The 62140-nt window shown below is 39.4% G+C and overlaps 2 protein-coding genes across 2 annotated transcripts; both read left to right on the top strand.

The window, feature by feature from the left end:
* Positions 1-531: 531 nt before the first annotated feature.
* LOC116908101 (14-3-3 protein zeta/delta-like) lies at positions 532-2393 on the top strand. The gene has a single exon (XM_032911380.1). It carries the CDS (start codon positions 677-679, stop codon positions 1136-1138), a length of 462 nt encoding a protein of 153 aa, XP_032767271.1. The 5' UTR covers positions 532-676; the 3' UTR covers positions 1139-2393.
* An 8674-nt stretch (positions 2394-11067) lies between these two features.
* On the top strand, positions 11068-57929 carry Ireb2 (iron responsive element binding protein 2). Its single transcript, XM_032911381.1, has 22 exons — positions 11068-11230; positions 12632-12721; positions 27823-27988; positions 28760-28897; positions 30021-30239; positions 32346-32415; positions 33063-33246; positions 34034-34173; positions 36750-36921; positions 38217-38314; positions 40351-40467; positions 41404-41563; positions 42428-42563; positions 44369-44453; positions 44934-45090; positions 45424-45548; positions 48975-49079; positions 49181-49323; positions 51378-51525; positions 51611-51733; positions 54130-54315; positions 54988-57929. The coding sequence occupies exons 1-22, from the start codon at positions 11212-11214 to the stop codon at positions 55096-55098; spliced, it is 2892 nt and encodes a 963-aa protein (XP_032767272.1). The 5' UTR covers positions 11068-11211; the 3' UTR covers positions 55099-57929.
* The last annotated feature ends 4211 nt before the right edge of the window (positions 57930-62140 follow it).

A 62140-nucleotide genomic window follows, 5' to 3' on the forward strand; every position in this document is an offset into this window, starting at 1 on the left:
GTCCAGTTTGTAACAAACTACCATCTACTCTACTTTCTATGTGCCTCATCTTCAGTTCTTTGGACAGTGACCACAAAGGCCGGGGAACCAAGTCAAGCCCAGATTAAGGCCATGATGGCACAGTAACCCTAAGTTCATCTTCCAGACACCGACATGAGTTTTAGAGGAAGAACTGGGGCATGGAGCAAGGCATATGCATAATTAAGTAGTCCTGGTCAACCTGTGATCAGGTTTATCATTGGTGGCCTCAGCCTTCGTCCTGAAAGGTGGCCCTGGAAAGTCCTTTTGCTTAAAGGACAAGGTGACTTACAGGAAGAGATTACTTCAGAGTGCATTCTCCAGCTCCTGGTGGAACGAGGGGTCTGTTCTGATGGGCCTTGTTCTTCCTGGACAATTAAAGGCTTTACAAAAAGAAGGCAAAAATGCCTGGCTCTCACGTTGCTTTTAGTTACCTTTGGGGTCCAAGCTAGGAAACAATGCATTTAAGCTGAAGCGACTTTAAATGCTTGTTTTAAAAATGGCTGAGAGGAAACCCCGTGTCTGCGGAGCGTCTGTAGCCTCTGAGCAGCCAGATCAGGGACAGAGTCTCAGCCTCACCGCCACCGCTGCCGCCGCCCAGAGACTGCCGAGCCGGGTCCGTGTGCTGCCACCCACTCCGGACACAGAATATCCAGTTATGGATAAAAATGAGCTGGTGCAGAAGGCCAAGCTGGCCGAGCAGGCAGAGCGATACGATGACATGGCAGCCTGCATGAAGTCTGTCACTGAACAAGGAGCGGAGCTGTCTAACGAGGAGAGGAACCTTCTCTCTGTTGCTTATAAAAAACGTTGTAGGGTCGTCTCGAGTATTGAGCAGAAGACGGAAGGTGCTGAGAAAAAGCAGCAGATGGCTCGAGAATACAGAGAGAAGATTGAGACGGAGCTGAGGGACATCTGCAACAACGAACTGTTTCTTTTGGAAAAGTTCTTGATCCCCAGTGCTTCGCAGCCAGAAAGCAAAGTCTTCTATTTGAAAATGAAGGGTGACTACTACCGCTACTTGGCTGAGGTTGCTGCTGGTGATAACAAGAAAGGAATTATGGACCAGTCACAGCAAGCATACCAAGAAGCATTTGAAATCAGCAAAAAGGAGATGTAGCCGACACACCCCATCAGACTGGGTCTGGCCCTCAACTTTTCTGTGTTCTACTACGAGATCCTGAACTCCCCAGAGAAAACCTGCTCTCTTGCAAAAACAGCTTTCGATGAAGCCATTGCTGAACTTGATACATTAAGTGAAGAGTCGTACAAAGACAGCACAATAATAATGCAGTTACTGAGAGACAATTTGACATTGTGGACATCGGATACCCAAGGAGACGAAGCAGAAGCGGGAGAAGGAGGGGAAAATTAACCGGCCTTCCAACCTTTGTCTACCTCATTCTAAAATTTACACAGTAGACCATTTGTCATCCATGCTGTCCCACAGATAGTTTTTTTTGTTTACGATTTATGACAGGTTTATGTTACTTCTATTTGAATTTCTATATTTCCCATGTGGTTTTTATGTTTTAATATTAGGGGAGTAGAGCCAATTAACTTTAGGGAGTTACTCGTTTTCATCTTGAGGTGGCCAATACGGGATGTGGAATTTTTACATGAGTTACACATGTTTGGCATAGTTAGTACTTTTGGTCCATTGTGGCTTCAGAAGGGCCAGTGTTCAAACTGCTTTCATGTCTAAGCAAAGAAAACTGCCTACATATTGGTGTGTGCTGGCGGGGAATAAACAGGATAATGGGTCCAGTCATGAGTGTAGTCTGTGTGGCTACTGTAAGGCTTGGAGCACTTGTGAGACTGGGACACAAACACCCTGTGGATGCACGCTAAGACCGTGTGTCTGCGTGCACACCCTTGACCACAGCTCCAGAAGTCGTCTGTAGACAAAGTTGTGACCCAATTTACTCTGATAAGGGCAGAAAAGGTTCACATTCCATTTGTAAAGTTACCTGCTGTTTGCTTTCATTATTTTTGCTACACATTTTATTTGTATTTAAATGTTTTAGGCAATCTAAGAACAAATGTAAAAGTAAAGATGCAGTACAAACGAGTTGCTTGGTGTTTCCGGCTCCATGCGGATCAAGCACTGCGGTAAACAAAATCCCATGTATTTAACTTTTTTTTTTAAGTTTTTTGTTTTGTTTTGTTTTTGCTTTTGTGATTTTTTTCTCTTTTTGATACTTGCCTAACATGCATGTGCTGTAAAAATAGTTAACAGGGAAATAACTTGAGATGACGGCTAGCTTTGTTTTAATGTCTTATGAAATTTTCATGAACAATCCAAGCGTAATTGTTAAGAACACATGTATTAAAGTTCATGTAAGTGGAATAAAAGTTTTATGAATGGAAAAAAATGGCTGAAAGTCTGTTGCTTCTGCCTTCATTTTGTATCTGTCTCCTCTAGTCATCTTACGGCCCTAGATGTCCAAAGAAACGAGGCTGGCTCACCCATGAATAGGCAATGGTAAAAAGCAGAGAAAAGTGGTTTATTCAACGTGGCAACTTTGGGAAGAATAAATAGAGGCCCAGTGGTCCCCTTGTCTTAGTTTTTTCCCCTGCTGCTATGATAAAATACCCTGACAAGACAACTCAGAGGACAAAGGGTTGATCTCAGTTGTTGTTTAAGAGTACATTCTAATAAGGGCAGGGAAGCTGAGGTAGGCGGAGCTTGAAAAGCTGGTCACATTGAATCCACTATCCGGAAGCAGAGGGCCGTGAATACTTTATATATATATATATATATATATATATATATGTATATATATACATATATATATATGTATATATGTGTGTATTTATAACTGGTTACACGTTGGATTCATAATTAGGCATCACCAGTACTAGTTGGCACATGCTCAGCCCATTTCTCCTTTTTATATAGTCCAGGATCCCACCCCAGGAAATGGTGCCATGCATGAGTGTGTATTCCCATCTCAAGGAACCCAATCAAGTTCATCTCTTCAAGCATGTCCTCACTGATTCGTCCAGAGGCTAAGTGATTCTGGATTCTATTAAGTTGACAATTAACACTAGTTGTCACATCTCTTGGGTCTATATTTGGTCCTGACATAGAGTTTTGGTTTTAAATAGAGGATGAAAGGTATGCCTAACGAAGCAGTCTTGGTCAAGGTTATGTCCTAACCACCAATGGCCCATCCTTGTTTTCGTTTCAGTCTCTCTGACAGGTAAGTCTGACAAGTAATAGCTGTGTAAACTCTTCCCAGAGACAAGTTCCTACCCTGGCTGGATCACTTTTGTCTTTTTCATTCTCTCAGCATGTGACTCCTGGGGAAATTTTCATTGTCTCAGAAGTCTGATAGTCAAAGGCAGCAGCACAGGAATCTCTTTAGAGTATCTTCATCCCTACCAGGACATCACTGCCAATCCTTAATGTCTCAGGTCATTGTCCTAGACCTGCATTCAACTTAGATTCTAGGAACAACAGGACCTATAAGTACCTCTATGATAGGGATTGAAACTGCCACCCCAGCAGTGGATGGCTCCAGAATGAGGCCATTAATCTCTGACAGTGAGGCTCCAGTTCGCTTTCTCTCAAATGGAAAGCAATGTCTTGGGAAGCCAAAGGGAACTAGAGCTGCAGTGATAACCAAACCACAAACAGCTTGACCAAGCCTGCTTAACTAGGCATAACTTTCCCCTTGCCTCAACCTAAACCTAAAGCTTCTATCAGTGCCCTAAAGATAAAGGACCTAGGGCCACTGAGTCTCTCCATCTTCCTTGCCCAGTGTCCCACAGTGATTAGTTACTCTTTCTCTGCTTTCACTACAAAAACTCAAATCTCATCTCAGAAAGAATTCTCAGCCATGGCCCAGGAGAATGGATTCAGGTTGTCCTGAATAGTGTGTTCCGATGTGGATGTGGTTTTATGAACGTTTTATAGAACAAAGGCATTATAAACCAAGGCACTTACCAAATAAACGGACAGGGATGGCAGCCTGTTGGGTTATAGCAGAGCCAGGAAAGCTGTTAGTTTTGGGGTTAGTGGAAGCTGGTGGTCTGCTGGGAATATATTCCAGAGATTTGATCTGATAGTTAGAGGGATATTAGGTCAGATTTAAAGTAGGCAATGAGTAGTTATTGGGGGGACTAAAACTAGCCCAGATAGTTTGACTCTTGATTTAAAGCATTCCAACTTTGTGCAATCACAAAGTTGGGCCCAGTCAGTTGGCTGTTAGAATCTTTCACATAGGTGTGGCTATTTCTGGGAACTTCAGTTTACTGTTTAACTGGGATACTGGCTAGGGGAGTCTTTTGGGACTCCTGAAGCTGATCCTAGATCTGAAACTGTGTCAGAGTACTAGGTGAGAATAGGGGTTGGACTGAGCATGATGGCCCATGCCTCTATCCCAGTACTCTGAAGGCTTAAGCAGAAAATTGTTATGAGTTAGAGGACAGCCTGGGCTGCAGAAGGGAGAGGGACAGAGATACAGACAGAGACAGAGACAAGGACAGAGACAGAAATCAGGTATAGTGGAATGTCTGTAATCCAACACTAAAAAAACAAGAGGCAGAAGAATCAGAAGTAAGATTATTCTCAGTTACATTGCAAGTTGGAGGCCAGGTTGGGATCATGAAACCTTGTCTTTACACACACACACACACACACACACACACACACACACACACACACGTGTGTGTGTGTGTGTGTGTGTGTGTGTGCATGCTAAGAAAAGGAGAAAAATAGACAGCAGAACAAATAAAAGCTAGGCCCAAGGCGACCTCAGACATTGAGCTGGGAAGTCTGAGCTTGATAAACATGTGCAGAAACTCTGAAGGATTTCAGACAAACATAATCAGATTTGTGATTAAGGGGAAATGATGCCCTGGTGGGGTTGTAAGGGTATTTGGAGCAATGGCGAATTAAGAAGTCAAGGGTGAAACAGGGAGAGCTGTTAGAAAATCAGAAAGCTGACATATAAAACTCACTATGCTTAGATCACAGTGTCCAAAGGTTAACATTTTAAATGTATTGTTTATTTTTCTGATTGTGCATGTGTGTATGATGTGTGCAAGTGTAAGTCCCACGGCACGTGGAAATCAGAGGACAACCTCGTGGAGTTGGATCCTGAGAATCAAAGTCAGGTCACCAGGCTCGCACGGTAAGTGTCTTCCTCCACCCAGCCATGCGACTAGCCCAGTGATCAATTTGAGATGGCTCAGCCTAGCACCAAGTAAGAAACGACCGGAACCCAAACTGTGGTACCGATGGATGAGGTCAAACAACAGTAGGAGATTCTACTCTGACAGGACACCGCAGTATCTGTGATGAAAGGGACAAACGGAAGGGTGTGCATCAGAAAGTGGAAGCGCAGTTACAGACTACAGGAAAGCATTCCGAAACCTAAGTGTGCACTTTTTCTCTTGACAAATATTGACACAGCTCAAGGACCGACAGATTCACTGGGATGCGATCCTACAGTCAAGTTCAGGTGTCTTAACTGTGCTGTCTCTGCTGTACTCTGGCTAATCAAAGAAGGCATTAGTGTGGTTCCTGGGATTTCTGTGACACAATGCGGGTAACAAAACAATGGAAGTTCATGGACTTCTGGGGCGAGATGCCACGAGGGAGGCCAGAGGAGCTGGTTCCCTGTGAAGGCTGCCAGGAGGATTTAGCCCAGGCCTGCGGCTGCTCCTGGGTTGACCTTTCACCTGTCTCAGGCTGATTTTCCTCAGGGCCGAGTCCCATCTGTGCCTTCACACTTGCTTTTTTCCTCCTCTCCACTCCTCTTCTCCCCTTCTTCCTCTGTTTTACTTTTGAGTTGGGGGTCTTGATATGTAGGTCAGTCTGGTCTTGAACTCAAAATCCTCCCTCCCCTGCTTCCACTTTCGAGTGCTGATATTACAGTTGACAGTGACCATTTCACTGCATCATGCCCAATCCTGCTCCAGCAGGCTCTCAACCAATCAAACCTGCCATTAGGATGGATTGGGGGATGGGACATTAAATCCGTACAGGTGGGGCTGTTGTTGCTTTGATAGTGTCATGTATGCCAGGTCTGTTTTTGAACAGACATTTGAACTGTTTTTAGAGTTTTATACTTGTGTATGTTCATGTGTACACATGTTCGTACCTTTGTGTGCAGGAGTATGTGCCTTAGACCTAGGGTTACAGGGGGGTGCGTACCAAGAATTGAACCCAGGGCCTTCTGCATGTTAGACAAATGCTCTACCAACACAGCCAAGCCCTCAGCTACTCGCTTTCATAGTGGTACTTACGAACCTTAGGTTCTTATTCCTTTTAGGAATGGCAGGCCTGTGTTTTGTTTTGTTTCTCTCAGAAAAAGGGAAGCCTCTGGGGAATAAGACTTGCTTCTATTTTTTTTCTTTATTCTTTTTCTTTTTCCAAAAAGATTTATTTATATATGAGTCCTCTGTCTTTATGCACTCCAAAAGAGGGCATCAGGTCCTGTTATAGATGGTTGTGAGCCACCATATGGTTGCTGGGAATTGAACTCAGGACCTCTGGAAGAGTAGCCAGAGCTTTTAACCACTGAGCCATCTCTACAGCCCTTTACTCTTGTGGTTTTGTTTTATATCTTAGAACACTTCCACGAAAGGTACTCTTCAACACAAGCCTACATTAACATTCTTCAACATGGGCTCCCAGCCAAGATTTCAGTGACTTTACAAAAAGTTTTTTTTTTTTTTTTTTTTTTTTTTTTAGAGACATTCTCACACCATAGCTCAGACTAGCTTAGAAATCAGGGTAATCTTCCTACCTCAGGCTCCCACGTACAATCTCAGCAACCTTCATTTCTAAAAACTTAAAAAGTGTCATTTTGTATTTTCTTCTATTTTCTCTCTCTCTCTCTCTATATATATATACATATATATATATATATGGTTATAGTTTTATATTATTATATGGTTATTGGCATTCCTTTTGCTAGGCTGGCAGGACACACAGTTACCTGTTTGGGCTGCACAATAGTTTGCTTTGATTTCACATATCAAGGGCTGGCAACCAATTACTCTTACCTTACCCATGGTCAGATTCAGCAGTGGCTTCAATCATGGTCCACAGAATGGCAGGCACTCATATTTACCATGCTTTTTATCTCTCTAATAAACCAATAATCAAACAGGCTTGGTCAATGTAATTAAACTATACCTTGGCTGAACATGGGAGACCTCAGGTCTTAACCATTAAGGTCATTCTAAGATTCGGGAAGGCTGAAAGAACTTTTAGTCTCACCCCTACTAGACCTGAGACTTTACCTCACCTTGGGGATGTGAAAAGGTAAACAGTGGCTCTAGAGCCTTGTGGATTTGGTCTTAAAATTCTGCTGTGCTTTTTGAGCTGAGGATGAATCAGGTATGGTTGTGTATACCTGTGATGAGGCAGAAAGACTGAAAGTCTTTATATATCATGGGTACGCTGCTGCCCATGATCCTGTATATGACCCTGCTGCTGCCCATGATCCTGTATATGACCCTGCTGCTGCCCATGATCCTGTATATGACCCTGCTGCTGCCCATGATCCTGTATATGACCCTGCTGCTGCCCATGATCCTGTATATGACTCTACATCCATGTACATGTAAGTGACCCTAAAGAAACTCACTGGATTATGAAAGAGAGGGAAGAAAATAGGAGAGAGACTTGTTGGAATGATTTCAGAGGAAGTAGGAGGTGGATAAGAGAGGTATATATCCCATACATGTACAAAGTTGTTGAAAAATAAATTAAAAACAAATGACACTATAATTTTCATCTGTGTGTTAACATCTCGTAGCATACCTTTATGTGAGTATTCTGTACTTTTTACCCATGCTCCTTTGGCAAGCATTGAAATTGTCTCAAATGTTGTTATAAGCAGCAATCTAGTGCTCACCCTGTACAAATGTTCATATGCACCTAGAGCCACAGGTGACATCACCGGGACGCTCAGTACAAGTCATTCCAGTGGCTCATGTGGTGATGTCAGTTTATGGGCTTTGCCATTATAAAGCATAAACGTTGTAAGTAAATATTCTTAAAAACTTGATTGCATGAGTTTTCATGAACTTTGTGACAGAGAATGCTGTGACGCAACCTCAGGTTCTCACCTGATGAACTGTAGCATGAGGAGACAGTGACGCAAGCTCCAATTAATGAACATTCTGCAAAAACAACCGAATGCTTTGAAACAAATACCAACAGCACCAAGGAAAATAGGCAGCTAAGAGACTATCCTAAGTACAGACTAGACAGGATCAGATTTTAGGTGGAAAAAAGTCTCTAGATAAACAATATTATCTAGGCCTGGTAGCACGTACACCAGTACTTGGGAGGTTGAGGCAGGTGGATTGCTGCAAGTTTGAAGGTAGTTTGGGCTTTTAGGGATCCTCAAGACCCTCAAGACCAAGTTCTCAGCAAAAAAAAGGGGATTTATTTGTCCTCGAGGGAGAGAGGACAGAGATAGAGGACAAAGACAGGAGACAGAGGATGAGGGAGAAGGGGAAGGGAACAAGGGAACGAGAGAAAGAGGGGGAAAGGGGCATTTGTATGTGGGGGCAGGGAGCAAAGGACTGCCTCTGGACAGAGGGCAGACAGACATGCCTTGTAGGCAAATGGCAGTTTATAAAGGTAAAACGGGAACCATGTTAAGATGAGGTTTCAAATTTAATTGGGCATGTTAACTGGCTTGGCCACAGGGGGCTTCTGACTTCAATACTTAAATAGCTGGATCTTTGTTGTCAGCCTCAGGAGGAGGAAGTGGCCATATTAGGGAACAGACTGGTTGCTAGCTTTCGGAGTGTAATCTGACAGTGTTTAGCAAGACAGAGGGAATGGAGAAGGGCAGGGCCTGCCACAGCCATGTTTGCCCCACTTGGGCAGGCTAGAGTCCCTTCGGGGTTATATGGTGAATTCAGATGAGCAGGGGACTACTCAGCAAGACTGTATCTCAAAACAAACAAACAAGATAAAGATAAAACAATTGAAACAATTGGCAAAAAATTAAATTTGGTTGTAAATAATGCCAATGTTTGATTATAGAATGTTAATAAGGCTGATTCTTCAAATGCATAAAGTATAAATATTAATAGTACCAACTCGGGCTGGAGCAATGGCTCAGTGGTTAAGAGCACTGATTGCTCTTCCTAGAGGTCCTGAGTTCAATTCCCAGCAACCACATGGTGACTCACAATTATCGTTAATGGGATCCGATGCCCTCTTCTGGTGTGTCTGAAGACAGCGACAGTGTATAAAGTAAGTAAAATCTTAAAAAAAATAGTGCCAACGCTAAATTTCTTGAATTTGATTGTTGTAGTGTGGTTGTATGAGAGACTGTCCTGGGGGCTGGAGAGATGGCTCAGCAATTAAGACCACTTATGCACTTGTAGAGGACCTCAGCTCAATCCCCACGACCACAACAAATTTTCAAACTAAATGGTGAAAACCATGAGATCTGAGAGATAGGCTGGCCATTAAAGATGATTCAACACCATCTTCTGGCCTCCTTGGGTACCTGCACACACATGACATATACTAACATTAAGATGCACACATAAATCTTTAAAGCGTAAAAAACAAACAAACAAAAAAACGAGTCTTGAAAGAGGGGGTAAGGGTTAGCCCACAGTGCACGGAAGTGTTCCAAGAGAAAAGGAACTGAGATATTCCAGAAGTACTAGGCAATTCAGCCTTGTGAGCATAGAATTTATACATGAGCTCTTGCTTCTATCTGAAAGCATTTCAAATCCAGAGTCAGTTTCTTTGAATGTGAGTTTGGTTACTGTGTCCTTCTTAGTTTGTTTCAATTTCATGGAAATGATTACCTAGAGACTTTTTGAGGAGATTGTTACAGTTGTCAAGAACAGGGTGGTAAGGGGGAAATAACTAGGAAGTAAGGAGATCAAATGGACTTCTATCAACAGGAATGAAGAGAGGAGTCAAGGACGGCATGCCTGTGTGTGCTTTGGCAGTGGCATTTGCGGTCCAGGTGAAACCAAAGAACTCCCTGGCTTGGCTGATGGTGGTTGTGGTGATTGTTCTGGAGAGGTTTTGCATATGAGATGCCTGTGGTAACAAGCATTAGGACATATTCCTCTAAGCTTAGGAGAAGGGTTTGAGTTATAGGTTAGGGAGCATCAGCATATGAACGGATAACTGGAGCCAATAGAGAGGTGAAGTGAGCTGGAGAAATGAAATCTGGTGCAAAACCTACATCATGAGATAGTTAATGCCAGTACACTTAACATCTGAGTAGAGAAAGGCCCTGGCAGAGACTGAGATGCAGCAAGCTTAGAGGCGGAAGTACAGAACAGTTTTGGATTTATGGAGGTTGATGGAGTATGTCTTAACTTACTAAGCTAACAGCTAAGCAAGGTCTGGGAAACGTATTGGCAAACGTATGCATACCTTTATCAAAGGCATTTTTGGAAGCGGTAACCAGTCTGGGAAGGAATAGGAGTTGGAAAGAGAAGGGCAAACCAGACAACGAACCAGACAACTAACTGCAAAGAGTCCGCTCACCAAAAGACAGAAGCAGACAGGGAACAACACATAAGGACTCTCCTTGACGGGGGCAAGGGACTTAAGACACCATCACCATCATTTCTCCTGGGAAAAGAGAGATTGAAGTTACAGGAAAATATGGAAATTTTAATTCATTCAGTAAGTTGATTGTCCATGCCCATGTATCCCCTGAATCCGGCCTTGCTCTCTTGAGAATGCGCGAGTGGGCACCTCTCGCTTAACACAAGGCTTTACCATGCAGGGAGAACTCGAGTCTCAATCCTGACTCTTTCCTCCAAAAGACACCCTGCAGTCATCGCTGGACCTCAAAACCTCCTTGAATACTCCTGGGCTACAACAAAGTAACGGAACCCATGGCGTCCCGTCGTCAAAGTTACTACCGCTCAGGGCTCCGCCCCCCACCCTCAGTCTGGAGAACAACGGAGAATGCGCAGCGTCCCGCCTACCAGCTGGCTCCGCCCCTCTCTTTCTTTGTTTCGCCTGCCCGAAGATCTCGCGAGAGTTAGACGGCAAATCCCGCGAGCGCGGACCCCGGGCCAGCTCTGCGGCTCTCGCGGTGTCTGCGCGAGACTGCTTCCTTCCTCCTTCCCCCTGCCAGTCCGCCGGTCTTCCTCCCTATCTTCCCGGCCCGGCCTCCCCCTCCTTCCCCCGCCGGCCCCCTCCCCGCCGGGATAATATGGTCTCCGGCGATGGACTCCCCAAGTGCAGGTCAGTTCCCGGCCGCCGCCTTAGCGTTGGCGGCTGGAGGAGTGCGCTGCTGTACGCCGTGGCGCTTGCTTTGCTTTTCTTACGGTCACCCGGGGGGCAGCCGGGGCCTCAGGGCTGGGTCGTTCTCTCCCCTCGGGGCGGAGGCCGCAAAAGCCGGGCCTCCCCTCCGGCGTCCCGCTCTTCAGCCGGGCGCTTATTCCGCCACTGGCCAGGGCCCGCTGCTTGTTGTCTGCAGCCTCCAGGCCCCCGGGAGTAACTCCTGGGGCAGGGACAAGCCCACGTCTTTCTCTCCCCGCTCCCCTTTTGTGAGCATTGAGGGTTGGAAGACCCGGGTCCCTTGTTTAGGTTTCACTCTGCTGGCTGTTCATTGCACTGCTGTCTCTCCCTCTTTCTTTCCTCCTGGAAGTGGAGGGGCTGTCGAGGCCGAACGTTAGCCAGTTCCCAGATTATTTATTGCCGTCTCCTCCCCCACCCACCTCCCTCCACAAAAGAAAACACTATCCATTCCGAATGGACTGTTTTCTGGTTTTGGAAGTAGGTCTTAGCAATATTTAAGTGTCTCGCCCATCCATGTAATGAGTCCGCATAATGAATTTTTTTTTCTACCCCAAGGTTGCCTTCACCCTTTCCCTCAACACTGAGAGTGGGGCATATTCAATTAGTGCATAACCACTAAGGGTATGTCTCTTAAGAGAATGTGATGTGCCAAAATTATCGAGATATTTTGATGGTCGCTTTAAAAAAACATCTTTAGTGTTCTAACTATTGTTAGATTGTTAATTGCTTTTTGAAAACCTCCAACAATGGTTTTCTCAAAGCATTCTCTCTGTACTTAAGCAATGTTCAGGGCATGATTTCTGAATGCTTGTACATCATTTAAAGCATTCTTATTGTCTCTTTGCAGACATTTAACATATTTTTAAGATTGAAAAGCCACTAGGTGGGCATGGCTATAATCCCAGCATTAAGGTGACAGAGAAAGGATGGTTTGCCTATACTTGGAGGCTCTCCTGGTTGCCCAGCGAGGTCCATTCTGGGTTACAGTGGCACACCCTGTCTCAACAGACAGGGTAGTAAGTTATCTTACTAGTTTCTACTTGACAAGTGTCACAGTTTTAGATCGTACTCTTGCAGTATGATGGAGTAGTCTGTGTCTGAGATATGGAATAGCCAGCACCTCCATCACTGCCGCCGTAGTTCAAGTGCCTCCAAGCTACTGTGGCTCAGAGCTGCCCTACTGAGTAGTGCAAATACTCAACCTTTCCATCAGCACACAGTTCTCCTGAGCAAGATTTTGGGTGTTTTCTCTTTGAATAAAGTTCTTGGTAACTGTATTTAATGTACTTAGTGCATTTAATTTAATGTATTTAATGGAAGGTGTTTGTTCTTTTTCTTCTTCAGGATACACCTTTGAGTACCTTATTGAAACATTAAATGGCAGTTCACAGAAGAAGTTCTTCAATGTACCTAAACTTGGAGGCACCAAGTATGGTAATGTTGCTCTTTTCATTTTTCATGGGCTTTAGTTTCTAGTAGCTAATGCATTGAGGTGAGCTGAAGGTATTTTACAACTTATTTCCACCATGTGGCAACAGGGACACCTTGCCTTGTTTCATGTTTACAAATCTTCCTTTGGGACTTCTCATTGAGGAAAATAGAAACCATGATTTGATTTCTCCTTTAAAACTTTTAGTTAATTAGATGGTACACTCCCCCACCCCCAAACTCTAAGGCTAATCTTATTTTTAAAAGAAAGCATAATATTCTATCATGACTTAATGTGTGTGTTAACTTTTTCAATGGTCAGTGCCTACGGTTATTGTTTCTTTTTTTGTTTTTTTCAGGACAGGGTTTTTCTGTAGAACATGACTGTCTGTCACTCACTCTGTAGACCAGGCTAGCCTCAAACTCAAAAGATCCATCTGCTTCTGCCTCCCAAGTGCTGAGATCAAAGGCATGGACCCCTACTGCCCAGAGCCTCTGACTATTCTTGATCATCTTTACATAGCATCATCAGCTCAGCCCACTGGTTCACATTGTCCTTCTCTTCTAGGTGTGATTCTCTGACACTTTGGTAAACATTTTCACATTCCTAATTGGGGTCAAACCTTTCATCGGGTTCTCAGAACAATGAACATGGCTTACCTCTTGGCCATGGGATGGATGCAGTCTTAATTTTGATAAAGTTTTCTTTTGTTTTGAGAGATGGTCTCGTAAGTGGCCCAGGGTGGCCTTGAACTTTCTGTCATTCCTTTCTCAGCCTCCTAAGTGTTGGAATTGAAAGGAGGCCGCCCCAAGCTCAGCTTTTGATTTAGTTGACAGTTGAGCAACTTTTCTAACCAGACCAAAGAACAGAAAACCTGTTTGAAAGAACCTGCTGATGAACTTTCTTGTCAAAGCTTTTATGAAAAAAATTCATGACCAGCCTTCTCCAGTTTGGAGAGAGGTTTTCTTCATTCCTGTTTTATTGGTCCTTTATAAATACTACAGATTTTTAGGAATTTAAATCTTCATGTATAGTGAGTCTGTGTGCATTGTGAGACAGTGTAGGTATTTTTTAATGTCTTAGAATTAGATTGCTCTTCAAAAGTAACTATTCCCTAGAACAGCAGCAGCAGCTTTTTACCTTCCATTGCACTGATTTGTATTGATAAGACAGCATGGGTATTTCCTTATACTTTATGTCTTTTATTGATTTTATCCCATAAGTAATGATGATTTTATATTGGTTTTAGAAAATTGTTTACCAAAAAAGGGACAGGGAATGGCTCAGTAGGTAAAGTGCTTGCCATATAGCACGTGAACAAGTTCAGACCTGCAGCACTCACGTGAAGCTCAGCATAGTCACGTGTATCTGTGATTCCAGCTCTCCACAGGCCGAGCCAGGCAGGACCATGTCTCATTTGCCACCTGCCCAGCCATTCTAGTCAGAACAGCAATGCTTTCTGGGTGAGAGACCCTATCTTTCTGAGGTAAAGAGCAATAGTGAAAACACCAGCATTGATCTCTGTGTACACACATGCATATTATTCATTCATACATACATATATATGTATACATATGTATCAAATATATATATATTTTATACATGCAATAGGTTTTTCATAAACTCTTTTCTTTTAAACAAAACCTGATTCTATTTACTTTTCTGTTGCTATAAGATACCATGACCAAGACAACTTACAGAAAATGTTTATTTGAGGCTTACAGTTTCAGAAGTTTAGACTCCATAACCATCATGGGAGAGAGCTTAGCAGCATGCTGCCGGGCAGGCTGCATAGTGTCAGTGCAGTAGCAGAGAAGCTCACATCTTGAGACGCAGCCACAATTCAGAAAAGGGCAGTGGGGTTGGCTCCAGTCTTTTGAAACTTGGAAACTTGTCCTTAGTGACATACCACCTCCAACAAGGCCACAACTATTAGTTCTTCCAAACAATTCTACTGACTAGGGACCAAGTATTAAGGTATAGGTTCCTATTGGGGAGGCCAGTCTCATTTAAGCCACCACTCTGGACTCAAGGGATGTTTTGGTTTATTTATTTTGTTTTTTGTTTTTGGTTTTTGTTTTGGTTTTTTTTTTTAGATACTCACGTGTAGCTGAGCTTATTCTGGAACTCACTATGTAGCCCAGGCTGGCCTCAAAGTTCTGGTTTTCCTGCCTCCATTTCCCAAGTACTGAGATTACAGGTGTGTGTGTCACCACACGTGATTCAGGCAGTGCTAGGGTCAAACCCAGAGCCTCTTGCTTGCTAAGCGAGTACTTTACCAACTAACTTACATCTTTATCCATGTAAAAGTTTTTTAAAATCTAATATGAATGATTAAAAAAAACCATATATAGGGATATTTTTTTGTACTTGAAAATAAATAATTTCTATAGATAGTTTATGGAGATGACATATAAACACAGAATTAGGGAGTCGAGCAATTGTAACATGAAAGGAGATGATCAATAATATAAAAGTTAATTTATCTCTGATGGAAGATATGCTGTTATGCACCTCTTTTTAAAAAGATCTATTTATTATATACACAGTGTCCTGCATATATATCTGCATGTCAGAAGAGGGCACCAGATCTCATTACAGATGGTTGTGAGCCACCATGTGGTTGCTGGGAATTGAACTCAGGACCTCTGGAAGAGCAGTCAGTGCTCTCAACCTCTGAGCTATCTCTCCATCCCTGTTATGCACATCTTTATGGAACATTTTCTTAGAATTACCAGTGTTAAATTTATTATAACCATAAGCAAAATACTTTTAAAATCAGCTTTAGGTTTCTTTCTTTCTTTTTTTTTTTTTCCTGGAGCTGAGGACCGAACCCAGGGCCTCACGCTTGCTAGGCAAGTGCTCTACCTCTGAGCTAAATCCCCAACCCCTTAGGTTTCTTGGTAAAGAAAAAAAGGTAGACTTGGTTGAGAAGGGATAATAAGTAAGACAGCCTGTATCATCTGCTTTGCTAACCTAATGCCCTTCATAGTGCTTAGATGAGATGTAACAAATTAATTTCTGTGCCCCTTCCCCCTTTGTAGTGCCATTTTGCCTTATTATAAAAAATTATTTATTTTTGTAGACAGAGGCCTCTCCACATAGCCATAGTTGTCCTATAACTTACTATGTGGACCACAGTAACCTCAATCACAAATGAGCCTGCCTCTGTCCATTGTATTTTTTGCTTCTTCAATTTATATTTGGGGTATGGAAGTGGGCACTGCTGAAACATTAGCTATATTTTGATCAGACACGATTTCCTCTTTGGTACCTTTTAGTATACTGACTAGAAACTTAGATCTTTGTGACTGTCTTCTCTGAGTTTAAGAATACTCATAATCCCAAGGCAGAGAACAGTCTCTGTTGCTTGTAATAGAGCCTTCTTTCTGAAGCAGTTGAACTGCCATTGGACAAAGGGTATGTGGGTGGCAGTTAACCTCAAGATAGTTACAGAGAGCAGCCTTATAGAAGAAGCATGAGTGAAGTTATTAGTAGTGGGATGACAGGGGAGAGACCAGCTAGTATAGCGTATTTTTTAACTAGTATGAAGCCTCAGGCCTTTTATTTTGGTCATCTCATTATCTTTTCTTTTTTCCTTCCTGATTGCTTACTTTCTTAACTATAGTAAATAGAAATATAGCCAGCACTGTATTCATACCTACCTTGTTAGCCAGGCGTGGTAGCACATGTATGTAAGTGTCAAGAGATCATAGATTCCAGGCCAACCTGAACTACATAGATTCTGTCTCCAAATAACAAGGGGGTGAGGATAACAAGTTAGGTGGTAGAACGTGTACAAAGCCCTGGATTGGATTCCCAAGACTAGAAAAAAAAACCAAACAAAAAAACCAAAATGAAAACCAGCCCTTACATTGCGTTCTCTGAAAGGAATCTGTACTTAACATTTTAGTAGAGTGTTTTGTGGTTTCTAAGAATTTCAAACAAGATATGACCTTCACAGATAAAATAGAAAATCACTTTTTGTTTCGTTTTAGTTTTTGAGACAGAGGTAGGTAGGGGTGTGTGTGTGTGTGTGTGTGTGTGTGTGTGTGTGTGTGTGTGTGTCTGTCTAACAGAATCCTGGCTATCCTGGAACTCTGTATATCAGGCTGCCCTTGAACTCATAGAGATTCTCTTGCCTGTGCCTGGAATTAAAGGCATGAACATCATGCCTAGTGAAAAGTACATTTTTATAGACAGTGTATAAAGCATGAATATTACAATGTGTATTGCTTTGTGACCTTTTTTCACTTAATATATTATGCACATCTTTCCATGTCATTCAATACAAGTATTCCTGCTATCTGAATCTGCCTGGTTTCTAAGTCAAGGAGTGTGAGTTCCAGTAGAAAGGGCTAGATGTACTTTGCTACAGCTTTTCATGGTTACACAATAAAGTTATTATTTGCTTTCTCAGGGCCTTAACACGTTAGGCCAATGTGATATCATTGGTACATACACACACACAACACATACTTTTAATTCAAGCTATTAATACATAGTATTGTTACATTGAAGTTGTGCGGTTTTTTCCACCTCCATCACACTTATTTTCATACTCCTAGTATATGCTGTCCCAGTCTCTACTGTGGACTATAAAGAACAGATACTTTGCTAGAAAGTGATACTATGTTTTCCAGTTATGGAAAGAAAGCAGAGGAAAAATATATTCTTCTCAAAACCAGTCAGAGCCAGAGGCTGTTTGCAATTTGAAGGCTGCCTGGTCTTGTTATTTCTGTTTTTTACTGTACCTGAGCCTTTCTCTGTATAACTCAATGTACTGACTTTGAATAATTCCCAGTATGACCACTGGACTGTTCTTTGTGTGTTATAAATGGCTTGCCATCTAGCTAAAGTATCTCTGGGTGACTTTGTCACCATTGCTTTAACCGGATTTGCCAATTTTCCTTTACTGATCCAGTTATCCTGCTGGAAAGATATGTATTCTCTAATCTCGTATATTCCGTGGACTCTGGAAAGGATTGTGAGTTGGGTAAGCAGTGAAACAGTTTATCTACAGTATGTATACATAGTACATATGTTTGTAAAGATTACCTAATGCAATTCTGTAGATATCAGGTACAATTCTGCATTTAACTTGTATATTATATTCAAGAATTTGACTTTAGTTTTGTTTTCATTTTCTGTTTCTGACTAGACTCTTAGATTATAAAAATGTGACACTTAATAGCTCAGCCAAAGTAGAATTTATTGTGTTGGTATACAACTCCCAGGCTAGTTAAATCTTGTCTCTTAAGAAAATAAGAGAGTGGGCCAGTACTGACAGTGTTCTTTGTTTTTTCTCCCAGGGACTTCATAGTTCTCTCCTCTCCACTCAGATCACTTGACTGAAGACAAGCCGTCTCTGTTGCTTACTTTGTAAATAGCTCCAAATCCCAAATAAGAAACCTCAGTTTCTAGCTCAGGTTTTTATTTTGATGTTTTATTCCTTCCTGGGATGATTCTTATTCAGCCCAGGCGAGGCTTGAACTCCTTATTAGCTGAAGACAGCTTTGAACTTCTGATCTTCCTGCCTCTACTTTTTTTTTTTTTTTTTTTTGGTTCTTTTTTCGGAGCTGGGGGCCAAACCCAGGGCCTGGCAAGCGCTCTACCACTGAGCTAAATCTCCAACCCCTCCGCCTCTACTTCTTGAGTGCAGGGATTATAGGCATGCTATTTATGTGGTTCTGGAGAGCAAGCCCAAGATGTATGCATCCTAGGCAAGCGATTTGGAGAAAAAAAAATAGGACTTAGCATGTAACAGCTCCAGGAATATCCCACCTTACAGCTGAGCCATAACCTCAACTCTTTATTGGCCAGTCTTGTTGCAGCCATTTAGCCTTGCTCTTGTCCTGGGAATCTGGGAGTCACAACATGAGGAACTGTATTAAGGGGTTTCAGTATTAGGATGGTTGAGAATCACTGTGGTAGACTGTAGTCCACCCTCTGGAGAACATAACCAAGCAGTCAGTAGTCAGTGATGTGGATGTATAACCAGGAATCTTTCTATGCCTACTCAGTTCCTGACTATTGACACAGAGACTTTTTATTTTGAAGCTTTTGACCTTATAGCTAGGCATTGTTTGCCCCAGCTCTTAACTCAGTTATCCCATTTATACTAGTCTAAGTTCTTCCATGTGACTGGTTAGTTACTTCTTCCTTCCTTCCCAGCTGCTTCTTCCTCCATGTCCAGCTGGTTGACTTTTCCCTAGTCTGACTCCTTTTCAGAGTTCCTTTCTCTAGGAGTCCCACCTTACTATTTATTCTGCATTTTGCTATAGGCCAGAGGCTTTTTCTTTTAACCAATCGGAAAGTGATGGAGAACACTGTTTACAAAATACAAAGGCAGAAGATGCTTAACAATAACAAAATCTGGTTGTGATCATTTCTGCTGGTTCAGAAATCCGCATTTGACTAATACGAGGATACTCTTTACATAGCGCACAAACACATTACTCCAACATGGATGTGCTTTAGGAAAGCAGGTGCTGGTGTAGGCAAGAGTCCTTTCAGAGTTCATGTGCCATGTTGGGATTTGGAGAAAAAAATAGGACTTAGCATGTAACATCTCCAGGAATATTCCAGGTAGAGTCTAGGCTCTAGCATAGGAACAAGAGGCTTTCTGTGTAGCAGTGTCTTAGTCCAGGAGCTGGCACTGTATTGAGGCTCTTCAGTGACACTGAGGCACCAGTTCCTATTTCAAGAAGACATGGTGAAATTGACAACTGTGTTTTTGTTTAAAAATATATTTTGAAGATCTTCGTCTTAGTATTCTATTGCTATTAAGAGACACCACGACCAAAGCAGCTGTTATAAAAGAAAACATTTAATTGTGGACTGGCTTACGGTTTCAGAGGTTTAGTTCATTATCATGGCAGGGAGCACGGCAGCATGTAGGCAGATATATGTTGCTAAGAGTTATATGTCCTGATCTGGAGAGAGGGAGGGAGGGAGGGACGGATGGACGAACAGACAGACAGACAGACACTGACTAGGCCTGACATGGGCTTTTGAAATCTTAAATCTCACCCTCAGTGACAGTTCCTTCAACAAGGCCATACTCCTAATCCTTCTAATCTTTTCAAATAATACCACTACGTAGTGACTAAGCATTCAATTACGTGAGCCTGGGGGCGGAGGGATCATTCTTAACAGACTATCACAATAGGTGTGAATCACTTTAATTATGACATCTTAAAGATGAATAACTGTAGTGACCAGACAGTGTAGCACTAGATGATTAGTAGCTATGCTTATTTTGTTGTTATTGTTGCTTTTGAAATGGGGTCTCAATGTGGAGTTCTGGTTATCCTGAGACTCACTCTATAGACCAGGCTGGCCTTAAACTCAGGAGCTCTGCATACCTCCCAAGTGCTGGAACTAAAAGCATGTGCCATTATGCCTGGCACTTACTTTGTGTTTGAGAAATGTCTGCTGAATGAATGCTCACATTTGAATAGCCATGTTTTGTGAGTTGGTTCAAGTGAAAACTTGAAAAAAAGCAACTTCATTTAGCTTGCAACTCTAATAGTATCACTGTTTTTCCCCAAGCAATTATTGTACTTTTTCTTAAGTTTATTTTTAATTAGTTTATAAGTAGCATGATTCCTTACAGCTTTTTCATCCATTAGTCATTGTGCTTTGGTGTCAAGTAGTGAGGCTGTATATGCACTTTGTCTCACAGAATTAGAAGGATTTCAGCAGCTAAGTTTTAAGAAATCAAACTCTGCTTCAATGATAATCTTACATGAAACTGGTCTTTTATGTGATAAGTCATATATATATATATATATATATATATATATATATATATTTGGCGCCATTGCCTTGAGTCCTCAAAGCACTCAGTTTTGGCTTTTGTTCTATTGCTGTTTGGGGGTGGGGGCCTCTCACTCTGGTTTAGGCTAGCTTTGAACTCAAGGAAATTCTTGAGTTTCAAAAGTGTTGGTATGATAGGCATGAGCTAGCCTATCACTAGTCTAGCTTCACTGTTGGTTTTAAGCCATTTTGGGGAGAGAAGGGGCAGAGGCACGCAAAATGTCTCAGTTAAAGTACCTGCTGTCAAGCCTAATGACCTGAGATTGATCCCTGGGTTCCATATAGTACATGGAGAGAACCAGTTCCTGCAAGTTGTCTCCTTACCTCCATGATCATACTGGGGCACATGCATTACACACACACACACACACACCAACAATACATTTTTTTTAAAAAAAAATCACTGGAAAGGTCAAAATGTTAACAAGGAAAAAAACACAAGTGTCTCTGTTGACCTCAGGTTTTTTGAAAGGTTTTCAGAATCTCAGGAGTCCTGAGACCACATTTTGAAAGCACTAGTGAAGATCAGGCGTGCAGGTGGTGGTTTGGACTCTAAGTGGTGATAGTAAGCAAAAAAGATGTGACAAGAACACTGCTTCAAGTCAGGGTATGGTGGTTCACACCATTGATCTTAGCATTCAAGAGACAGAACCAGGTGAATCTCTGTGAGTTGGTCTATAAATCCTGGTCTATAAATAGAGTTCCAGGACAGTCAGGGCTGTTATACAGAGAAACCCTGTCTTGAAACCAAAAAGAAAAGAACAATGCTTCTTTTTAAAACTCCTTGTACTGGGAATTGAACCTAAGACCTTGACATGCTAGACAAGCACACACCAAACTTTTACTTCTACCCCTCCTTCATTTTTTATTTTGAGTTAGACTCTCAATAAGTTGACCACACTGGCCTTGAACTCAACTCTAGCCTGGACAGGCCTTAAATTTGTGATCTTGCCTCAGCCTCTTGCGTAGTTGGGTTCACAGACTTGTGCCCCAGCCCAGCTGTGGTGCTGTATTGATATAGATGTCTGAAGAGCTGATAGTGATTACAGCAGAGGTAGCAGCAAGGAGCCAGCACATAGTGTAATCACTTGAGTGGGAACTTAAGAGTGGTTTTCAGGAGGCAACTAGGCATGTAGTTCTGAAGCTTAGAAGACCAATCTGGTCTGCAGAAAATATTTTAGGATTATTGGTGGAGTTGAATGGGTTAGATCTCCACACAGGAGTATGTATATAAGGTGGTTAGATAGGCATGATCGAAGCCACAGGAGCACCTAGGACCTCTAGGGGAGGGCCCTAATGGGTGAGACATAAGCCTAAATAAGAACTGCTAAATATAAAGATTGGTTAAGAAGTTGATTACATCTGTATGAGTTTCCTAACAGGTTGATGTCGAATAGGACTGCATAATACCTGTAATGCAGGCTGGTTGTGTGAAACTGACATCTAATGGAACCTGAATCTTTAAAATGGGTTGTAAGCATGTCTACTCTTTGCTCTAAAGCGGTGGTTCTCAATCTTCCTAATGTCTTAGCCTTTAATACAGTTTCTCATTCTATGGTGATCCCCAACCATAAAGTTTTTTTGTTGCTACTTCATAACTATAATTTTGCCACTATTATGAATTGTAAATAATTTTAGAGATAGGCTTGCTAAAGTGCTCATGACCTACAGGTTGAGAACCACTGCTTTCAAGGCCAGTCACTTACAGCCATCTTCATGAGCATAGTTTAAAACAGAGAACTAGTACCTCTTGGCAAATCATTTAGAAGGCATAGGAAACTGTCTTTAAATGACTTGCTAGGGAGAAAATTGCAGAGAGCTGTTGTGTAAGTGTAGAAAAGGAGTTCAAGAAGGAAATTGTTAACTTTGTTGACTTGCTGAGAAGCTATTAGAACTCTTAACTAGGGGTAATAGATGTGATGTCAAAGACAAAAATGAGTATTAGGGCGAATATGGAGATACAGAAACTGCATTCATTTCTTACGGGAATGTAAAAGGATACTACCATTTTGGAAGCTAGTTGGACTGTTTCTTAAAATGTTAGGGGATTGGGAATGTAGCTTAGTGGTAACCTGTTTGCTTAGCACATACAAGTCCCAGGTTTCAACCCTCCTTAGCACCAGTAAATGAATGAACAAATGGTTAAGCATAAATTTATCATATGACCTAGTTATTATCTATACATGGTATTCTTTTTAAATATATTTATGTTTTTGGCCATTATTTTATGTATTTGGGTATTTTGCCTACATGTTTGTCTGTGCACCATGGTGCCTGTGAAGGCCAGAGGAGGCTGTTGGTTCCCTTGAAGTTGGAATCACAGATGGTCATGAGTTACAAACTGTGGGTGCTAGGAATTGAACTCAGTACTTTTAACTGCCAAGCTCCGTACATAGTATTTTTATCTATCTATCCAAGAAAAATCAAAGTGTGTTCACAGAGCTAAAAAATTATATGACTTAAATATCCTCTAATGGTAAACTGAAGCACAATTTGGTATGTAATGTAATCTAATAGAAGGAATGTTATGTATGTTAAAGATACATAATATAGTAGGGATGAACTTTAAAAGCAAGTTCAATGAAAAGAAAGCCAGACACAAAAGGTATTTTTGTATTATTCCATCTGTCTAGAAAAGAGGAAGAATAGAAATACTCATAAAGTTTCTGGGGTCGGAGAGGAAGGTGTGAGAATTAACACTAAATGGGCATGAGGAAAGCTATTGAGTTTATGAAACTGTTCTAAAACTCATTTATGATGCTAATTGTAAAACCTGTCATATTTACTAAAAAAAATACTAATTGCTCACTTGAAAAGGGTAAAGAATATAAGATACAGAAAATGTCTCAATTTAATTATTTTGTTTAAATTAGCAATTCTTGAATTAGAGAAGTGATGCAGACCAACTGAAAATGTTGAAAAACTAAGTGTTTTGTGACTTTCCTAGGGAAACTTGAATAAATACCTCTTCACTTCAGATAGGGTACCACAACAGGCCAACGAGACAGTTCTACCCCAGCCACATTCGGTGAACCAGGGGGTTATTTGAGTTACTTACAGGGACATGGGGTGCTCATGAAAGTTGCTATAGAAAAGTCTCTCCTAGCAATTGTTTACTGCTTATTGGAAGGGTCTTGTGACTTTTGTAAGTTTAGTTCCCCTCCCAAGTCTTCTGAACCTCCCACCTCTTTCCAGGAGAGAATGTGTCTTTTAATGTGAAGGATACAGCAATATACTTTTATCTCTTCCTCCTGCTCTTACATTCTTTCCAGTCCTTCTGTAGCAATACTTCCTGGTCTTGGGTGGAGATGGAGGGTGTAATGTGGATGTCTCATTTTCTCCTATTTATAGCTTAGCATTGAGCCACTATGCTATAGGAATAAGTCACTTACCCTTGGCAGTTTGACTGGTTGAGTCTCTTCAGTAACCATCACCCGTTACAAAAAATTTAAAAGGACTCCCTCTGTAACTGACAGAAATAGTAAATACAAACGTCTAGGAAGCAGCTTACAGGCATACAACATCTGCTTTTAAAATGGTAGCTTTCCCACCAGGGCATATGGCCTCTGCAGCCACAGGTCCTGACTTAAAGACCAAACATGGGCCCTTGCTTATGAAATGGGCTTTAAATCAAATCAGAAATCAGTGACAGTCAGTGCCACTGTTTATTAGCAAAATGTTCATTGTACAGTGGTCAGGGTCCATATCCAAGCAGGTATGTCAGTGACAGTTTCATTCATTTCTAGCATGTAACCAATAGCTGTGGTAATAGTTTTTATGGCTTGGGCCTGGCTGACTAGCAGCTTATAGGGAAGTAACCTGCCCCTGATATATTTGTAAATAATAATGGTTTCTGGACATTGTCCCTGCAGCCTCCAATCCACATAAGGTTTCTTCAAACTCTTTAACTGATGATTTTTACTGTTCTTCCCAATGTTTTTCCAAAACTGTAAGATACTTAGCATTGTGTAATTTTGTGTGTGTGTGTGTATGTATGTATATATGTATACACATATAGATATGTATGCATGTATATGTATGTGTGTATATATACATTTTCCTAATTATGTGCACAATTTTATCAGGTCCAGAGAGCTGAACATCACACGCTGCCACTCAGAAGTCCAGTCCCTTCTGGCTATCCTTTCTTTATTGCTTTCAGAGACTTATGCATGAGACTGATGTATTATAGTTTATTATCTTTCATGGTTTATATTAGTAAATCCACTGGGGACTGATTTTCCTTATTGTCTTAATTTGGGTTTTATTGCTGTGGAGAGACACCCTGACCATGGCAACTTTTATAAAGGAAAGCATTTAATTGGGGCTGGCTTACAGTTTCAGAGGTTAGTCCATTATCATGGACTAAATATGGGAAATACAACAGTGTCCAGGCAGACATGGTGCTCGAGAAGGAGCTGAGAGTTCTACATCTTGATCTGAAGGCAGCAGTAGACTATGTGCCATCCTGGGTATATCTTTTTTTTTTTTTCTTTTTTTCAGAACTGGGGACCGAACCCAGGGCCTTGCGCTTGCTAGGCAAGCGCTCTACCACTGAGCTAAATCCCCAACCATCCTGGGTATATCTTGAGCATAGGAGGCCTCAAAGCCCACCCCTCAGGGACATACTTACTTCAACAAGGCCACACCTCCTCCAATAAGACCATACCTCCTAATAGTGATACTCCCCATGGGCCAAGCCTTCACGCACTTAAGTCTGTGGAGGCCAAACCATTCAAACTACCACATTTATACCTCAGACTATGCAGCTTCTGTTTCAAGAAGAGATGAGTAGTTTTATTACTCAGCTTCTTTGCCTCTGGCACTCACGATGCCATCAACATCCATGTTCCACAGCTTTACAATCTGTGAGCAATTCTTTTGTTTGCTTAAAAAGTCTTTCTTAACCCCTGAGCCATCCCTCCAGCTCCCAAAAAGTCTTTCTAATTCAAGGCAGTTCACAGGCTAAGTATTCCCTGGTTATCACAATTTCCTTTACTGGGCCATTAGTAAGACCACTGTCTGCACATTGAATCATGGATTTTCCTTCCTCTACTATAAAGGTCAAACCTGGGGGGGGGTATCTTCTATTAATTTCTGTTTTATTCTCTTCCTCCTCACTGACAGATTGGTTCTTCCCATGGGTTCCACATCTTTGGATCCCAGAAAGGGTTCTTTGTAGAACAGATCTTAATCATATTCTACTTCACTTAGGCTTCTTGCCCACTAGAAGAAATGGCACACCGTCCATCTCATCTTCTATCCCTCCCACCCCACCCCACCCCACACACACATACCTTTTCCATCTTCTTGTCAAGTCTGGCTAATGTGAAGAATATTATCTGTATATCCTTTTTCTAGTTAAACTTCTAGTTAAAATAGTAAATGGTCAAGTTCTTTTATGGCAGACAGTTGAACTTGAGGTGCAAAAGGCCCTATAATAATTCCTGCAACAATCTGCTTTTGATCCCATCTCAATCTGAGCTATTTTCAGGGACTGCAATATATTTTGTAATTGATCAGCCATTTGAGGTCATCCCATAACATGTAGAGAAAGCTAGCTATCTTAGACCCTTCACTGGGTGTGCCTCAGGCTCAGCCTGCTTTGCTTCGCTTGCATCTCTCATCAACCAGTAGATCAAGCTTGGTGAGAATCTCATAAGCTTCCTAGTTCTTTCTAGCCTCATTTCCCTTCAAGGAGGTAGGGTCTCAACTTGGAGATAACATCAGGATTTAACATCAGGATTGGTGTTTTAGACAGGATATCCTTTCTCAGTTTCCTGTTTTCTATGCCCTTACCCATAATCAGTATGTCTGGTCTCCAGCGATGGGATAATCAAGTAATCTGTCATTTTCCCTACACCCCTTTTTCTTAACAGCATTGCATCTAGACTTCATCTTCTACTCCAGTTGAATGAGAACTGGTTACACTGTCACTATCAGCCAGTGTCTTCAGTCTCTTTACCCTTCCACCATTGTTGGAAGCTACTGTCTAGTTTTCATATTTTTTGTTTATATTTGTTTTATAGAACATGCCTTTCACAGGCTTCTTAAGAAAGGAAGATACCAGAGGAATAAAATGAATGTATATAAATGTATATAAATTTTGACTGAAAATAATTTTGACTTGGAATTTTGAAGCTATGCTACATAGGTGTCCAGCCTCTACTGTACCCTCTAAGAAAGCTCTAGGTGGTCCAGGTGCTTGGTCTGCTTACTCCATAACCAAACTTCTGTATGCACTTCATACTGTTCAAAATTATGTAGATTTGGCTCCTTCCTCCTGGTTCTTGTGGATTATAAACATTGCATTTTTGTTTAGTTTTGTTTTTTTTTTCCAAGGCAGGGTTTCTCTTTATAGCCAGGTTATCTTGAAACTCACTCTGTAGACCAGGCTGGCCTCACAGAAGCCTGCCTCTGCCTCCCAGGTACAGGGATTAAAAGCATGTGCCATCATGCCTAGCCCAACATTGCAATTTAAAAAAAGTATCTATGTATTTATTTCATGTATATGGTGGTATTTGAGTGAGTAATGTCTCAGTACTTGAACACTTGGTTTCCAGTTTTACCATTAGGGAAGTGGTGCAGAATTGCTGGAGGAAGTGTCACTGAGTCTTGATTGACAGGATGAGAGGGCGTCACCCTCCTTCCAGGTCACTTTGAGTGGTACCTGCTTTTTAAGGTGTAACAGGTGTTCTAATTTTATTCTGCTGCTTTGACAACTACTGTGCCTGAAAGTAACTTAGGGAAGGAAAGGCATTCTTTCTTTTTTTTTTTTTTTTTTTTTTTTTTTTTCTGGAGCTGAGGACCCGGGCCCAGGGCCTTTAGCTTGCCTACCACTGAGCTAAATCCCCAACCCCGGCATTATTTCTTATTCGGATTCCAGGTCACAGTCCATAGTTTAGGATGGGAACTCAAGCAGGAGCTTGAAGCAAAAGCTGTGGAGGAACGCAGCTTTCTGCCATGCACGCTGGCTTACTTTCTTCTCCACCCAAGACTGACTGACCACAGTGGGCTGGACCTTCCTATACCAATCAATAATCCAGACAGTCCCCAATATGTGTACCCACTGGGTTAATTTGATCTAGGCAATACCTCAGCTGATTATCCCAGACTGTCGGGTTCATAGTTGAAACTACCTGGGACAATTGGGTTGTCTTCATTATTGTATTCATTGATACGCCATGCTTCTCAATATGTACTTATACTGGGGGTTTTGCTGTTGTACTTTTTACAGTGTGTAGACATGGCTTCTTGTTTATATTAATATTTTATCTTGAATCAGATATTCTGCCTTACTCAATACGGGTCCTATTGGAAGCTGCTGTACGAAATTGTGATGGATTTTTAATGAAAAAGGAAGATGTTATAAACATTTTGGACTGGAAAACCAAACAAAGCAATGTTGAAGTGCCCTTTTTCCCCGCCCGTGTTGTTCTTCAAGATTTCACGTGAGTGACAGCATCATTTTACATTACTTGGATTGACAGTGCATTAGTCTCTAACTTGTTGGCCTTGTTCCCACATGTGGAATCCCCAGTATGGGGATTCATTACAGTATTCTGAAAGACCGACCCTTCTGGTTATTTATAGGATATTTACTGGAAGTGTGAATCTTAAAATAATGTTGGAAGAGAGCACCCCCTTATCCACTCATACTCATTCAAGCCTAGCTTATGTGCTACTGATCATTAATGTGTGGTGTTTCCAATATGTTGCTGCTTAATGCATATGTTACTATTCTGTAATCAGTAGTGTGTTCTATTTGCCCTCTATCCTTGGTACGAAGAACATTGAAGTCATTTGGTACATGTTTGTTTGTATCTCTCTCTCTCTCTCTCTCTCTCTCTCTCTCTCTCTCTCTCTCTCTCCCCCCCTCCTCTCTAATGCATGAATGTAAAATGGCAAAGGCTATTATGAATAGCTTTTTGAGATAACTGCAAGGACTGTGGGGGAAGGACCTATAGGAGGGAATTGCACAGCCAATTCTGGTGTTCGTTTATACCTCCAAAAGTCATCTCTTCTGTTGTTTTTAGCAGTTCTTCTGAACACTGAAGTTCTTGGATAATATTCAGTGTTAATTCTTACTAAACCAGGGTACATCTAACTTTATATCATTATCAAAATAAATGCAAACAAAAAAGAGATAGTTTTTTTTTTTAATGGAAACAAATGAGTATTAAGCAATTAGACCCATAATTTGACTGTTCTTTATTTTTTAGTGGAATACCGGCAATGGTGGATTTTGCTGCTATGAGGGAGGCAGTGAAAACTCTTGGAGGTGATCCTAAGAAAGTCCACCCTGCCTGTCCGACAGATCTCACAGTTGACCACTCTTTACAGATTGACTTCAGTAAATGGTACTGCAATACAGACATGTTTAAAAATAGTAGCCCTAATTAACTGGAAGTGGGTAGTATGGAGGTAGGGAATGCCCCAGAGTAAAGACAGATGCTCAGAACTGACTAGTACATTAAAGAAAAACCAGAGGAGCTCATGGCTTGGTGTAATTTTCTATACTTATTCTGAGTTTTGCTCCTTTCTTATCTGTGTATTTCTGTTACCATGTTTGATAGAAGTAGGCTTATATAAACCAGGCTACCCTCAGACCGCCTCTTCCTCCCTGGGGCTGGGATTATAGGCATGCATGCACACCATCACGACCAGCTTCAGTTTCATTTTTATTTTTAATTTCCTTAACCTCTGAGAGCAAATCTAACAATTTGTCTCTAACTACTTATTGGGCTCTTCTTCCACTGACAAAGGGCAGACTAGAGTAGCTTTCTGGTTTCTGTCATTTGTCTTCTTTTTACATTCCTTAGAGTAGTGGGATGATGCTGGAATTTATCCTAACTCTTGAGATAGTCAACACCGTGTATTATCTATGTTCTTAATTATGTGGGAAAAAAAGTGTTGTGTACTTTCTCAGAGTTTTTCACATTGATGTAGAGCATGTAAAACAGTTATGCCAGGTATAACTTTAGTCACAGCACTCAGGAGTCAGACACAGGGTGGATCTGAGTTCAAGACCAGTCTGCTCTACATAAAGAGTTCAGGCCAGCTAAGGCTACATAGTGAGATTCTGTCTCAAAAACTTAAAATACTTATCAGACTTGTCTTTCCTTCTTTTGTATGTCAAATTAAAAGAAATTCATATTTGCTCTTCCTCTTTTTACCTTATTTGGGGTGGCAGAGAGGTGTGGTGGCAGAGAGGTGTGTGAGATGGGGTATTTAGGATTATGTTTTTACTCTCATGAGATGCTTGAGAGAGTTGAGACAGTATCCCATTGTGTGGCCAGGGTTAACCTGTTCCTGTCAGTCCTCCTGCCTTCTAAGCACTGGGATTACAGGGTTTGTCACTCTACTACTTTATGAGGTTTGAACATCATTCACTTCCAGACAGTATTGATGATGTGAACTTTTTTTAAATTAAGGTTTTTGTCACTTGTAAATTATTACTTTGTTTCCTTTTTGAAATAATAGTGCAATACAGAATGCACCAAATCCTGGAGGTGGTGACCTACAGAAAGCGGGAAAGCTCTCTCCACTTAAAGTACAGCCTAAGAAGCTTCCATGTCGAGGCCAGACTACCTGCCGGGGATCGTGTGATTCTGGAGAACTAAGCCGAAACTCAGGAACATTTTCTTCGCAGATTGAGAATACGCCTGTCCTGTGTCCCTTTCATTTGCAACCAGTGCCTGAGTATGACATTGTTAATAGTTGTAGTATTTTTCAGTTAAGAAAGTGACATTTCTCCTGATTATTGTTGTATTACCTTCACAACTTAGATTCCAATTTGCTTTCTATATTCAGGCTGGCCTGGAACACTAGACAGTTTCCTGCCTCAGCCTTCCAGGTGTTGTCATTAGAAACGTGTGCCACCATTTTTGCCTGCTATAAAGTTGCAAAGTTTTACTTTTACTCAATTATCAGCTTTTTAAATAATTTAGAAAACAGAGCTGGAGAGATGGTTTAATAGTTAAGAGCACTTCTTCCTCTTGCAGAGGACTGCGATTTGATTTCCAGAATCTATGGTAGCTCACAACCATTTCCTCTGCAGGTTCCTGAATGCTTGTGGTGCACAGACATGATATTCATGTACATACACGTAAAATTAAATAAAAACTTGTAGAAAACAAATATACATTTGGTTTAAGAAGTATTAAAACATTTAAAGTTGCTAAGAAAAATACACATGTGCATGATAAATGTCAAATGATACAGTAATTTTGTCTGTCTTTGAATTGGATCTTTGAAGTTCTATTTCTAAAATCTTTGCATAGTATTTGTATAAAACTTTAGGTTATAGTGATAACCTATGCCCTTCCTAGGGATTAAGTATACCCTGACAATTTTGTTGTATAGTTCCAACAGTTTTATATAATAACTCCTTATTCTTAATAACCATTTTTCCTGATTATTAGGGGTGTGCTGACACAGAGCAGCATATATATTTATCTATATATCTATGTCTATATATCTCTATGTATAAAGTAACATTCTGATAATGCTCACTGACTCAGAATGATTAAGAAAACATTTATTTCATATATAATATGCATTTACCTACATGAGTTTAAATGCCCCATGTACATGCAGGACCCCTCAGAAGCCAGAATAGGGTGCCAGATTCCCTAGAACTGTAGTTTCAGATGGTTGGGAAATGCCCTATCGGTGCTGGGAAATGAACCTGCGACCATTACAAGAGCAGTATGTTATCCAGCCTCACAAATTACTGATTTTTAAAAGTTGTCTCTTTATAACTTCAGAATAAAGTGTTTACTATGGCACTTTTATTTCTAAAGATGCAACATAGTACATTTAAACTCAATTTAAGTCTTAATTTCTGAATATTATTTTATAGTTTTTGCTTGTGTGCAAATAATCTTACTGTTTGTAATTGCATCAGGAAAGTGTTAATTATACATTTGAAGAAGAAGAAGAAATGGAAGAGTTAGGTAATTGGAAGTTTACCATTTGGCCCCTGATGTCAGTCTAATTTGAAATCATGCTATAATCTAATACACAAAAGACATTTTTGTAGCACCAAGTACTGTGAACTAATAGGAATGACTTTAGAATGATTCCCTAAGGATGGAGTAAAACCTCTACAATACGCTGTGGCTACAAAAGTCCAGTTGGCTGTGAATTATTGAAATAAGCCTTGCTTTTTAAAAAGTTCTCAAAGAATAACAATTTTTAGAACTCAGGGTACATACAATAATTAACTTTTATTGATAATTCTAGAAAAGTCACCACCTGTTAGTTGAAGTAAACAACTTAGGCAGTTTTAAATCATAAATTCCTGTAAGCTGCATTTATAACCCATATGATCTACTAAACACGAAACATGTTCAGTGAGTTGAATAAAAGACTTTGTGGAAAGATCTCTTTAAACTATAAGGCAATATTCATGTGTCAATGGTGTTCTTTCCTTTCGTTTTAAGTGGCACAAGAACCAAAGGGCAAAGAGTGTGCACACTTCCACTGATGAAACTCACTCCTATTTCCTTCCAGCACAGTTTAGTTATCTCCATCGTGGTCTGACTGGCTTCCCACAGCAGTCTGAGCACTCGTGTGGATGCTGTCTTGTTTATTCTCAGTAAAATAATAGTTCTGTATCTGTCTCGCATGCTTTGTAAAGTAGAAAGAGGTTTCTTAATGAGAAAGAAAATAATTCTGAAAAAAAAATAACCTGAGAAATTATTAGAGTTTTTTTAATGTTGATAGTAAAGATTTAGATGCAAGGCAATTGATTTTTTTTTTTAAATAATACATATATCTAATACCAGCTTTTCATCCTTTTAGACCTGAGACGGTGTTAAAAAATCAAGAAGTAGAATTTGGCAGAAATCGAGAGAGGCTTCAATTTTTCAAGGTATAAATGATTTGGGGAATTTTTGATGAATGTTTATAAAATACTGATTCTGTACAGTTTTTAGATTTAGACTTGTCATTAGCAAAAGCTTTCTGGTCATGGACTTTCTTGTACCATAATATTGGAAAGCTCATATTTGGCATATTTAAACAATAATAGCTGTATTTTATGTGAGCCATGGATAATCTTGTTCATCGGCTTGAATTTTAGAGCACAGTTTCTGTCCTACAGCTTGATAAATAGTTGAGAATGACCTTGAGCTGATTTTTCCTGCCTCTGTCTTCCTTACTGCTGGGATTATAGGTAATACACCTATGCCCAGCTTAATTTGGGATTTAATGTTCTTTTTTTTTTTTTTTTTCTTTTCTTTTTTTTTTCTGGAGCTGGGGACCGAACCCAGGGCCTTGCGCTCACTAGGCAAGCGCTCTACCGCTGAGCTAAATCCCCAATCCCCGGGATTTAATGTTCTTAATAATGCATAGGCTCAATATCTGTATCCTTTTAGTATTTGTTATAAACTTGGAGTTGACCCTATTATACAGTTGGCTAACATTTTAGTGTCAATATTTATTTGTATCTTGATTATGAATACAGAGTTACACAATGCTCTAATAACATTGTGCCTCTTCAATCCAAACAAAATACAGTGGAGCTCAGGAGCTTTTAAGAATGTGGCAGTCATCCCTCCTGGAACTGGAATGGCTCATCAAGTGAACTTAGAACATTTGTCGAGAGTAGTGTTTGAAGAAGCTGACCTGCTCTTCCCAGACAGCGTAATTGGCACAGATTCTCATATAACCATGGTGAATGGATTGGGAATTCTTGGGTGGGGTAAGTAAGTATATTTTGTTTCTTTTTAAGAAGAGATACCAAAAACATTACCGGGACAGAGAGCCTTTTTGAAGAAACAGAGGAACAGATTAAGAGTTTGTAAACTATATAGTAAAGGTGATTTATGATTTAAAAAAAATGTGCCCAGCGTCTTGACAGTACCACCCCAGGCAGTTACCACAGTGGTGATAGTGAGGTCCGAGGAATGTTGATGATGACTGCAATGTCAGTCTCAGAATCCTTCCATATTTCCTGCTGCCTTTATAGATCTAAAGTATGCAAGATCATTTTATCTAGTTCTTCATGATCTCTTGTGTGTCACAGCCTTGCCCATTACCCCCTTTCCTGAAACGTCAGTATTACTAACAACTGTTGTAAGGTTAAGTCCAATTGCTTCTTGAAATCCCTAATCCTTCTCATCAATTTAAGAATACCCCACTCAGATTTTTTATAGAGTGTATTATATTGGATTTTTTTCCTTCTTTCTTGGATTCAATTTATTTATTATACTAAGGTAGATACGACTGGGTTGTACTCACATCTTGGTGTTTATTGCTCATTAAACAGTGCATAACATACTCAAGATGCTGATTAAATTTATTATAAAGGTTAAAATACTAGTTTTCTTAATGATGTAGAGTCGTCTTTTTAAAAAGTTCAGGTTCAAGGTCCACAGTGAAAGTGTGCTCCTTGTAAGGCTGTGTAAGTCACACTCATGAAGCATGGGGGATGTTTGAAGGTATGTAACTAATTTTAATTGTGCTGATACACTTGTCCTTCTCAACAGGAGTTGGAGGCATTGAGACAGAGGCAGTTATGCTTGGCCTGCCAGTTACTCTTACTTTACCAGAGGTGGTTGGATGTGAGCTAACTGGGTCATCCAATGCTTTTGTTACATCCATAGATATTGTCCTAGGCATTACAAAGGTAAGCTCAATTTATAGTTGTTCCATGACTGACTTGTTGAACATCTTTATGTAAGTGGAGCAGCCCCACAAGACCTCAGACTTGGGACTTATGCTTCCATCCTTAGTTCTCATATTAATTATTACCTATATCATAAAGTTACCATTGAAATTATAACGAATGTAACTTATAATATTTAGATGAAGAGCAAAATGAGTCATTGTGTACTGTAACCTGTCAACACATTTATCAGAAAACCGCATTACAAGTTTATGAAGTAGTTACTGTTGTAATTATTTTAATTGAAAATAAAATACATGCAGCCTAGTCGTTTATCAGAGGAGGAGCACAGAGCTAAATACTAAGTAGTAGACTCAGGCTTCTGACCCAGGAATCCATGCCCTTAACAGTTAGGTATTATTGTCTTATAAATAACTTGACCATGTGGAGGTTTATTTTGTTTGTCTTAAGATTTATTTATTACATACAAGTGCATTGTAGCTGTCCTCAGACACACCAAAAGAGGGCATCAGATCCCATTACAGATGGTTGTGAGCCACCATGTTGTTGCTGGGATTTGAACTCAGGACCTCTGGAAGAGCAGTCAGTGCTCTTAACTGTTGAGCCATCTCTCCAGCTCAGCCCTCCCTCCAGTTTTAAAAAGCTTTTTATTATACTTATATACTTTTTTTTTTTTTTTTTGGTATGTGTGCATGTATGCCATGTCTTATATTTGGAGGACACCCTGGACCATCTGACCCTCCTCCCCAATTTTTAAAGAAAGTCTCTTTCAAAACCAGTACTAGATAATGCTTTTAAACACATGAGTAGTAGAAATTTGATTGTGTCAGACTTTTCCATAACATTGCAATACTAATTTTTCTATTTTTTACTGACTTTAAGTTCCATTTTTAAAAAATACTTGCACTTAAAACATGTTTCACACATATTTCCAATGTGGGTTGCTTCTCGGCAGTTTTGGTTATATATTGGTGTGACAACTTTGGAGATCCACAAGGTAAAACAATAGTGCCAGTTTCTCAGTAGTAATAATGATTATTTCTCCCCTAGCTGGAAAAAACCTGACATCCTAGTAAAATGATTAATTCCATGCTTGGTAACAAAGATCACAAAGTTAAATTGAGAAATGCACAATTTACTCCTAAAGGGAGAAATATGTGCTATTTTGATTTTAAAGAAATTAGTTCTTTAGACATCTTAACAACACACTACTTTCAGATTTTTCTGCCTGTTTTTGTTTAACAGTATGACTATTTGTGTGGTTAGCTCATCGTGAGAGAATTTTTATCCATTATGTGTATTTATTGGATATATTTTTTCTCTGTTGAGGTCCTGTTCTTTTTAATGGTCTTTATAGGATTAACCATGTTATTTTCTCAAATACATATTGTGACACTTCATTAATTTGATGAAGACAGCACTTGGCCTGATCTATTTTTCTTTTTCAAGTATTTTACTTTTTGTATTATTATTTTAATTATGTATATGTCTGTGTCCATGTGTGCTTTTGTGGTCATGAATAAGGTGCCCATTCTGGCCAGGAAAGGGTCTTGGACCCCTTTGGTGTTGGAGTTTAAAGGCCATTGTGAACAACCTAACATGGGTGCTGGGGGCCAAACTCACTGTGGGAGAGGAGTATGTGTGTGTATTCTCTCACTGAGCCAGCGCTCCAGCTCTCCTGTTTTCTCTTTATCTTTAAAAAGTAAGATCAGGGATCAGGAGTCTAGTTCCAGGAGATTAAACACCTTCTTCTGGCTTCTACAGTCAATGAGCATGAATGTGGTGCATAAATATACATGCAACCAAAACCACCAATACATATAAAGTAAAAATAATAAAATCCCCAAAGATTAGATAGAAGTAGTTTCAGTTACTTGGTAGGAATGAATGTTTTTTTAGAGGAATTCACTTTAAACCAAACTGAATTTACTTAGAATAACATTGCTATAAATGTTTAAGCTAATATTAATAATTAGAAGAGTTTTGTATAGCAGCATATTATTTTAAGTTTACTATATAGTTTTTCTTATAGGTATATTTTTCTTAAACTGCAGGATGACAACAGTAGTTAGAACAGTTTTATGTGCTGTTAGGAAGAAAAAGGGCTGCCACCTGTGTGGGCATTCTGAGGAATCTAAGATATCTGATTTCAGAGACATTACTATATGGATTGTTTTGGGGGGGGATTTGTTTTGTTTTGTTTTTGTTTGGTTGGGTTTTTTTTGGAGAGAATTCAGATGTTTGTTTTGTCATTTTTAACGCAGAGTCTATAGCTCTGGCCGTTGTAAAGATCCACCTGCCTCTACCTCTCAAATGCTGAGATTAATGGTGTGAGCCACCATTCCCTCCTCATCCTTCTCTTCTTCCTCCTCTTCTCTTCTTCTTCTTCCTCCTCTTCCTATTATTAAAATACCAGTAAAACTAGAATGAGTTTGTTTCATACAGTAAAGGGCCTTATCATTAGTATTGGTTAAAAGTTAACTTTATAGAAAAAAAATCTTGACTTTTGCTTTTCTAGAAATCCATGCTAATTTTACCATTGCTTCTATTGTGTTGTTTTTTCTTATCTCTAAAAGCACCTCAGGCAAGTAGGCGTGGCTGGAAAGTTTGTTGAGTTCTTTGGAAGTGGAGTTTCACAATTATCTATTGTTGATAGAACTACTATAGCAAACATGTGTCCCGAGTATGGTGCTATCCTCAGCTTTTTCCCTGTTGACAATGTGACACTACGACATTTAGAACATACAGGTAAGAGAATATGAAATGATTGTCTTTCCACTGTATCTGTTTGATAGTATTTATAATAAACTACTATGCCATATGTGCTATTGAATATTTATGAAATTGTTATATTTTGAAATTGTGACCCTAATCTTAATGTCCCTAAAAAACTCCTCGAAACGTAGTCCTTTATGATCCACTGACAGCACATTAAAGGAATTATTCAAATCACTAATACTCATGTCACCCTTTCCTTACACAGAACAACCCTCTTACCTATCCTAAGCTCTACAGCTGCAAGCAGACAAAAGATTTTTGATGAGAAGCAGTGTAGGGTTGCAGGTTCAAGATCTTTATGTAGTTTGATTAATCTTTCTTGATTGATAGGATCTTTGATCACCATAATCACTAAAGAAGCCACCTTTAAAATGATACTTGATGTTTCATAAAACCACTATTTGAATAGTAAGTCTCCGTTCCCATTATGAAGAAACCACCATTGAGCAACTTATCTCTAATGAAAGATACATTTTGAGAGATAGAATCTGTTTTTCAGTTTGTAGGCATATTATGAGTGAATAAATGAAACAGGCAGTAGACAGTAGATTATATGGTGTCCTTTAAAAGATGTGTTTTTCATAAAATGTACAAAACAATACTTTTTTGAGAAGCCAGCACTCATGGTTGTAGGTGTGTCTTTCCTTATGAGCATTTCTCTCTTAATCCTTGTCTGTGTTAAACTGTCTTTACTGAACCCCAGCTCTGTCTCACCTCATTACTTACATATTAATCTGAGTTAAGGTTCTGGCAATTTTTTTTAACTGTATAGCAAACTAGCCTAAAACTTAGTGGTTTACAAAACAGTGGTAGGGCTGTTTAGCTCTGGTAGAGCACTTGCTATACACCACAAGACCCTGACCAATCAAGATCAAACCCAGCAATAATCATTTATTGCCTCATGGTTTCAGAGGGTCAGTGATTTCAGACTGGGCACAGCAGGAAGAGCTTGTTGCTGCTTTGTGTCTAAGGCTTCAACTGCATTCATAAGCTAGGGTCTGGAATTCTGAAGACTACTCACATGAATGTCAGCTGTAGACTCAGGGTTGTCAACACATCCATTCATGCCAGTGTGGTGTGTCCATGTGGTTTCCTCATGCAGTCTATACTGGTCGGTGTCTGTTGAGGGTAAGCAGAGCAAGAGACAAGTGCAAGGTAAGGGTGTGTGAGTGAGTGGACTTGGCTCACCACTGCAGTTTCACAGACCTGTCATAAAGATCTCAGAATTCTTTACTACATTTTATTTTGCTGTTCCTCTTTTTTAGGTTTTGACAAAACCAAACTTGAGTCAATGGAAGAATACCTTAAAGCTGTGAAATTGTTTCGAAATGATGAGAATTCTTCAGAACCTGAATATTCTCAGGTATTTGCAAGTAACTCACGTAGGAGTTAGTAGAAGGATAACTGCCTGTGCATAATCATATTTATACGTGTTTATTAGCTAGGTAACTTTGGGAAGTGTGCACCACAGAGTTCTTAGAAAATTGCAAATTTGTAGAACAGTTCCAGCAATGTAGTAAGTGCTTAATGAATGTCAGCCAATAAATGCTACTTGTGGCCTCGTGAGTGATAGCTGTTAATAAGAAGGTCCATTTCTGGGGGTTGGGGATTTAGCTCAGTGGTAGAGCGCTTGCCTAGGAAGCGCAAGGCCCTGGGTTCGGTCCCCAGCTCCGGAAAAAAAAAAAAAAGAAAGAAAGAAAGAAAAAAAAGAAGGTCCATTTCTGACCCATTATTTTGATTTTATAGCAACATTTAGATAGATTCTGGTTGTAGTAAATTTTGGCAACATTTTGCAAAATCTACCATTTTGATTTATATTTAATTATGACTTCTATTGTCCATGATTTTGGGGGGAAAAAAAAGACTGGTAGAGTACAATTGAATTGATTACTTTACTAGAAAACCATAGCCAGAGCTGGAGCTATATCTCAGTTGGTAGAGTGCTTACTTACCATGCATGAAGCCCTGGGTTCAGTCTCCAGTACCTGGTCACCCACACCTGCCATGAGGTGGAGACAGGAGACTCAAGTGCAGCTCAACCCTCAGCTCTACACAGTAACTTTAAGGTCACCTAACACAATAGAAGACCAGACCTCACACAAATAAAAAGTCCTAGCTGTGCCCAGAACAGTGGTTCATACTTGGAATCACAGGACTTTGGAAGCTGTAGCAGGAGGATTGTAAATTCAAAGCCAGTTTGGACTACATAGTTCAGGGCCAACCTGGGCTGCCTAGGGTACCCATATTTTTTGTTTTTTTAAAAAACCTTTTTTTACCTTGTAAACTGACAATAGTTGAAAATAAAGCTAAAATTCATCAAGACATTGATTTCAAAAGAAACTTTTTGAGGCTAGAGAGACAGTTTAGTGGATAAAAGCATTTGCTGCTTTTCTCAGTGGACCTGGGTAGGTTTCCAGCAACCATAGGTCTCAATCATCTGTAACTCCAGCTCCAGGAGATCTGACACCCTCTACTGGTCTCTATTGGTACCAGACATGCTGTTCACATGCATACAGTGCTGGCAAATAATCATACATAAAAAATAAAACTAAAAATTTTAAAAATAATAGTAAATTCCTTCAGTGTTTATTTAGGTCAAAAAATAGGATCAGTTGAATTTATTAAATATAGTAGGATCCATCAGAATAATTTTGGCCATTAAAGAATGATGAGAATGTAATGAAGAATTATTAAATTTGCTGTACCTAACTACATAAAATAAAATGCACAAAGGAAATAATAAGTATTTGGATATATAAATAGCTAATTGGAAACTGAGATTTTAATAAAAATAATGACTTTTTAACCAAGAAATACAAGCCATCTCAGGGAACTAGCCAGAAAGATCCTCTGAAGCCACACAGAGAATGGAAACCTTTCTCTGTTACATTCCCTGACTGTACTCTGTTGACCAGGCATCACATATGATGACAGAGGAGAAATGTTTACTAACCATTAACTTCACGATCTAAGAGTAAGGCATGGATGGGATTAGAACTCAGAGGCAGTGAGTTGATGATTAGCAGAGGTTCTTGTGCAAGCATCTGTTGTGACAGTAGTTTTGTTTTTGTTTTAAGGCAGCCTTATGTAGCCTAGGTTACTGTATAGTTGACGATGCCTTTGAAATACTTTGATTATAACTATCAACTCTGATTTTGTGTGATGCTCAGGGTAGAACCCAGGGCCTCATGCATGCTAGGCAAGCCCTCTAGCAACTAAGCCATATCCTCAGCCCTTTTGATAGTATTTATATTTGTAGAGAAAAAACATGGGAGAAGCCATAATTTTTATAAACTGTATTAAAATAAATGTACTCATTTTGCTTATAAAGTAATGTTTGCTTTTGTATTTATTGTTTGGAAATTCTGATCCTTTGTCCTTCACTCTCTGTTTTTCTAGGTGATACAGATTAATCTGAATTCAATAGTTGCATCTGTCAGTGGTCCAAAAAGGCCTCAGGATAGAGTTGCTGTAACAGATATGAAAAGTGATTTTCAGGCTTGCTTAAATGAAAAGGTAAGTTACTTTATTGTTACTTTTATGCTGTGTAAAGAGCCAACAGGGTTTGGGATTGATTTCTAAATTCAATCTACTGCTCCCCGCACCTCCCCCATACACTATTGGTGAATGGCAGCAGCCTTGTTTGGGTCATAGTTTGAATTATATCTATTTAAAGTAATCAAAAGTTAAGTTTCTCAGTCACAGTGATTTCCTTTCAAGTGCTAATCAGTTGCCTGACAGTACAGTCACCATCTACATCACTGAAGAATGTTTCATTGGCTTCACCATTACACACTTCCTACCAGGAAGAAACCATTGCACTGTGTAATTATTCTCATTGAATTTGTAAAAACAACAAAAACAAATAACCATGGCTCTGGGGTTTCTGATTTTTTTTCTTTAAAGTCATGACTGTAGTTTTGTCTCTGCAGTCTGTTAGGAAACAAGAGTTGGGTTTTCCTCCCAGTCCTTGCTTTTTAGTTTCCTTAGTTTTTATTTGGAAAATAATAAACTCATTCAGAAGTAAGGTGATCTCTGATGGATTGCTGTGTATGTGTTAGGCAAATTTAGCACTTACTAACTCATAGTAAATCTTACTCATTCCTTCTACACTCACACAGTTGAGTCCTTTGGGGCAGATCTTTAGAATGGGAAGAATTTATACCATGTTGTTGAAAATTCCTGTAAGCAGGACTGACTAGGAAATGTCTGAGTTGGGACTTGATTCTGGGTGGTTGACTGTAATCACTTAATAGATAAAAGTGTTGCTTATGAACACCACTAGACTCCTCTTGTAAATATTCAAATCTTGTTTAAGATGAATTACACCTTCTGAATGGTATAGACCTTATGTGTCACAGTAGGACTTTGACTGTTAAATGATCAGGTGTCAGATGTCCAAGTTATGCTTATCAGTCCTACCAAATCTAATAATTACATACAAATTTATAGGTTGGATTTAAAGGCTTCCAAGTTGCAGCAGAAAAACAAAATGATACTGTCTCAGTTCGTTATGATGGAAGTGAGTATAAGCTGTCCCATGGGTCCGTGGTCATTGCTGCGGTTATCAGTTGTACCAATAACTGCAATCCATCAGTGATGCTCGCTGCAGGTAGGTTGGGATTTATATGTTCTCTTATATGTTACAGTCATTTCTATTCCTTAGACAATGTATCCATGTTTGTGTTTTATATTGAGGGACACTGAAATTTTTAATTAAGTTTTTAGGAGCTTTTAATTTGTAGTATTTTTATTATACAGAAGGTAGCTTTTGAAAAAAAATATCTATTAATTTTAAATTGTTTCTGTCTCTTCACTAAATTTAGAAGTAATGTTTCTCAGCAGGTATTGCTTGGGCTTTTTCCCACCAGTTCACCCTCTCAGTCTACTGTGCAAGTGGGGAATTCCTGGCATGTAGCGTCAGTTTGTATGCAGCGTGACAGCATTACCAATGTTTAATTGCTCTTTGTTTACAGTGACTATGGCATTGATTCAATCTATAGCAGTCATGTATGCATATTCTTTTTCCCCTGTTTGTGTAATGCTATGGTGTTAGCCTACCCATAATAATTTGCAGCACGATGTTTCTTTACTAAGAATTTCCAATTGTCTTCAGTGAACTGAATAGGTAGAGTAAAATGCACAGAGTAATGATATTAAGGTTTTATGAGCTGGAGAGATGGCTCAACAGTTAAGGGCACTTGCTCTTCCAGAGGTCCTAAATTCAACTCCCAGCAACCACATGGTGGCTCACAGCCATCTATAAATGTGATCTGATGCCCTCTTCTGGCCTGCAGGTGTACATACAGATAAAGTACTCATAGACATTAAAAAATCTTAAACTTTAAACTTTTTTTATGAATTTGAGCTTTTTACTATAAATTGTAGTATGATATTAAAGACATCCTTTTCTTGGTTTTTATTCTAATGTGAAGGAGGTAAGGACACATTGTCATAATAATTGTTGATTTTACAGGTCTTTTGGCTAAAAAGGCTGTTGAAACTGGTCTACGAGTTAAACCTTATATAAGAACAAGTTTGTCTCCAGGCAGTGGGATGGTTACACATTACCTCAGTTCAAGTGGAGTGTTACCCTACCTTAGCAAGCTAGGGTAAGTGACATTTACTGTTATTCACACCTAGACTGGTATTCAGTAGGTGATAAATATATTTGTTAGAAATCAAAGAGAGAAGTAAAAAGGAAAAATACCACTTAAAAGGGTGGATAGTCCCTTCAGAGTCAGTCCAGGACACACCCAAACACCAAATTCTCAGCACAAAGGAGATTTTATACCCAGAGGGGCAAGCAGATGGGGAGGCTGCAAAGGCAGGTGGCGGCGGCAGCAGCAAGAAGCAAGCAGGGTTTTTTTGTTTTGTTTTGTTTTGTTTTGTTTTGTTTTGTTTTGTTTTGTTTTGTTTTGTTGCAGGAGTGGATTTTTAAGGAGAAAAGGGAGATGTGTGCTAGGATGAGTTGGTAAATCTTGATTAGATATGTTAGCCAGATAATGAATTTTGATTGATGAACCTTGGTGTTTAGTCTCAGGAATTGAGTCAGTGGCAAGGACGGAAATAGGGGGAATTGATCTTGGAGCCAACCAGCCTTTTAATCCTGGAAGACAGTTTAGGGGTTGGTCTAAGAGGTAGTTTAGCTCAGTGGTAGAGAAACCTTGCCTAGGAATTGCAAATTGTCTTGATTCAGGCCCTTGCAGTTAAAAAAAAAAAAAAAAAAAAAAAAAGACAGTTTAATGATTTTTAGCAAGGAAGAAGGAAAGATGAAAGACAAAACCTGTCAGCGCCCATGCTTGCCTGCCGTGCTCGGGACTGTGAGAGCCTTTCACTTGTCCCTTGCCATCATCACACAGTCTGGTGTCTGTGGAGCCGGTGGTTGTTGCGAATATTTTATTACCAAGGCACTTGGAAGTCAAGCGCATGGTCTGTAACCTCAGGACGGGAAACCAAGTCACAGTGGGGACACTGTTAGAGTGGTATGAGGGAGTACCCAGTTCTCGTGAGCCATGTTCAGTTCAGAAAAGAGTAAAAAAAAATAATGCAAGTTGGATAATTTAATTGAACATCTTTAATCCCAGCACTCGGGAGACAGAGGCAGGGGGATCTCTGTGAGTATGTGGCCAGCCTGGTCTACAGAGGTAGTTCTAGGATATCCAGGGCTACAGAGAAACCTTGTATTGGGGAGCAGTGAGGAGAATTGAACAAATTGTCTTGATTCAGGTTTTGCAGAGTTATTGGGTCTACAATATGCAGGTTAATTTTCTGTGAAGCTTAAGATAAACAACTTTTACATTTCTTTCTTAGTTAAGTGATGATAGTGTAATTTTGGAAAATAATATTTTTACATAAATTATCAGTCCTTATTAAAAGCCTCATAAATTTTAGATTTTTTATTTTGCCTTTAGAACAGCAGCTAAAGTAATTTAGAGGCTTATGTTTGTAATCTTATTTTGGAATTACTGTCAGGGATTCTTCTTCGGTGTGTGCTTTATTGAGAGTTGAATGATGTACTCCCACTAGAGTGTCTCCTTACCCTTTTGGGACCTTCAATGAGCTGTTAGAGTAACGGCATCCTAATGTTTTAGAGCCTTTCAAGTGGAAACACATGGGTTTTTAAAAAGTGGCTTTATACAGTTCTAGTTATAATAGAGGAGCTTTCTAATATTGAGTGATAAATACTTTTGATCTAGTACAGATCTTGTAGATATGTGAGCTCTTCTAAGACTTAAAGTCAGTACAAATCATACTACCAGTGAACTTCAATGTTTAAAACTGTGAAATTAATGTGCTGCTGGTTAATTCTTATGAAGCAAACAGTAATTTTACTGTGATAACAGAAATAAAGAGATAAGACTTGTCCTTTCTTTATAAATATACTATCCAGTCATGTTTCACTTTTCAAATGCAGGTTTGAAATAGTTGGCTATGGATGTTCAACGTGTGTAGGAAATACAGCACCTTTATCAGAAGCAATTTTGAATGCAGTCAAACAGGTAAAATGTGACTTAGCACATCTAGGTGTGTTTTTATTGTTTTTGTTTTTAATAAGGATACTTCAATATCTACTTAAGCATCAGGGTTAAGAAATAGAAGCTAATTTTAAAAAGTAGACATACTTATGAGTGGGATTGTGAGCTTCTTTGAAAGTTGCTCCAACTCGTTTTAACTATATCTTGTTAGTGAATTACAGACAGTGTACATCAACGTGTATATTGATATTTATACTTGAAACTCTTGGGAAGAGTAACTTGTGGATCCTAAAGTAATACAAAGAATTACTTCTACATTTTAAAAATAATTCCTTAGTAATATAAGGAACTACTAAAGTGTAAGAATGGTAGTTCTGTACTTAAAAGTTAATGAAATGTTTTTTGTTTGTCTAGCTCTCAGAACTATATTTTTTGAGACAAATTTTATAATTGTGTGAGTATATATAAGTTCTTGAATCAAGTATATTTGTTTTCCCCCCTTAGGGTGATTTGGTTACCTGTGGAGTTTTATCTGGAAACAAAAATTTCGAAGGTCGTCTTTGTGATTGTGTCCGTGCTAATTATCTTGCCTCTCCACCCTTAGTGGTGGCTTACGCCATAGCAGGCACAGTGAATATAGATTTCCAGACAGAGCCATTAGGTGTGTTTTCCTATATATTATCTGTATGTTTATATGTATACTTGTGTGCACTTTTCCCCAGAAGTTGTTAAAACAGATTCTTGATGTGAAAGAAAACATGTAGTGCTTGTTACTCCCTTACACTGTCCATTTTTCTGCTATTAATGTGTCTGCTGATGTGAAGAAAGAAGATGCAGATGCAGTTGGTGTGCAGTACTTAAACCTGAAACACACCCTGTTCTAAATCAGTTACTTGATTTCCGTGACTATTCTTTGAAAAGATAAGAATGCTTTGAGGTATTGGTTTTCCGTTGTTGTTTTAATATGTGTACTGAATATTGAAATTTTGATCAGGTACTGACTCTACAGGCAAGAACATTTACCTGCATGACATTTGGCCTAGTCGAGAAGAAGTTCATCAGATAGAAGAAGAACATGTTATTTTGTCCATGTTTAAAGCACTGAAAGAGAAAGTAGAGGTAAGAGTCTTGTGGGGCTTTATTCATTTTTAGCTTGTTTCTTTATTTTGAAGTAAGGTCTCACTCATACTAAGTGGGACCTCACTCCTTACAGGCCACGCTAACCTGTGACCTCAGCAATCAGCCCCTTCAGTTCTGGGATTTCAGGCATGATCCATGATTCTTGCATTTTAGACAGAATAAAAATTTAAAATTTTGAATGTACAGTTTTTAATGACTGAGTTTTTTTAAAAAACCTGTGTGTGTAAGAGTGTGTGTGTGTGTGTGTGTGTGTGTGTGTGTGTGTGTGTGTGTAAGTGTAAAACTATTAACAATGGTGGTAACAGACCTTTAATCCCAGCACTCGAGACAAAAAGCAAAAGAACTCTTTTTTTTTTTTTTTTTTTTTTTTTTTTTTTTTGGTTCTTTTTTTGAGCTGGGGCAAAAGAACTCTTGAGTTCTGCCAGCCTGGGCTACACAGTGAGAACTTTGGGGTGGAGGTGTTCTTGATGACATTTTCATGTTTGTGTCAACTGTACTCCTTTATTGCTCTCTCTTGTCCCCACTATTTCCTGCTGGATTCCTTCCTCTTCCCAAACAGTATCCCTTCTGCATTCACATGTATGTGTGTTCATGCAAGCATTTAAAAATTTTTCGCATGTGAATGGTGTGTGTGTGTGTTCATGTGTATGAATATGGGCCTGTGCATACCATGGCATGTGTGGAGGTCAGAGTACAACCTTGGGTGTTAGTCTTTACCTTCTACTGTATTGGAGAAAGGTTCTCGTCTTGCCACTGCTGCCAGCCTAGCTGATCCACAGCTTCTAAGTATTCTCTTACCTCTACCTCCCATTTTATCCAAAGATTGATTTGCAGCCTTATATCCTGCTTACATGGCTTCTTGGAGCTCAAACTCAGAAACACTGTGTCAAGAGATTTACACCCATTAATCCTCTCCCTACTCATAGTTCTGCCTTCTCTCTTATAGCTTTAAACATGGGCAGTATAACATACTCTTCTATGCGATGAACTTCTCAGCTAGAATGTCATATGTTTGGGACATATTTTATTTTGAAATCTACATTACACATATTACACATAAGAGAAAAATACAATATCTGTATTTCTGAGTCTGGCTTATTTTTTCTTAACATAATAATCTCTAGCTTCATTTCTTAAAAATGTCAGTTTGTTTCTCTTGGGTGCTCCCCACCACCTACCTACCCCTCCACACTCACACTCTCTCTCTCTCTCTCTCTCTCTCTCTCTCTCTCTCTCTCTTTCACACACACACACACACACACACACACACACACAGAAAGAGAGAGAGAGAGAGAGAGAGAGATTCTACATGTGTGGTATTTATCTTTGTTTCACCCCTTCCACATGGTCCTCTTCCTACTATTCTATTTAAATCTAGATTCTCCAAGTAAGAGATTTTTATGTTTCTGAGTCTGGCTCATTTCACTTAACATGATGATCACCAGTCCATCTATTCTCAGACAAATAGCTCTTTTTTTTTTAATTCCTGAATAAAACTACTACTGTTATATAAAACATTTTCTTCATCTGTTGATGGGCATTGAGGCTAGTTCTATAAATTGGCTACTATTGTTTCTGTAATTCTGCAAATGTCTGGTGAATTCATAATTTTTGATGTCACTTTATATCTGGAATTGCTAGTTATGAGGAGAAAGACCTAGAATATTCTCACTGATTTTGAGTTACTTTATGAAGTATTTATCATTCCTATTCAAATAGTTTAAAAAAAAAAATCAAAGTAAGTAAGAGCAAACAATCAATGCTTACTGTCACTAAAATCCTGGCCATGACAGGAAGCAGTATCTTTTTAAGACTTTTCCTTTGTTTACAAATGAGCAGATACATCTATACAGTCTTTTATGTTCAAAGTGTTGTATAAACTAGAGTATTCTGAAAATGCCTGTGTGGCAACTGCTAATTGAACAAAGAGCATTCTATCACAGAAAGACAGCGAACTGTAGAAAAAAATAATTAGCCAGCTTTGCAAATTCCTGTGATCCCAGCACTTGGAAAGCTGAGACAGGAGGAAAATCACAAGTTCAAGGCTGGCTTGGATTCCATCATTAGTTGGTTTCAGGACAACCTGAGTTACAGTAGGAGACTGTTTCAAAAAGAATGCTGGCTGCAGTGATGCACATCTTTAATCACAGCATTGAAGGGACCAGGAACAGGCAGTTCACTATGAGTTAGAGGCCATCCTGGGCTATCTACTAGGGAGTTAGTTACAGGCCAGCCAAGACTACATAGCAAGACTCTGTCTCCAGAAAAAGAAAAGAAAGTGATTAGGTAAATAATTGTATATTATGCTAAATGTATATAGAGAAAAGAAAATTTGAATAAGGATTAGTTGTTCAAATTTTGGAAAGCATGTTAGACGGTTTTGTTTTGAAGGCACCTCTTTTTGTAAATCAGACCAGCATTAACTTTTGTTACTTGCCTTAGCTTCCTGGGTGCTGGAATACACTACTATGTCTTGCTCACATTGCTGTTTTACACAAGATGGTTGTATTTAGTTTTACTTTTTGTATGTATGAGTATTTGCCTTTGTGTATGTTCCTATACTATGTGTGTGCCTGGTGCTTGCAAAACTGGAGTTACAGGTGGTTGTTAGGACCTGACATGTGAATGCTTAGAATTGAACTTGGGTCCTCTGAAAGAGCATCAGTGCCCTTAACCTCTGAGTCATCTCTCCAACCCACTATTGTGAAAGGAGAGTGTTAGAGAAGGTAGTGAAAGGTGTTAGTAGACTAGACCATTGATGTAGTAGTGGAGACTGAAGAGAAATGACGGTTTGCTGTTGTTGTTATTTAAATTCCATTTAAAGACAAAACTAACAGGTGGTGATATGGGACAAATACATTGAAAAAGATAAAACATTTCTTTGTGATATCTCAAAAGATTGATGACATACCTTACATACTCTATCGTTTTGTTGTGTGAGTATACATATTACTCATACATGTCTTTATGAGTTATTTAGTTTAAGAGTAGAGTGACTCGAGGGCTGGAGAGATGGCTCAGTGGTTAAGAGCACTGACTGCTCTTCCAAAGGTCCTGAGTTCAATTCCCAGCAACCACATGGCGGCTCACAACCATCTGTAATGAGATCTGATGCCCTCTCACATAAAATAAATAAAATCTTTAAAAAAAAAAAAAAAAAAAGAGTAGAGTGACTCTATGAAGTTTTATATTTGTTTGCATTGAAACTTAACACTCAAAATTGCTCCTGAAAATTCGATGGGTTGAAAGTTTTAAAGCAAGTCTATTCTGAACAAAAATGTCATGATTTTTCAGTTGGATATGGTTTTTTCTTTCACTCTTACCTAAGTATTATTATTGTAGATATTTTTAAAGTCTCTTTTTCTGAGATATTTTTTCGGTCCATTCTTCAAACCATATTTGCAGATGGGAAATAAACGGTGGAATTCCTTAGACGCTCCAGAGTCAGTGTTGTTTCCGTGGGATGTTAAGTCTACTTACATCAGATGCCCTTCATTTTTTGATAAACTTGTAAGTACTGGTGTATTGTTTGATCTTTTAAAGATCAATTTTTTTAAAAAAGGGCTGGGAGAGAGAGAGTTCGTTCAGTGTTTTCAATTTTTTCTTTTTAGACCAAAGAACCAGCTGCATTCCAGCCTATTGAAAATGCCCATGTCCTGTTGTATTTGGGAGACTCTGTCACTACAGACCACATATCACCTGCTGGAAGTATTGCTAGGAGCAGTGCTGCTGCTAAGTACTTGACAAACAGAGGGTATGTATGTGTGCATGCATGCATGTGTGCGTGCATGTATGTGTTCATGTCTCTGGGATGTCGCTTTACCTTCTTCCTCTGTTACTAAGAGGCTTTTCTTATGGTCAGATTCCTATATCCAGTAAGTACATGCTCTCTTAGGGATATTATTGTTGACACATTCATCTTTAGCAAGAATTAAGTAGCAGCTTGACCCCCTTTCCTTACAATGTTATAAATTGAAGTCACTATTTGTAATTTACCTTTATTCAAACTAACAAGTAAATGAAGCTTTTAAAATCTAAAGGAATAACTGATTAGATGCAATAATCAAGCTTAGTTTGACACACCAAGTGGAGCCTGACCATTTGGTTCTCACCAGTTTCCTATCGTTAAATTGTAGCAAATGTGTGCTTCATGGTACTATAAAATATGCATCAGTGAGGCCAGGATTGGTATGTATCAATATCAAGACTGAAAGGATCAAATTTGAATAGCCTAAATATATAGGAGGTAAATTATGTTAAAGATGTTTTACTTGTGTACGTGTGTATGCACCCATGTTTGTGTATGCATCATGTATGTGCTGCCCACGGAGGCAGGAAGAGGCTTTGGAACCCCTCGGAGCTGGAGTTGGGAGCTGCCTGACCTGAGTTCCATAAACTGAATTCAGATTCCCTGCAGGAACAGCAGGGAATTAAATTACTGAGCCAAAGAGATACAGACTTAACACTAGAAAGGCATTGTCATTTCTATGTTAAAAAATACGGAGTTGTTATCACTAAAGAACTGTGTTGGTGTCAGGAAGTTGATTTGTAGTGTTGATTAACTTTTGGACATTATTTGTTGATTGAGCAATTCAAATGGCAAGATTTTTATTGAAATGCTTTATAATAATTGAATCTATGAAGCTTGATTTGACAAAAATACTATAAGGTTTTTTGTTTGTTTGTTTGTTTTTCTTTTTTTTTCGGAGCTGGGGACCGAACCCAGGGCCTTGTGCTTGTTAGGCAAGTGCTCTACCACTGAGCTAAATCCCCAACCCCAATACTATAGTTTTTATTACAAAGTTTCCTCCTAATACAATTTACTGCATTTCTATTTAGTGTGCGTAAACATCCAAGGCAATTCTCTGCATGTACCCTGGGAATCCATAGGCCTGGCAGCAAGTGCCTTGACCTGAGCCATCTTGCTGGTGTTGCCTCCAAATATTTTTTAGCTATGCTTTCTATTCTGGTCATAATAGTAATTATCCTCCACAGAGAAAATCAGTTACCACCTCCTTTAAATATATAGTTTCGTATTATTTCTTTTAATCTAGTGTTTTCATCGCTTTAGAATCTTCTGAAAGTTCAGATATCCAGAGTCTGGCTATACTAGTGCTTCTCAACCTGTGGGTCATGAGCCCTTTTGGGGTCGAACAACCTTTCACAGTGGTTATATACATATCAGATATTTCCTTTATGATTCACAACAGTAGCAGTATTACAGTTATGAAGTAGCAACAAAATAATTTTATGGTTGGAGGTCACCAGAACATGAGGAACTGTGTTAAAGCATCATAGAGCTTTAGGAAGGTTGAAAACCACTGGTCAATATCATTCTATCATGAAGTAAAAAGTTTTTTTAAGTGTACAAGTTCAGAGTATTGAAGCTTCTGTATAAAAGATCGAATGCAGCTGATAAAAATAAAGTTATTGAATGGCAAGAAGTTTTGTTCAGAAATTTCTGGCCTCTAAAACTTCTGAGCGTGGTAGTTGCTTACATGGTAGATTGAGTCTGGAGTATTGCAAATTTGAAACCAGCCTTGGCTTTATATCTAAGTCCTTGCCTTTTCAAGAAAATAGAGTGAGATCTGAGATTTGCCTCAGATTATTAAGGGTGATTAGCTAAGAAACTGTTTATAGATGAGTGATAAACTCGATAAACTCATGTGTAGTTGCTCTCTACTTACTGTGCTAGCTTGAGATTATCTAAACTTGCGGGGATGGACTACAGCCTTTAACAGGTTTTACAACTCAGTAATGTTATCGGTTTCTACGTGACATGAAAACCATCCTTCATAACTTTTATAGCCTTACTCCCCGAGAGTTCAACTCTTATGGAGCCCGAAGAGGTAATGATGCTGTGATGACAAGAGGCACGTTTGCAAACATCAAGCTTTTTAATAAGTTTATTGGGAAGCCAGCTCCCAAAACAATTCATTTTCCATCAGGACAGACGGTAAGGATGTATACAAAAGTGCCTTGGCCATTGCTCACTGGGTCACCTTCTGTATTAAGTGTTTTTCTGTCTGTTTAATCCATAGCTCGATGTATTTGAAGCTGCAGAACTATACCAAAAAGAAGGTATCCCACTGATAATTTTAGCAGGAAAAAAATATGGTTCAGGAAATTCAAGAGACTGGGCTGCGAAAGGACCCTATTTGCTGGTATGGATTCTGAATTTTATATTCTTGAATTTAATTTTTGTACACATGGAGTGACCCGTGGCTCCAACTGCATGTGTAGCAGAGGATGGCCTTGTTGGACATCAGTGGGAGGAGAGGCCCTTGGTTCTGGGAAGGCTCGATGCCCCCGTGTAGGGGAATGCCAGGGTGGGGAAGCAGGAGTGGGTGTGGAGGTGAGGGAGTGCTCTCATAGAAGCAGGGGGAGGGAGGATGAGATAGGGGGTTTATGGGTGGGAAACCAGGGAAGGGAATAACATTTGAAATGTAAATAAAGAAAATGTCCAATAAAAGAAAAGAAAAAAACTTAATTTTTTTTTTTCTTTTTTTTGGAGCACAGGGCCTTGTGCTTGCTAGGCAAGTGCTCTACCACTGAGCTAAATCCCCAACCCAAAAACTTAATTTTTAATGTTCTTTTTTGTCAATAACATATCAAAGTTTATTTGGCTTATTTGGGATTTTTAATATTATTTGAATCACATTTATGAGTTTTATTTTTATTGATCTGAGGTGATATTTTAAATTTCTATTTTTATTTTGCTATTCTGAATTTGATTAAACCTCATTTTTTTTAAAGATTTATTGATTGATTGATTGATTATATGTAAGTACATTGTAGCTGTCTTCAGACACACCAGAAGAGGGCATGAGATCTCATTACAGATGTTTGCGAGCCACCATGTGGTTGCTGGGAATTGAACTCAGGACCTCTGGAAGAGCAGTCGGTGCTCTTAACCGCTGAGCCACCTCTCCAGCCCCCGATTAAACCTCATTTTATTTTATTTTATTTTATTTTGCATAAGGAAGTCTGTATGGAAGCAGTGAAGAGAGAAAAGTCCATCCTAAACTAGCTCTCACTTATAACAATGCCTCCTTTTCACTTAACCTCTGTCAAGAGACTCAGGTGGCCCAATTTAACACCCCTTGACCAAATAAGAAACCTGTCTATTTGTATTTTCTCTGAGGCTATTCAGTTTCTACAAGGACAATAACTTATACAGGAGTCACAGGTTAGCTCCATCCCTGTTTGCAGTCTGGTTTCTCAGGCCATGTGTTATCCCTGTCTCCTGTCATATGTACCCCCCACCCCAAAACCCCAGTGTGCGTCAGTTTATATCTTTCCTTCTCAGTAGGGGTTTTAGACTCCCAGTGAGTGAAAGTTGATTGAGTTGTTTTTAAAATGTTATGTTTGAGCTAGGCGTGTAACACGTCTTTAATCTCAGCACTCTGGAGGTGGAGGCAAGAGGATCTCTATGAGTTTGAGGATAGCCTGGTTTACAAAGTCAGTTCCAGGCCAGTTATGTGTAAGTACAGGGTAAACATAAGGTAGTTGAGCAAGTATATTGTACATTTGTACAGTTCAGATTTTGGAGTAAGAAAGAAGATAAAGAATTGTATGATTAAGGGGGGGAAATGTCCTAAAATGCTTCTGAGACAGTATTTTTTTTCAAGTGGAGAAGCCAGGTCTGGAAGCTCTAGTTCAGTGGCGCTTAACCCTTCTAATACTGTTAAGGTGACCCTAGCGATAAAATTTTCATTGCTGCTTCGTAAGCATAATTTTGCTACTGTTATGAATCATAATGTTGTAAATATCTATATTTTTGGATGGCCTTAGGCAACCCCTGTGCAAGCAGGTTGAGAACCACTGCTCTGGCTCCTTTTCTATAGACAATAAACATTTGCCAAATTAGGACTAGGACTAGATCTAGAGGTCTCACTGTAGCTTATTAATTCTCCAATATTTGAGGACCTTACACTTTTAAATCTGAAAACTTGAGTTCTATTTGCAGATTGTCTCAGACCTTAATAGTGATAGCACTGTCTCTTAATTCCAGTTTATCAGTCTGCCAAGTTAGTTAACCTTTTTATTTTTACTTTTTGTTGTTGTTTTTTGAGTGCTGGCTGTCCTGGAACTCACTCTATAGTCCAGACTGGCCTCGAACTTAGAGATTCACCTGCCTTTGCCTCCAGAATGCTGAGATTAGAGGTGGCCTCTTAATAAAGAGCAATCTATAAAAGGTTTCTGTAGATACCTTATACAGCTCAAATCTCAGTAATGGGATATTCCATCAAAAACTGTACAAAGCCCAAAGTAGATATTTTTTCCTTTATAATATTCACTATAAGGCAGACATAGTGGTACACCCTGTAAACACAGTACACTAGGCCAGAGATCAGGAAGGTTGCCATGACTGAAGCCAGTTTAGGCTATAAATCAAGATCTAATCATCATCATCCAAGAGCCTATAATAATAATAGTAGTAGTAGTAGTAGTAGTAGTAGTAGTAGTAGCAGCAGCAGCAGCAGCAGCAGCAGCAGCAGCAGCAGCAGCAGCAGCAGCTCAAAATCATGAAAAGAAATAAAATGTACATTTATTACAGGGTGTAAAGGCTGTTTTGGCTGAAAGCTATGAAAAGATACACAAAGATCATTTGATTGGAATTGGTATAGCGCCACTTGAGTTCCTCCCAGGAGAAAATGCAGATTCCTTGGGCCTCTCTGGCAGAGAAGTATTTTCTTTATCATTTCCTGAAGAACTCTTTCCTGGAATTACGTTAAATATAAAGGTATTTCAAAGATTCCCAAATATGTCATTGCATATCCTGTACTCAAGGAGAATTGTTTCTAATTGCATGCTAATGTCAGTACATGTAAGCTGTAGCTCTTTCCTGTTAGTTTGTGTATTAGTACATCCATGTTGTCTGAGGACAGTAGAAGGAACTGGCCTTAAAACAAAAGGGTGCTTGGCAGAGAATTGAGGTTCCACTTATATGTGCCGGGTTTTTAGCTCTTTCTGTTTTGATCAAAATATGCCCCAGGCAATACTCAGTTCCAAAGAGAAACAAAAGTTTACCACTCAAAGTTGGAGTAAGATTTTATAACTAAGGGAACAAAGGAAAGGACAGTAGCACTATATGTAATAGACATGTTCTAAGTGGATAGTGTGTGTAAGCGGTGAGTGATGGCTTCCACAGGGAAGCACGGTCTGAGTCGTGCTGTAGACTTGCAGAGGCTGGTAGTTGCATTCAGTATCAGAGATCAAAATACTTGTTTTTCTGCTCTCATTGGGAGGGGGAGCTCATGTTTTCAAATAGAAGTGTATTGGGCAATCAAAATTTGAGAAATTAGAATCAAGAAAATGTGGCAAGAAATCAGGTAGTGAATGTGACTACAGATGATGTTAACCACACAACACTTTGAGGCTCCGACTCACAGGACATCTTTTTGTTTGTTTAAAGACGAGCACTGGCAAAGAGTTCAGCGTGATTGCAGCATTTGAAAATGATGTGGAGATAACTTTGTACAAACATGGAGGATTGTTAAACTTTGTGGCTCGAAAATTCTTATAGTATCTATTCCCCATGGTATCTTTCATGGCTCGTAACTGCAAAGCCTTCTTCTGTGCTGGACCCAGGAATCATTGCCATGGAACTGCAGATGATTTCAGTATACTTCTCTCCTCCATGGATGTAAATGATAACGAATCAACGTAGTGACTAAAATGAAATCTTGATTTTAAATAATATACGAATGGTGCTATTAACATTGCTAAAATCAACGTGTGAAGTGTGTTGTGGAAGAGACCTGTAAGTATGGGGGGTATATTTTATGAGAACATTTTGTAAATAAAGACAGAATTTGAACTTGTGTTGAAGATTCATATGAATAGCCGTTCTAAAGCTGTTTGTTTTGTTTTGCACCTTTAAAACTGGACTACTGTTTGTTGGTTTAAGAATAGCAAGTTGAATTAGAAGAAGCCAGACTAGATCCTAAAATTATGGAAATGGATACCTGATTTAGAAATGAATTTTTAAATGGTTTTCTTTCCAGAATTGAATTGGACACAGTTGGCATTTCCAGTTTGTAATGTAAGTCAGGTTTGGCCTTAGTCTCAATATATCTGCAAGGCATAGAACCTGCCCCAGATCACAGTCCCTCTGACCAGCCAAAATGTCCTCCATGTCTGCAGATAAATGACTGTAAAATACAGCTGATTGTGTGGTGCCGTGTATTAGTAAGAATATATTTCCTATGGTATAGCCCTGTAATTTTTTCAGTAACTTGCCACTATGACCCACTCGCAAGCCCAAATACTGGTATATTAATTTGGACTAGATTTTGCTCATTTTACATGACTGTAACTCCTGTAACCTCAATTAGGAATCACTAGCTGACATTCCACACTCCTTTTATGACTCCTGGAAACAATTTGAGTCAAACTCTAGATTTCCTTTAGACTTATAAATTATCCATCCATAGTTATGGCTATGGATATGCACCCCTAAGGTTTTGGTTTGATTTTTGTTTTTTTTTTTAACAATCCTTTAAGTTGACTCCTTGCTATTTGGGTCTTTCTTTTATCTGGGAAACATCACTGTGTTAATTTCATTATTATTTGTTTTTTTAATTAAAATTGACCCTAAAGATAAGACAGTTGGTGGTCACTGCTGTTTGTGTGTGTGTGTGATGTGTCTGCAGTTGCATTATCTTTTACACCACATCACATGCTTACTCCATGTTTAACATCATTTTTAAAAGGCCGGAAATTAATTTTAGAAAGCCCTATGCCTCTTTTTAATTAAGAAGTTAAACGTAGCAGCAAAAAGTTAAGCATAGTGATTTTTTTTAAATTTTTTTTATCTGATCTGTTCTTGTGCATTGCACAAAATGAAAAGTACTTGTTTTATGCTAAACATAAAGAACTACCAAACCAGTGGGTGAAGAGGGCTGAGGACTTTTCACACAGGATCAGTCGTACAGTCTTTTCAAAATATTTTTCAAATATGTACTTAGTTGGACTAGAGTCTGACAAAACTAGTCTCTTTAGTAAATGTTTTCTTTGCTACTTTGAAACCATACTGTGTTCTGGTAGATGCCATGTATTTGTCTGCGCATATATGTTAATCTGTGGAAGCCTGAATCAGGAATGGAGAATTTACAAGTTGAGTATTAAAATACTGGTACATGCTTTGAAAAAATGGTAATTCCAGATGTATATATGGGGGAAAAAATCTGTCATATTTTGAAGGCATACTTTGCCTGTAGTCTGAGCTACAGGTGTGGACATAAATGTCTGAAAATGGTAAACTCGCTATGAATCAAACATTAATTAATTATTAACCAAACATTTCCAATACAGTAATGGTATAGAAATTGCATTTCAGGAACAAATTCAAGGTTCTCTTAATATCTCACCTAGAAACAGTGACCTAAACTCTTGATAAGCATGGTTTTAAATGGGGGAAGGAAATTAAGCACATGTTCCACTGTGTGCATCTTGTGATTCTGCCTCCAGCCAAATAATGCAAAAATGTGGCACCTGTTTTTATTGTTACTTTTTTGTTGACTATTTTTAGTATTTTTTGTTATTTTCTAAAAATTACCAATATTTGGAGAAAGAAAGTGAACACAAAAAAAAACAAGTCAGTATTTTGGATGCAGCACAGTTACCAACAGCAGCATTTTAGTCTCTTAAGAGCAGTGTGCTCCGGCTGTTGTGTGCCTTACTTGTGCTGCTCATACAGATGAAGGAAAGGAGAGGCCTCCAGCCACCGAACTGCCATTGTCATTACTCCTTGAAGGTTCTCAAGATGGCAAGTACCTGTTAGTACTTGATGAGAGAGAGGCACAGCATCCCTTCACCACACTGCTTGGGTTTTTCACTGGTATTGTCCTAAAAGCTGTAAAGCTAAGAGCTCAGCCAGAGTCAGTTATTTACTTATATGGTGACAATGTAGTGTCCATTCCTCTTCTCCATGGTAAGTGACAGGATGAGGAAAATTGACTTTTTTCAGAGCCTTTTGCCGTTGAGTCTAGAGAGAAGATACTAAGGTGCTGGATAATGATAATGTATTTGATTTGGGAAGTCAAAAAGGAGAAGGAAGTGAACTTTGGCTCTTTTTCATTGGGGTCTTTCCCCTTCAAGGCGACTGTGCTGATTTGTTTTGTTTTTGTTTGTTTTATCAATTTTATGCATTATATGTGACTGTAAAACCATATATATCTCTTAAGTAACTACAAATCATTGTTATTTAAAGCCAACAAAATAGCATAACAGTTTTAAGTTCAATAATGTTAAGTATTGTATAGAAATATATTGGAGGTAAAGTTCAGTTATGAAATTGTGTATATGTTATTGATGCTGTAAATTATTTTTAATAAAGAAAATTGTATTATCACATTGACTAGTCGTATTTTATAGTAACTCAGAATAAAGCATGACTTAAATGGAATGCTATCCAAAAATCTCTCATCAAGTGTGTTCCGTAATCAGATTTTGTTCATTCCCAACATAACATCCAGGATGGTTAATCTTACTACTATATCTCTAAGTTCCTTTCAGTGCTAAGATTAATGAGAATCAGAAGTCTGAAATACGGTTAGTATCCACTTAAGAAACAGTAAATGAATTTAATTCAGGGAGTATCACATTCTAGTCAAGTTATGGAGTTAGTTTAGTATGAAACAGTAATCTGACCTAAATCAGGATCTTCTGTACAAACACAGTCAGGCAGATTAACATTCTAGTGATGGAGAGTGTCCTACCAGGTGATCCATTCTAACACTGAAGTTTGAATGTTTAAAAACTTTATTTCACCAAGCTTAGTGATGCATACAATTTCTGTGCTTAGAAGGCTGAGGCAGGATTGGTTGAGTTGAAAGGCAGTCTGAGTTAAAGCCAAGGCTCCTATGGTAAACACAATTTTTTTTTTCAAACTGAAGCTTCCTGTTTGTAGCTTACATTCATTGAATCTCTTTCTTCCTAATCTGCCTGTTCCTCATTTATGTGATTCACTTGAATACATATTTACTATATAAAGTGCACCTACTAGAGATGGCATATCACCTTCATACCCTATGTCTCTTGTTACAGTCATTGTTAACATTTAGGACAGAATTGGAGAGCTCAGTGATAGGAATTGTGTATTACAGGAGGAGATGGCCTTAGTGTAGGATAGTGGTGGTATATGATCTGGAACCTTCACACTATAGGTCCTGCTAATGGTGTCACTCACTCCTCTGGTGCAATTTCACTGATTGCTTTCCCAAAGCAATTCATGCACTCCCCGGAGCTAGGACCACAGCTCTCTCTCTCCTAAAGTTTTGTAAATATGGTCAGCTCCTAATGATTAGAAAGGATAGTCCAAGGGTTGGGATTTAGGCATTGGTTTAAAACTCGGCATTTAACCGTTAAAAAGGTCACAATTACAGATTCTAGGAAAATATCATAAAAGCAAATACCAATGTAGGCACATCCTGATAGTTTGAATATCCAGTCTTCAGACCAAGAGCGGCCTTCATGTATTTACCACTTGATACCAGTTTTGCTTCCTAATTATAAGTTACTGCTAGTTTTACTAATTTATATTTTTGGTTGTGAGCCTAGCCCTTATCAGCTGAGCCATTTCTCCAGTGGTCTTACTATTTTAATGAAAGTTGGGGGGCTGGAGAGATGGCTCAGCCGTTAAGAGCACCCGATTACTCTTCCAGAGGTCCTGAGTTCAATTCCCAGCAACCACATGGTGGCTCACAACCATCTGTAAAGAGATCTGATGCCCTCTTCTGGTATCTGAAGACAGCTACAGTGTACTTATATATAATAAATGAATAAATCTTAAAAAAAAAAAAAAAAGTTGGGGTAACTGCTGGACTAGGTTAGATATGGTTAGCTCACATAGCATTTCAGTCAATGGCAGAACCACATGTAACTGGCTCCTTGCACTGACATTTGCACAGTGAGATTTCCAAAGATACATTTCACAGAATGTCCCATCAGCACCTTATTAGTACTTGAAAACTAGATCATCTATTTAAAAAAGCAGATACACACGTCATCCTCACCGTCTGTTCATATGGCACCTGAATTTTATGTGTCCATTGTATGTTGGCACTAAACTTTGAACATCAATATCAGAAATACGAAACTACAAGATTGAGCCAGTAAGATGGCTCAGTGGGTAAAGGGTGCTTGCTTGACAAGCCTGGCCACACAACTTCAATCTCCAGAGCCATGTAAAGGCAAGGGGAAGAACTCCCTCCCTCCCCTGCATGTATATGCTTACACAAAGTATTTTTAATACTTTTTTAAAACTACAAGATCATGTTTCCTAGAACACGTTTTATGCTGAGGTTGAACCCAAGGAGTTAAACACCGAACCCTACTCAGTATAAGATCGAGTATTTAATCCCGCAAATTGTTTTTGTTTTACACACACACACACACGGTTTGGCAGCACGCATTAGGAACCTTAAAAGAACAGTTCATCCTAAAGATTTTGAAGTACACAAAAACTGGCAAGGTGTACACATAGCACTTGAAGGTGGCAATAGGATAAGGAGTCTAGCCTGGACTATATGAGACGGTCTAGACCTAAAACTTAACCTGTATAAAAGTTTGTGTAGGAAGGTATCCTTAAAAGTGGGAAAGTGTCTACTTAAAGTGGAAATGGCAAGTTACAGAAAGCATTTTCTCTCTCTCCTGTGTAATAGGGTTTTCTTATGTAGCCCAGGCTGCTTCAGAATCCTGCTTCAACCTCTCAAGTTGCATACCTATCACTATACCGTGCAGTACAGCTCCGAAAAGTGTCCAGGGATGTCTGAGGAAGTGGCTCAGTGGGTAAGAGTACTTGCTTCCCAAACATGAAGAGCTGAGTTCAGATTGACAGAACCCATACTAAAAATGCCAGATTAGTATTTTTTTTCTTTTGTTTTTTTTTCGGGGCTGGGGACCGAACCCAGGGCCTTGCGCTTGCTAGGCAAGCGCTCTACCACTGAGCCAAATCCCCAACCCCAGATTAGTATTTGTGCACGTATCTGCCACCCTAGTGCTGAGTCAGAGGGTGATGGGATAAAAGGATCACTAGACCTTTCTCTGCCTGTCCAATTGGAAAAAAAAAAAACAAAAACAAAAAACAAAAACTCAGAGACCCCGTCTCAAGAGGAAAAAAGCACAGATCCATTACTGGAAGAGACTGAAAATCCCCTTCATCAGTGTGTGTGCATTGGCACATACATGCATACCACATATACACACACATGCAAACAGAATGTCCAAGGAGTGGAAACAGGTATCAACCAAAGAAGGCAATTGTGCATTCTGTTGCTCTGTGCCTTCAGTTTTCACAATTTCAGCGTTCAATCATTCTCTTTTTTTCCAGCCCACGAAGAGAAAGAAAATGGATCAGTAGCAGTTGACTAGTGAGAGAAGGTATGGAGAATTGAGACACTGATTGCAGAGTGGCCTCAGAAAGCAAACATTCCGTTTCTGGTTCCAGGAGACTCAGGCCAAAGTCACCAACATCAGAAAGTGCAGAAAGGTTGTCCCTACTTGAAGAGTAGAAAAGAAATATGCTGGGCAGTGGTGAGGCATTTAACCCTGCACTCCAGAGGCAGAAGCAGGTGTTCCAGGCCGGGCTGGTCTTCAGATGGAGTTCCAGGATAGCCATGGCTACACAGAGAAATTGTTCCAAACCTCCCCACTTCCTCCCAAGCCCCACAAAAAAAAAGGAAAAAAAAAAAAACATATAAGCACCGTATGTCTAAAGGGGGAAAGTCAGTTTCTCATTAGGATAGGTGTTGATGGGGATTGAAGAGACTATACAAGTTAATAATCAGAGGAACTATCACACCCGTAAGTGTGCCAGGACAGGAAAAAACACATGAGATATGCATACAGCAAAATAACATAAGGAGACCAAATTGCAAAGCTGAGTGACAGGTATACAGGACTCTATCTGCAGAGTGTTCTGGTCCATCCAGGAAGGTGGAGAAGGGCATCAAGCTATATGGCCTAGTGTAGTGGCTTGGATATGCTTGGCCCAGGGAGTGGCTTTGTTTGGAGGTGTGGCCTTGCTGGACTAGGTGTAGCCTTGTTGGAGGAAGTGTGTCACTGGGGGGGAGAGGTGGGCTTTGAGACCCTCTAGCTGCCTGAGGATGCCCGTTTTCATCCTGTTTGCCTTTGAAACAAGATGTAGAAAGCTCCTTCAACACCGTGCCTGCCATGCACCCGCCTTGATGATAATGGACTAAACCTCTGAACCTGTAAGCCAGCCCCAATTAAATGTTTCTTACAACCTTGCCATAGTCATGGTGTCTTCACAACAATGAAACTTAGTCTAAGACACCTAGTGTCTTTAAAAATTAAGGTTATCCAACCAACTACCTTGATTCAGAATCCCAGACAAGCTCTTGAGCACTTTCTCATTGTCAGGACTACCTAAATCAGGATTCTAACCTAGTTGCCAGCTCCGAACTGTGATGCTAACAGCCCAGTTGGTGCTGCTTTCTTTCTCTCTTTATTGTACTGAGTTACCCTGCTTGAAAACCGGCACTATCGTCTAGGTCCTGAACTGGGAGTTAGTAACCACGGTCTGATTGAGGGTCTTGCACTCT

This window comes from Rattus rattus, chromosome 8 (assembly GCF_011064425.1).
Source record: "Rattus rattus isolate New Zealand chromosome 8, Rrattus_CSIRO_v1, whole genome shotgun sequence".
NCBI lineage: Eukaryota > Metazoa > Chordata > Mammalia > Rodentia > Muridae > Rattus > Rattus rattus.

What these genes read in the sequence shown, in the direction of transcription:
- LOC116908101 (XM_032911380.1), top strand. Translation starts at nt 677, where the DNA reads ATGGATAAAAATGAGCTGGTGCAGAAGGCCAAGCTGGCCGAGCAGGCA.
- Ireb2 (XM_032911381.1), top strand. An exon ending in CAGATTGACTTCAGTAAATG is followed by an intron (nt 28,898 to 30,020) that starts GTACTGCAATAC and finishes TTGAAATAATAG; the next exon opens with TGCAATACAGAATGCACCAA. An exon ending in ATTTTCCATCAGGACAGACG is followed by an intron (nt 51,526 to 51,610) that starts GTAAGGATGTAT and finishes TTTAATCCATAG; the next exon opens with CTCGATGTATTTGAAGCTGC.